Source organism: Pelodiscus sinensis, chromosome 7 (assembly GCF_052426305.1).
Source record: "Pelodiscus sinensis isolate ZL-2025 chromosome 7, ASM5242630v1, whole genome shotgun sequence".
NCBI lineage: Eukaryota > Metazoa > Chordata > Testudines > Trionychidae > Pelodiscus > Pelodiscus sinensis.
In genome coordinates this window covers 2,845,726-2,913,668 of record NC_143058.1, presented here as the reverse complement: position 1 = coordinate 2,913,668, position 67,943 = coordinate 2,845,726, and the positions used below count along the sequence as shown (strand labels likewise).

General features: G+C 59.6%; 3 protein-coding genes across 4 annotated transcripts; 2 read left to right on the top strand and 1 right to left on the bottom strand.

Moving 5' to 3' along the window:
* The first annotated feature begins 8,921 nt into the window (after window positions 1–8,921).
* On the top strand, window positions 8,922–41,457 carry ARPC2 (actin related protein 2/3 complex subunit 2). 2 transcript variants are annotated; one of them, XM_089779628.1, is made up of 10 exons: window positions 8,922–9,078; window positions 19,178–19,212; window positions 20,734–20,846; window positions 23,804–23,849; window positions 24,441–24,627; window positions 25,187–25,280; window positions 30,907–31,033; window positions 34,652–34,752; window positions 35,235–35,335; window positions 38,188–38,320. In XM_089779628.1, exons 1-10 carry the CDS (start codon window positions 9,005–9,007, stop codon window positions 38,303–38,305), a joined length of 996 nt encoding a protein of 331 aa, XP_089635754.1. In that variant the 5' UTR covers window positions 8,922–9,004; the 3' UTR covers window positions 38,306–38,320. The 2 variants fall into 2 exon arrangements, with proteins under 2 accessions (XP_089635754.1, XP_075789107.1); XM_075932992.1 differs by lacking the exon at window positions 38,188–38,320 and adding an exon at window positions 41,022–41,457 and having other exon boundaries at window positions 8,925–9,078.
* Window positions 41,458–43,304: 1,847 nt separating this feature from the next.
* On the bottom strand, window positions 43,305–53,770 carry LOC102452790 (keratin, type I cytoskeletal 18-like). Its single transcript, XM_075932990.2, has 7 exons — window positions 53,352–53,770; window positions 47,231–47,313; window positions 46,220–46,376; window positions 45,957–46,121; window positions 45,751–45,876; window positions 44,776–44,996; window positions 43,305–43,440 (listed from the first exon to the last, which is right to left on the bottom strand). The coding sequence occupies exons 1-7, from the start codon at window positions 53,706–53,708 to the stop codon at window positions 43,419–43,421; spliced, it is 1,131 nt and encodes a 376-aa protein (XP_075789105.1). The 5' UTR covers window positions 53,709–53,770; the 3' UTR covers window positions 43,305–43,418.
* A 318-nt stretch (window positions 53,771–54,088) lies between these two features.
* On the top strand, window positions 54,089–66,640 carry LOC142830132 (keratin, type II cytoskeletal 8-like). The gene is made up of 9 exons (XM_075932993.2): window positions 54,089–54,386; window positions 57,435–57,643; window positions 58,272–58,332; window positions 59,754–59,849; window positions 60,029–60,193; window positions 60,922–61,047; window positions 61,390–61,610; window positions 63,664–63,713; window positions 64,347–66,640. The coding sequence occupies exons 1-9, from the start codon at window positions 54,138–54,140 to the stop codon at window positions 64,481–64,483; spliced, it is 1,314 nt and encodes a 437-aa protein (XP_075789108.2). The 5' UTR covers window positions 54,089–54,137; the 3' UTR covers window positions 64,484–66,640.
* The last annotated feature ends 1,303 nt before the right edge of the window (window positions 66,641–67,943 follow it).

Below are 67,943 nucleotides of genomic sequence, written 5' to 3'. Positions count from 1 at the left end.
GATTCTGCAGACTCCCGGGATCCCGTGCACACCGGCCCATCGCCTGTATGAATTCGGATTCGGCAGGCTCCCCGGGATCCCGTGCACACCGGCCCATCCCTGTATGAATTCGGATTCGGCAGGCTCCCCGGGATCCCGTGCACACCGGCCCATCCCTGTACGAATTCGGATTCGGCAGGCTCCCGGGATCCCGTGCACACCGGCCCATCCCTGTATGAATTCGGATTCTGCAGACTCCCGGGATCCCGTGCACACCGGCCCATCCCTGTATGAATTCGGATTCTGCAGACTCCCGGGATCCCGTGCACACCGGCCCATCCCTGTATGAATTCGGATTCGGCAGGCTCCCCGGGATCCCGTGCACACCGGCCCATCCCTGTATGAATTCGGATTCGGCAGGCTCCCCGGGATGCCGTGCACACCGGCCCATCCCCTGTATGAATTCGGATTCGGCAGGCTCCCCGGGATCCCGTGCACACCGGCCCATCCCTGCATGAATTCGGATTCGGCAGGCTCCCGGGATCCCATGCACACCGGCCCATCCCCTGTATGAATTCGGATTCGGCAGGCTCCCCGGGATCCCGTGCACACCGGCCCATCCCTGTATGAATTCGGATTCGGCAGGCTCCCGGGATCCCGTGCACACCGGCCCATCCCTGTATGAATTCGGATTCGGCAGGCTCCCCGGGATCCCGTGCACACCGGCCCATCCCTGTACGAATTCGGATTCGGCAGGCTCCCCGGGATCCCGTGCACACCGGCCCATCCCTGTATGAATTCGGATTCGGCAGGCTCCCCGGGATCCCGTGCACACCGGCCCATCCCTGTACGAATTCGGATTCGGCAGGCTCCCGGGATCCCGTGCACACCGGCCCATCCCCTGTATGAATTCGGATTCTGCAGACTCCCGGGATCCCGTGCACACCGGCCCATCCCTGTATGAATTCGGATTCTGCAGACTCCCGGGATCCCGTGCACACCGGCCCATCCCTGTATGAATTCGGATTCGGCAGGCTCCCCGGGATCCCGTGCACACCGGCCCATCCCTGTATGAATTCGGATTCGGCAGGCTCCCCGGGATCCCGTGCACACCGGCCCATCCCTGCATGAATTCGGATTCGGCAGGCTCCCCGGGATCCCGTGCACACCGGCCCATCCTCTGTATGAATTCGGATTCGGCAGGCTCCCCGGGATCCCGTGCACACCGGCCCATCCTCTGTATGAATTCGAATTCGGCAGGCTCCCCGGGATCCCGTGCACACCGGCCCATCCCTGTATGAATTCGGATTCGGCAGGCTCCCCGGGATCCCGTGCACACCGGCCCATCCCTGTATGAATTCGGATTCTGCAGGCTCCCCGGGATCCCGTGCACACCGGCCCATCCCTGCATGAATTCGGATTCGGCAGGCTCCCCGGGATCCCGTGCACACCGGCCCATCCTCTGTATGAATTCGGATTCGGCAGGCTCCCGGGATCCCGTGCACACCGGCCCATCCCCTGTATGAATTCGGATTCGGCAGGCTCCCGGGATCCCGTGCACACCGGCCCATCCCCTGCATGAATTCGGATTCGGCAGGCTCCCCGGGATCCCGTGCACACCGGCCCATCCCTGCATGAATTCGGATTCGGCAGGCTCCCGGGATCCCGTGCACACCGGCCCATCCCCTGTACGAATTCGGATTCGGCAGGCTCCCCGGGATCCCGTGCACACCGGCCCATCCCTGCATGAATTCGGATTCGGCAGGCTCCCGGGATCCCGTGCACACCGGCCCATCCCTGTATGAATTCGGATTCGGCAGGCTCCCCGGGATCCCGTGCACACCAGCCCATCCCTGTATGAATTCGGATTCGGCAGGCTCCCCGGGATCCCGTGCACACCGGCCCATCCCTGCATGAATTCGGATTCGGCAGGCTCCCCGGGATCCCGTGCACACCGGCCCATCCCTGTATGAATTCGGATTCGGCAGGCTCCCCGGGATCCCGTGCACACCGGCCCATCCCCTGTATGAATTCGGATTCGGCAGGCTCCCCGGGATCCCGTGCACACCGGCCCATCCCCTGTATGAATTCGGATTCTGCAGACTCCCGGGATCCCGTGCACACCGGCCCATCCCTGTATGAATTCGGATTCTGCAGACTCCCGGGATCCCGTGCACACCGGCCCATCCCCTGTATGAATTCGGATTCGGCAGGCTCCCCGGGATCCCGTGCACACCGGCCCATCCCCTGTATGAATTCGGATTCGGCAGGCTCCCCGGGATCCCGTGCACACCGGCCCATCCCTGTACGAATTCGGATTCGGCAGGCTCCCTGGGATCCCGTGCACACCGGCCCATCCCTGTATGAATTCGGATTCGGCAGGCTCCCTGGGATCCCGTGCACACCGGCCCATCCCTGTATGAATTCGGATTCGGCAGGCTCCCCGGGATCCCGTGCACACCGGCCCATCCCTGTATGAATTCGGATTCGGCAGGCTCCCGGGATCCCGTGCACACCGGCCCATCCCTGTATGAATTCGGATTCGGCAGGCTCCCCGGGATCCCGTGCACACCGGCCCATCCCTGTATGAATTCGGATTCGGCAGGCTCCCCGGGATCCCGTGCACACCAGCCCATCCCTGTATGAATTCGGATTCGGCAGGCTCCCGGGATCCCGTGCACACCGGCCCATCCCCTGTATGAATTCGGATTCGGCAGGCTCCCCGGGATCCCGTGCACACCGGCCCATCCCCTGTATGAATTCGGATTCGGCAGGCTCCCCGGGATGCCGTGCACACCGGCCCATCCCCTGTATGAATTCAGATTCTGCAGGCTCCCCGGGATCCCATGCACACCGGCCCATCCCTGTATGAATTCGGATTCGGCAGGCTCCCCGGGATCCCGTGCACACCGGCCCATCCCTGTATGAATTCGGATTCGGCAGGCTCCCCGGGATCCCGTGCACGCCGGCCCATCCCTGTATGAATTCGGATTCGGCAGGCTCCCCGGGATCCCGTGCACACCAGCCCATCCCTGTATGAATTCAGATTCGGCAGGCTCCCGGGATCCCGTGCACACCGGCCCATCCCCTGTATGAATTCGGATTCGGCAGGCTCCCCGGGATCCCGTGCACACCGGCCCATCCCCTGTATGAATTCGGATTCGGCAGGCTCCCCGGGATGCCGTGCACACCGGCCCATCCCCTGTATGAATTCAGATTCTGCAGGCTCCCCGGGATCCCATGCACACCGGTCCATCCCTGTATGAATTCGGATTCGGCAGGCTCCCCGGGATCCCGTGCACACCGGCCCATCCCTGTATGAATTCGGATTCGGCAGGCTCCCCGGGATCCCGTGCACACCGGCCCATCCCTGTATGAATTCGGATTCGGCAGGCTCCCCGGGATCCCGTGCACACCAGCCCATCCCCTGTATGAATTCGGATTCGGCAGGCTCCCCGAGATCCCGTGCACACCGGCCCATCCCTGTATGAATTCGGATTCGGCAGGCTCCCCGGGATCCCGTGCACACCGGCCCATCCCCTGTATGAATTCGGATTCGGCAGGCTCCCCGGGATCCCGTGCACACCAGCCCATCCCCTCTATGAATTCGGATTCGGCAGGCTCCCCGAGATCCCGTGCACACCGGCCCATCCCTGTATGAATTCGGATTCGGCAGGCTCCCGGGATCCCGTGCACACCGGCCCATCCCTGTATGAATTCGGATTCGGCAGGCTCCCCGGGATCCCGTGCACACCGGCCCATCCCTGTATGAATTCGGATTCGGCAGGCTCCCGGGATCCCGTGCACACCGGCCCATCCCCTGTATGAATTCGGATTCGGCAGGCTCCCGGGATCCCGTGCACACCGGCCCATCCCCTGTATGAATTCGGATTCGGCAGGCTCCCCGGGATCCCGTGCACACCGGCCCATCGCCTGTATGAATTCGGATTCGGCAGGCTCCCCGGGATCCCGTGCACACCGGCCCATCGCCTGTATGAATTCGGATTCGGCAGGCTCCCTGGGATCCCGTGCACACCGGCCCATCCCTGTATGAATTCGGATTCGGCAGGCTCCCGGGATCCCGTGCACACCGGCCCATCCCCTGTATGAATTCGGATTCGGCAGGCTCCCCGGGATCCCGTGCACACCGGCCCATCCCTGTATGAATTCGGATTCGGCAGGCTCCCCGGGATCCCGTGCACACCGGCCCATCCCTGCATGAATTCGGATTCGGCAGGCTCCCGGGATCCCGTGCACACCGGCCCATCCCCTGTACGAATTCGGATTCGGCAGGCTCCCCGGGATCCCGTGCACACCGGCCCATCCCTGCATGAATTCGGATTCGGCAGGCTCCCGGGATCCCGTGCACACCGGCCCATCCCTGTATGAATTCGGATTCGGCAGGCTCCCCGGGATCCCGTGCACACCAGCCCATCCCTGTATGAATTCGGATTCGGCAGGCTCCCCGGGATCCCGTGCACACCGGCCCATCCCTGCATGAATTCGGATTCGGCAGGCTCCCCGGGATCCCGTGCACACCGGCCCATCCCTGTATGAATTCGGATTCGGCAGGCTCCCCGGGATCCCGTGCACACCGGCCCATCCCCTGTATGAATTCGGATTCGGCAGGCTCCCCGGGATCCCGTGCACACCGGCCCATCCCCTGTATGAATTCGGATTCTGCAGGCTCCCGGGATCCCGTGCACACCGGCCCATCCCTGTATGAATTCGGATTCTGCAGGCTCCCGGGATCCCGTGCACACCGGCCCATCCCCTGTATGAATTCGGATTCGGCAGGCTCCCGGGATCCCGTGCACACCGGCCCATCCCCTGTATGAATTCGGATTCGGCAGGCTCCCCGGGATCCCGTGCACACCGGCCCATCCCTGTATGAATTCGGATTCGGCAGGCTCCCCGGGATCCCGTGCACACCGGCCCATCCCTGTATGAATTCGGATTCGGCAGGCTCCCGGGATCCCGTGCACACCGGCCCATCCCTGTATGAATTCGGATTCGGCAGGCTCCCCGGGATCCCGTGCACACCGGCCCATCCCTGTATGAATTCGGATTCGGCAGGCTCCCGGGATCCCGTGCACACCGGCCCATCCCCTGTATGAATTCGGATTCGGCAGGCTCCCCGGGATCCCGTGCACACCGGCCCATCCCCTGTATGAATTCGGATTCGGCAGGCTCCCCGGGATGTCGTGCACACCGGCCCATCCCCTGTATGAATTCAGATTCTGCAGGCTCCCCGGGATCCCATGCACACCGGCCCATCCCTGTATGAATTCGGATTCGGCAGGCTCCCCGGGATCCCGTGCACACCGGCCCATCCCTGTATGAATTCGGATTCGGCAGGCTCCCCGGGATCCCGTGCACACCGGCCCATCCCTGTATGAATTCGGATTCGGCAGGCTCCCCGGGATCCCGTGCACACCAGCCCATCCCTGTATGAATTCGGATTCGGCAGGCTCCCGGGATCCCGTGCACACCGGCCCATCCCCTGTATGAATTCGGATTCGGCAGGCTCCCCGGGATCCCGTGCACACCGGCCCATCCCCTGTATGAATTCGGATTCGGCAGGCTCCCCGGGATCCCGTGCACACCGGCCCATCCCCTGTATGAATTCGGATTCGGCAGGCTCCCCGGGATCCCGTGCACACCGGCCCATCCCTGTATGAATTCGGATTCGGCAGGCTCCCCGGGATCCCGTGCACACCGGTCCATCCCTGTATGAATTCGGATTCGGCAGGCTCCCCGGGATCCCGTGCACACCGGCCCATCCCTGTATGAATTCGGATTCGGCAGGCTCCCCGGGATCCCGTGCACACCGGCCCATCCCTGTATGAATTCGGATTCGGCAGGCTCCCCGGGATCCCGTGCACACCAGCCCATCCCCTGTATGAATTCGGATTCGGCAGGCTCCCCGAGATCCCGTGCACACCGGCCCATCCCTGTATGAATTCGGATTCGGCAGGCTCCCCGGGATCCCGTGCACACCGGCCCATCCCCTGTATGAATTCGGATTCGGCAGGCTCCCCGGGATCCCGTGCACACCAGCCCATCCCCTGTATGAATTCGGATTCGGCAGGCTCCCCGGGATCCCGTGCACACCGGCCCATCCCTGTATGAATTCGGATTCGGCAGGCTCCCGGGATCCCGTGCACACCGGCCCATCCCCTGTATGAATTCGGATTCGGCAGGCTCCCGGGATCCCGTGCACACCGGCCCATCCCCTGTATGAATTCGGATTCGGCAGGCTCCCCGGGATCCCGTGCACACCGGCCCATCCCTGTATGAATTCGGATTCGGCAGGCTCCCCGGGATCCCGTGCACACCGGCCCATCGCCTGTATGAATTCGGATTCGGCAGGCTCCCTGGGATCCCGTGCACACCGGCCCATCCCTGTATGAATTCGGATTCGGCAGGCTCCCGGGATCCCGTGCACACCGGCCCATCCCCTGTATGAATTCGGATTCGGCAGGCTCCCCGGGATCCCGTGCACACCGGCCCATCGCCTGTATGAATTCGGATTCGGCAGGCTCCCCGGGATCCCGTGCACACCGGCCCATCCCTGTATGAATTCGGATTCGGCAGGCTCCCTGGGATCCCGTGCACACCGGCCCATCCCTGTATGAATTCGGATTCGGCAGGCTCCCGGGATCCCGTGCACACCGGCCCATCCCTGTATGAATTCGGATTCGGCAGGCTCCCCGGGATCCCGTGCACACCGGCCCATCCCCTGTATGAATTCGGATTCTGCAGACTCCCGGGATCCCGTGCACACCGGCCCATCCCTGTATGAATTCGGATTCGGCAGGCTCCCCGGGATCCCGTGCACACCGGCCCATCCCCTGTATGAATTCGGATTCGGCAGGCTCCCCGGGATCCCGTGCACACCGGCCCATCCCTGTATGAATTCGGATTCTGCAGGCTCCCGGGATCCCGTGCACACCGGCCCATCCCTGTATGAATTCGGATTCGGCAGGCTCCCCGGGATCCCGTGCACACCGGCCCATCCCTGTATGAATTCGGATTCGGCAGGCTCCCCGGGATCCCGTGCACACCGGCCCATCCCCTGTATGAATTCGGGTTCGGCAGGCTCCCCGGGATCCCGTGCACACCGGCCCATCCCTGTACGAATTCGGATTCGGCAGGCTCCCCGGGATCCCGTGCACACCGGCCCATCCCTGTATGAATTCGGATTCGGCAGGCTCCCCGGGATCCCGTGCACACCGGCCCATCCCCTGTATGAATTCGGATTCGGCAGGCTCCCCGGGATCCCGTGCACACCGGCCCATCCCCTGTATGAATTCGGATTCGGCAGGCTCCCCGGGATCCCGTGCACACCGGCCCATCCCCTGTATGAATTCGGATTCGGCAGGCTCCCCGGGATCCCGTGCACACCGGCCCATCCCCTGCATGAATTCGGATTCGGCAGGCTCCCCGGGATCCCGTGCACACCAGCCCATCCCTGCATGAATTCGGATTCGGCAGGCTCCCCGGGATCCCGTGCACACCGGCCCATCCCTGTATGAATTCGGATTCGGCAGGCTCCCGGGATCCCGTGCACACCGGCCCATCCCTGTATGAATTCGGATTCGGCAGGCTCCCGGGATCCCGTGCACACCGGCCCATCCCCTGCATGAATTCGGATTCTGCAGGCTCCCCGGGATCCCGTGCACACCGGCCCATCCCTGCATGAATTCGGATTCTGCAGGCTCCCCGGATCCCGTGCACACCGGCCCATCCCTGTATGAATTCGGATTCGGCAGGCTCCCGGGATCCCGTGCACACCGGCCCATCCCTGTATGAATTCGGATTCGGCAGGCTCCCCGGGATCCCGTGCACACCGGCCCATCCCCTGTATGAATTCGGATTCGGCAGGCTCCCCGGGATCCCGTGCACACCGGCCCATCCCTTTATGAATTCGGATTCTGCAGGCTCCCGGGATCCCGTGCACACCGGCCCATCCCTGTATGAATTCGGATTCGGCAGGCTCCCCGGGATCCCGTGCACACCGGCCCATCCCTGTATGAATTCGGATTCGGCAGGCTCCCGGGATCCCGTGCACACCGGCCCATCCCCTGTATGAATTCGGATTCGGCAGGCTCCCCGGGATCCCGTGCACACCGGCCCATCCCCTGTATGAATTCGGATTCGGCAGGCTCCCGGGATCCCGTGCACACCGGCCCATCCCCTGTATGAATTCGGATTCGGCAGGCTCCCCGGGATCCCGTGCACACCGGCCCATCCCTGTATGAATTCGGATTCGGCAGGCTCCCGGGATCCCGTGCACACCGGCCCATCCCCTGTATGAATTCGGATTCGGCAGGCTCCCCGGGATCCCGTGCACACCGGCCCATCCCTGCATGAATTCGGATTCGGCAGGCTCCCCGGGATCCCGTGCACACCGGCCCATCCCCTGTATGAATTCGGATTCGGCAGGCTCCCGGGATCCCGTGCACACCGGCCCATCCCCTGTATGAATTCGGATTCGGCAGGCTCCCCGGGATCCCGTGCACACCGGCCCATCCCCTGTATGAATTCGGATTCGGCAGGCTCCCGGGATCCCGTGCACACCGGCCCATCCCCTGTATGAATTCGGATTCGGCAGGCTCCCCGGGATCCCGTGCACACCGGCCCATCCCTGTATGAATTCGGATTCGGCAGGCTCCCGGGATCCCGTGCACACCGGCCCATCCCCTGTATGAATTCGGATTCGGCAGGCTCCCGGGATCCCGTGCACACCGGCCCATCGCGCGCACGAATTCGGATTATGCAGGCACCACGCTCCGCCCCGCGCACGCGCACCCGCGGCCCCCCCAGCCCCGCCCAACCGTAGGCGGCGCGTGCAGCGGCCCCCGGGCCGGGGCCGGAAGTGACGCGGGCCGCGGGGGGCGGGGCCCAGAGCGGAAGCGGCGGCGCAGGCTCGGGCGGGTCCCCGGTGCGCGCAGCGGGCTCGGCTCCCTCCCCGGCCTCGGTCCCTCCGGCCCCCCCCGCCCCGCCCCCCCGCGGCGCCGCCATGATCCTGCTCGAGGTCAACAACCGCATCATCGAGGAGACCCTGGCGCTCAAGTTCGAGAGCGCGGCCGCCGGGTGAGGGGCCGGGGGGGCACTTCCGGGGCCGGGGGGGGCGTCGGGGGGGCACTTCCGGGGTCGGGGGGGCGTCGGGTCGGGTGGGGCCCCCCTCCCTTCTGGGGTGGGGCCCCCCTCCCTTCTGGGGTGGGGCCCCCTCCCCCTCTCCGCGCCTGGTCACCGGCCCCGGGGCAGGTGGGATCCGCCCCCCCAGTCTGGGCCGCCCGCGGGTCCTGCGCTGCCGGGGGGGGGGGCTTGTGCTCAGGCTGGGGGGGCTCAGGCGCGGCTCCCTTCCGCGCAGAGCGGGCCCGGCCGTGCTTGCTCCGCGGGCGTGGGCCTGGCCCTCCTGCGCTCCCGCGGGCGGTGGGGCGGGGCTGCCACTCGCCAGCCCCCGCTCTACCCGCTTGGCGGGGGGGGGGGGGGGGGCCGGCCTGGTCTCTCTCACTTCTAGTCTGTGCCTCTTGGGTGACTGGGGGTGCGCGGGTCAGCGCTGGCTTGCGCCAAGCGGGGCATGCTCCTGTCGGCTTCCCCCCGCCAGCCAGGCGCTGGCTGGGCCGTGCAAAGCAATAGCAGTAGAAATGTAGCCGTGTGAGTCGGGTGCAGCGGACACAACAAACAGGCCTGTGTAGCACTGTCAAGACTAACAAGATGGTTTAATAGCCTCTTGCAAAGGGACACGCTCCTCTGTCGTCCTTGGGCGCTTGGGGATAAAAGAGGCGTCGGCGCAGCCCCCCGGCTTTTCTTAGAGCCTGATGAGGTTTTGTGGGCTGCAGCGTTACATAGGTCTAAACAGCTTTTCTCTTCCAAGCATTTAATGCAAAGGGTCCTGCCCAGTATGTGGCAACCATGTTCTACACACAGTCCTCCGCTGACCCTGTGAAAGCGCAGCTACCGCCTGGCCTTCTCGAGCGAAATACTGTCTGTTGGAGGTTGTGTGTCTCTGAGTTGCTCATTTGTCGTGAGGCTTCACACTCGGGAGCTCTTCCTGTTGGAGGCAGCTTGGAGGACGTGTATCACTGTTCTTATCTAATAACATGACTACAGCTGAGGTTGCAAAGTACAGCCTTCAGACATTCGTTTGCCACGTTACCCGAAGATGACCGTTTACTCATTCTGTAACAGTTGCAGGTTTCCATTCTGCCCTACAAGGAAGCGTCACTTCTGCACTGACCTTCCTTGCATGCAGGACCCAACAGTTGGTTCTACTTATCTCAGTATCTTGGTTTGCTGATGCTGTCTGCCTTTGCTTTATATTAATCTAAGCATTGCTTTTGTGTGTTCAAAGTGAATCAAACAGACTTTATTGCTGTACCTTGCTCATGGTGATAGAAGAGAAGAAGTTGTAACTTCTGCTTTTTTTTTTTTAGTTGATACTAAGGCACTCTTGTTCAGACAAGAACAGGGGCAAGACAAGGATATGAAACATTCAGGGATGTCTTTTTCAAGCTGTCATGTGTCTCATAAGTCACATGGAGTGGGTGTCAGTCTATACATTTATTAGTTTGTGATCTCAAAATGTGCTCTGTTGTTCAAAGTCAAAGCACAACTCTGGTGTTAGAAATGTAGCCGTGTTAGTCCGGTGTAGCTGAAACAAAATACAGGACTATGTAGCACTTTAAAGACTAACAAGATGGTTTATTAGATGATGAACTTTCGTGGGATAGACCCACTTCCTCAGATCAAATAGTCCTTTTGGAAAAGGGATATTTGTCCATGGTGGGATCTTAAGACCTATGGGTGGCACGGATGGCATTTGCTTTATTCCATTTTAGCTGTTGTTTTTTCAGGCAATGTCTTGTGAGGCATTGTAGGATGGTTGTGATGAGGGCAATATCACGAGACTTTGGTAACAGGAAAAGAATCGAGTTAGGGCATCTTACTGAAAGTAATCGTTTTCCCACTTTTTTCCAAATAACTTGAGCAAGTCCTGAGATGCGTAGAAAGGTGTGAGAATACCAACTAGTTTAGAGGCAGTTATGTGTAATGGTGAGGATACAGGACTGGGTATGAGGCGCGTGGGTCATAGTTCAAGCTTTGCCACTGGCTTGCTGTATGACCTTGGTGGTGTCACTTACTTTAGCTTTGTTTTCCCAGCTCTAGAACATGGATAATATCCACCATGTATAAAACTTTCAGAACCTGCCCTGAAATACTTTTATAGAATTAGAAGTGACTTCTGAAATCCAGCTTACTGCCAGTTGAAGATGTTTATAGAAGGAGTAGGGAACCGTTTTTGGGTTGGGGGCCGCTGCCCCACAGAAAAATCAGTCGGGGCCATACACAAGTGAGAAGAGCAAAAAACCCCAAACCCTCTCCGACCTGGTTCCCAGTGAACTGACACTATTTGCATTCCCCTTGCACACCAGAGCCTGGGGAGGGGGCTGGTCTAGTAGATTTTGTGTGCTCCAATCCTGTGGTGCCAGCATGGGAGAGGGGGGAGTCCTGAGCCTCGGGGACAGAATCCAGGCAAGCCAGGAGGCTGCATCTGGCCATCGTACCTTAAGTTCCCCACCCCTGATTTATAACCTCACTTGTGTACATAGGACTTTATTAGAAAGGCTGGGCAGCAAGGTCCCTGCTCTGAGATGTGTACTGTGTAAAGATGTGATCCTGCAGAACGTGAGTTACTTTTACTCCTGTGGAAACGATCACTTTGACAAGCATCTTAAAAGACAGGTTGGCTAGCACTTGACAGGCCTTGTATTTCTTGCCAAAAAGAATCTTTCCCTTCCCTTGGAAGATCTTTAGTTCTTGAGAAGAATTTACTGATCTGGTTTCATATATAACTGAGCCCCTCTCTCTGTCTCCCACTCAAACCATGAGAGCTGCCAAGTTGCATGAGGTTCTTGCTGGTTCATTACATCCACCCACCAGTATGCGAGAATTCCAGAATGTCAATTCCTGCATGTTCCCTATAAAGAAAAACCTGTGGAAATGATGGAATCTGTGACGCCTTTGGCAGCCAGGACAAAAATGCAGCCATGCCATCTTTAATGTTGGGTTTATAGGGCCTTTAAAAGCTGTTGCCACAGAATGTATTGCACTTATTACTGCATACATGTCACTTGAACGCCTCTGTTGCCGGACACTGTTGCATTTTCTTCATTGGAACGCTTCAGCCTTTGTGCCCTCCAGTGAGAGAGCAACCCTGGGAGCAAATGTTAATGTTAACTGCTTTCTTTCATCCCCACACCTTTAAAATGGTTTTAGAGCTATTGGCACACTGCAGGGTGTGTGTTTCAGAGTTTCTCTGGGGTGCTTCTGTTGAAGAGTCTGCTTTAAATCATCTTAGTTATATTGTCTTAAATCCCCTTAGCAGGAATTGTAGTAGAATCAAATGGAAGCGTCTCTGGGCAGTCAGCATGTCTCAAACCACACTGAGCACGCTTTTGGTGGTTAGGACAAACGTCTGAATGCTAGCCAGAGAACGAAATATGCTAGCCAGCATTATTTAGACTATTGCTGGCTTAGATCCCTGTGTGGTCCAGGCAGGGCTTGCAATAGCTGAGTGGGTAAGTGGGATTTTTGAAGCCTGGACTTAACATTATCACTCTCTCTGAGTTCCACAAGGCCAGCAAGGTGAATGCTTGCCGTGTGTCTGCTGCAAAGCAGAGAGGAAGTCTGTGAGGTTATGGCACGCTGTATGTAATGAAGCAAGACTCCGGATATGTGCACTACATTTCTTTGGTCGTGCCACATCCCAGTGCACTGAACTTCTGTTGTGCCTTTCAGCTGAGGATCTCAGAGCATTTTATGAACAAGTCTCTGTGACATAGTGGGGGGGCTGTCTGCTCTGTAACCCGGTGTCCCCCTACGCTGTGATGTGTGATTCCCACTGGCTCACCCACATGTGTATTAGCCCAGACACCTAGGCCCAGCCTGAGCAGGTAACAAGGCTCCCCCCCCCCCCCCCCCAAGGGAGGGAGGCAGAGACGAACACCTGGTTTGGGGGCAGGGTCGGAGAGCGAGGCAGTGGCTGGCTGGGAAACATGAAGGAAACAGCCTTAGCTGAGGGTCATGGGGTCTGAGGCATCCTGGCCCTGACTCCTAAAACCACATAACCTCTGTGCTGTGCTGTACCTCGGAGAAGCAATAACCCCTCTCTGTTCTACTGGCTGGTGGAGTCTGTTCTTGCTGCTACAGGGGTGCAGGATTGGGGGAACCCCAACTCACTGTCACAGGTTTCTATCTCCACCTTACAAATGAGGGGAAATACTAACGATTGGAGAGGTGCTGTGGCCAAGATCTAAACATGGGTAAGTGTCAGAGCTAGGAATAGAATAGTCCCAGTCACCTAGTCTAACCATTAGACTATGCTTCCCTCTTTGATCCTGCCCAGGGTGTGACACCAGTCTCTGAAAGCTGTATCAGACATGAGATGCTATCTTACCCCTCTCGGGCAAACCTGTACATAGTCCCCAGTGATTACAGAGCAGTGTTTTGTCCTGTAAGGCTTTAAGCTTTGAAGTAGCTGATCTTTATCCTTCAAAATTTGAGATGAGGTGATACCTGTGCATACCTCTGCCAGTACCCACACTGACCTTTGTGAGCTATGCGCTCCTTCAGTCAGACTGTCTGTGTGGTTAGTCGCCAAGTCTGCATTTGCACACTCTCTTGCTTAACATAGCACATTAGAAGCCTGTTTGAATAGTGATCTGTTCTCTCCTTTGAAAAAATTATTGTTGCATCCTACTGCAAACATTTGCAGCCCGAGGAATGAGGCTGAGGAACTTGTCTCACTTAGGGATGTGAACAAGTTGCTGGTTAACTGGTACCTGGGTGCAGCTCTGGTGGGAGACAGAGAGCTGACCGTGCGGCTGGGCGCAGAAGCAGGATCCCGCTTACTCGGTTAACCAGTCAAAGCTAAGGTTTGACCAGTTAATTGATTAACCAGAATTCTACTTCCCTTGTCTGAGTCAAAACTGAGGAAATGCTATTGGGTGAGGATTTGCGGTTAAGTGCATGGTGGAGGCTGCAGATCTTGAAGTGATAGCTTGGGTACGGATGAAAAATCTGATTGGGTGTTCCCCATACATTATGTGGACTGCATGTGACAAGCTTATAGGGGAGACAATGTAATCATCTTCTAGAAAAACCTATTGCGGTAGGCAGAAATGGTGATAGGAAGTTGGGGAGGAAGAAATTATACCTGCCAGAACCCTTTCCTTGTACTTGCCGCTAAGCACAGAGCAGATGTTTCTGATAGTGAGTATCTGCCGGCCCGTGGGTGGCTTGGACATGATTCATATTAAAGCTGGTTGGAACATGGACAGCTGCCGTGGGTAGGAACGACCGCCGTTTTGGGTTCTGATAGATTTGTCAGTCAGGTCTCTTGTGTTTAGTCAGTAAGAAGATCTGATTGAATTACTTTTGGTGTGTGAGCCTCTTTCGCTTGCCTTTTGGGACAGAACGTAGCAAAAAGAAAAGCTTGCATTTCCCCTGTTCAGGTAGATGTTGGCCGCAGGAAAATGGAGAAAGCAGCATAGGGATAAAGCGGAGCATTGTAGCGGAAGACATACAATGTGTGAAGCCTTAAGGTTGGGGAAACCCTTCAATCTGAGTGTAGAGCGCCGTGCTGGCTGGGCATACGTGAAGCCCAGTTTAGTGCCTAACCAAGGAAGCTTGATTTTGAGGGATGTGGGGCTTCACAGAAGAGGTTCGGTGGGCAATGCATGTTTACAGGTGCAGGGGGCAGGGGAGAAGCTGATGGCGGAGGAACAGTATGCAGAGAGAGAAGCTCTTGGGTGGATCAGGACTATTCATACACACAGAAACGTGCACCAGGATGTATGGGCTGGACGACTGTGGTCGAACGCCTCCCGTTATGGATACCACATAAGAGTAAGGTTCTGCGGTACAGGCCGCTTGGCTTTGTGGGCTGGTGTAGAAACTGATGTTGCAGTGATACCCTAGGTTCTAAACTGCTGGCTCCAGTGGTTGTGAATGTAAAGGAATCCCTGACGCTTAACTACATCCCACTGCTAAGGAACAATCCGAAAGGAGCTTAGTGTTCCGAAAGGAGCTGAGCACTTCCTTCTAACCCTGTTCTCAGTTGCTTGTACAGTGCTCAGCTGTGGGCCTGAAATTGGTTTTGCTTTGATCTCTGCCTTGGAGGGGTGTAATGGAAGAAAAACTATTCAGATACTTGACCCTAAAAACAATGGTGCCAAAATGGCTGTGATGAGGAAGTTGAAACCTGCCAGGGAAACTCCTTGAGAAATGCCTGTCTGTGTTTCTTTTTCTACAGCATTGTAAGGCGAGGTGCAAAGTACATGGGTAGGGGCTGTGTTCCCTTCTTAGGCAAGTCTTTGCCTTGTTCACTGCACTATTGCAAATAACCTACTTTTCTGGACACTAGTCCCGTGGGCACACGAGGAATGCACAGTAGCAGAAGGTGTTAGTTATAGGTGAGGGTCTAGAAAACACTTTCTCTGAGCATGACAAATAGTGTGAGATCATAAGAACAGCCGTCCTGGATCCGACCAAAGGTCCATCCTGCCCAGTGTCCTGTCTGCTGACAGTGGCCAGTGCCAGGTGCTCCAGAGGGAGTGAACAGAACAGGGAATCATCAAGTGATCCATCTCCTGCCACCCATTCCCAGACAAACAGAGGCTAGGGACACCCTCCCTCCCCTCTCTGGCTAATAGCTATTGATGGGCCTAAACTCTGTGAATTTAACCAGCTTTTTTTTCCAGCCCTGTTAAAGTCCTGGCCTTTACAGCATCCTCTGGCAAGGACGGGTTGACTATGGGTTGCGTGAAGTACTTCCTCTCGTTTGTTTTAAACTTGCTACTTATTAATTGTATTTGGTGACCCCTTCTTCCTATGGGCATAAGTAACTTTTCCATCTTCACTTTTTTCCACACCAGCCATGATTTTATAGACCTCTGTCCTATCCCCCCCTTAGTCTCCCCTTTTCTAAGCTGAAGAGTTCCAGTCTTATTAATCTCTCTTCATATGGCACCCAATCCAACCCCCTAATCGTTTGTTACCCCTTTTCTGAACTTTTGCCAGTGCTAAGGTATCTGTTTTGAGATGAGGTGACCACATCTGTCCACGGTATTCCAGATGTGGGTGTTCCATGGATTTATACAGAGGCAATAAGATATTCACATAATTAAGAACTGCTGTATTAGTTATGCGTGAAGGGACAGAGTTAAGGTTGCTTGAGCACCTTTGACTTTGGTATTTTTGGACTCTGGGAGCATTTAAATGAGCCACCTCAGAGTTCCCTTCCTGAGATGTTTGTTGAAATAGTCCCAGTGCCCATTACTTTTTAAGTTTGAGTGAATTGAGCCACAATGATTGCCAGCAAATTGTTTCCTATCCACAAATAGCCTAGTCATGGCTGCGGTTTCAACCGAATACTTTGGGGAGGTGCTGTGCACGTTGTTCACAGTATTTTGCTCCTGGCCACAGGGAGCCCTTTGCCAATGTGCTCATGGCCCTCTTTTGAGCAGAGCCACCCTGCCAATCATCTTGAATTGTGTGGTGAGTTGATACACCCCCGTGGAATTTTTCTCTCTGCGGCGGGCTGATACCCAGTGACTTGGTGAGACTTGGAGCTGCTTCATCCCCCAGAGCAGAAGTTGCCGAGGAAAAGTGCCTTCCGAAGTGGGGGGGGGGGAGAACTTCCCAGCTGGCAGCAGAGATTAGAGTATTGCAAGTATTAGTGGTGATTGTAACCTAACAGATCAGCCCCAAGGCCACTTGCAGCACTTCGTCCACGCGCTGTTCACTTCTGCTACCGTAGCAGTGCAGCTCTGCCGTTTTGTAATGGGGGAGACGATGGCCTTTTGCAGCTGCTGACTTACAAAACGTAGTGACAACTCCTTAGCACTGGAAGTACCACTGCGGGCTGCTGGATAAACCCACCAGATCCACTTGCGCTGAGACCTGAGCCTCTTCTGTCTGAGCAAGGCAGCTGTATGAATTCCTCGCAGGCCTAGCATTGCTGCTTTTCATCACCTCCATCTTGCTGGGTGTCTGTGCTGAGCTTTGGCACATCTTGCTGCATTCCTGGCCCCCCATCCCAGTGGTGGAAATGGAGCTGTCTGCAAACAGCAGATGGCAGGGCAAAGCAGCAGTGGCTTTTATCTTGCAAAAAAAAAAAAAACCATTAAAATTGTTCAGTTCTGAAACAACGTGATGAAAATAAATTCCAAGCTGCTGCTTTCCCTCTATCCTTTATGTAACTTCCCCAGTAGGCCAAGGGCCAGGGAGCTCTTGCCTACAGTGAGCAAGATTCAACAGGCGGACCAGCCTGGCTGGGACCAGACAGCCTGAAAGATGTGGCTATAGATACCAGCTTGAACTGAGCCATTTGCTTCATTGCTTTGATACCGCTGGGTGCGGGTCAAAGCCAGACACCTTCATTTGAGATGTCCGGGGCTAATATTTGAGGCCGTGTTTTGCGTACTGTTGTTTGCACCCAGCCTCATAGTGACCACTAGGTTCTATTTTTAAAATAAGCAAACGTATACTACAGAATGGACAACTTATCGGTCCCCACATTGTATGCAATGCTGTTGTAGCGGTGGTGGTCACAAGATTAGAGAGACGGGGGGGGGGGTGTTAATATCTTTTATTGGGTCTACTTCTGCTGTTTCAAGCTCTGTACACTTGAAAGCTTGTGTCTCTCACCAATAGAGGTTGGTCCAATAAGATATTCCTTTCCCCACCTTGTCTTTTTATTCTCCAGATTGTCTGCCCTGTTCTTCTGTTTGTCCTCTATGGCCGCATTTCTCCAACTGTGGGTCCTGACCACCCGGGGGGTCGCGAGCAACTTAGAGGGCGGTCGCGGTATCACAAAGTTTGAGAACCCCTGCTCTAGGGAATTCCATGCCTTACGGCTACCTCTGTATTTCTTCCCATCAGAGACGTTCACGTTAATGGCTGTGGGTTCAACGAAACCCCTCAGGCTGCTGGGACAGCTGGCAAACCACTCAGCATAGATAATAGCAGGTTCGCCCTACCTAAGCACTCAGACCCATGAGAGTAGTTAGTGCCACTTTAACGCCGGTGCTTGGAGAAATGCAACTTTTCAGGGCATTTTTATTAAGCCTTCAGGCTTTGAGCTTTTGAGGGTGACGTGAAATGGTTTAAACTAGGGATGTTAAATACCAGTTAATTGATTTGTCCATTAACCTCCTGAATTCTTATCGGTTACTCGACTATTCTATTGTCCCCAGGGGTGGGGCCAATTCGGCCCCACTCCCAAGGAGCCTCTTGCCACTCCACACTGCTGCCGCTGTATCAGAGGCAGCAGCGCAGGGTGCCAGACGGGAGCTGGTCTGTGAGCAGAGCCAGCTTAAAAACTAGCTCCTCTCAAAGGGCCTGTCGCCCTGTGCTGCTGCCTCTGATACAGAGACAGCAGTGTGGGGTGACAGCAGCCCCTGTCTGGGGGAGGGGTGAGCTCCTGGACCTGGCGCGAGCTGGAACTGAGCCCGACTGTCTGCCCGCACAGCTCCTAATACACTTGAAATGCAGAGCCATAGCAGGGGTAGGTCTCGTACCCGGCACAAACCGGGACTGAGCCAAGCTGCTGGCCAGCCTGCTAAAACAATTTACTCGGGGGGGGGGGGGGGGGAGGGGGAGGGGATCGCGGGGTGTGCCTGTAAGTCTATAGCGATAACTTTTGCTAATCAGTTGACTGACTGTACTATTACGGCCCTAGTTTAAACGTTGTATTTGTTTGGGATCCTATATTACAAGCAGAATGCCTGGATACCGTTTCGATTCATACGATGAAACACGCATTTGAAAAGCCTCTTGCTCTGTTCAGCTACCAGGCCCCAAGCTCAGAGGAAGAGTCTTTCTCTCCTGCCAGTTGTGAACACTTAGTCATATCCGACTAAAATGGCAAGATTGTTTTCAAGCTGGGTCTAGCCAGCCGTTGAGGGAAATCATTGCTCACCAGGAGAGAGATGTCCAGAATGCTTGTAACATCTTTCCTAGCTGAATAGTATTAAGGAGTTAAACAGCTGGGGCTTTCCAAAGAAAGCCACTTCTTTGACTGAAACCTGGACATGTGGCTTTTTTAAATGAGTAAACCGATGTTTCTGTACGATTACGGCGGCTGCAATTTGTTTTTTGACATCCCATGTTTTCTATTCACTAGGAACAAACCAGAGGCAGTGGAAGTAACGTTTGCAGGTACGTTTCACAAATTGTTCATCTCCTTTTAGCACGTTCAAACTTGACTGGCCTGAATATCCGAGTGTCTGGCGTGCTGAATATCCGAGTGTCTGGCGTGCTGAATATCCGAGTGTCTGGTGTGCTTCAATTCAGCTAGCTCCACGGAGAGATTTGCTCAGTCGACAAACCTGCGGCTTTATGCGTATGTGCTGCACAGTGTAGTTAGTAGGCGTTCCCATTGGCCGAACTGTCCTTGATTAGGCTGTTTTCTCCATCCATCCTCACCCAATTCCCTTGCCAGTGGCAGTGAATTAAATGGTCACATCATTTATACAGTGAATGAACTAAATGGTTTTAACGTGTTTACCCCATGCGCCTGGATGGCATGTGTAATGAGGTATGTAACGCCCATCTGGCTGCAGCAGAGAGAAGTCTAATTTAGAATGATAAGCACTCAAATGGCCGAGAGAAACTGAAAGCCTGTTCCTGGGAGAGCTTGCTCTCCGGAGAGATGGGATTGGATTCGAGCACAGGAAGCAAGTATTCGTGCCGTTCAGCTGTTAGAGTCCAGGTACCAGTTGGCGTTGTGCTGCTCTGGACAGAAAGCCAACTTGAACCGCGTTTTGAAATTAAACCAGACATGCTCCTTGGGAGGTGACTTTCAAACAGCCCTGGCGCTGGTGCTAGGACTGTGCGGACACCAGCGCGTTAGTTCTACAAACGTAGAGGAAGCCTAAGGCACCTTTTGCTCATCTGGCTTTTGAATTCCCCGCTTTGAGGTCTGTTTAGCCCACGCAGTACAAGTGTCAGATGTCCTGTTGGTGCCAAAGGCAAACTTCAGGTCAAGTGGGGGGGGACAAGTTCACCATCTGAGGCTTTGTCTACACTTACAAGTTTAAAGCCCAGCCACAACACAAGCTTTCCCAGCACTGTGTATAGAGCTCTGCAAATCCATGGATACCCACTTTGTCCCCACACATCCACATCTGCGGAGATCCATGGCTCAGTTTTGAGGATATGGCTGTGGATACAAATTTTGTATCCATGCGGGGATCTATGTAAACCGTCTCAACAAGGGACTAGCTAACAGCGCTGGGCGCACACGTCATATTGCTGTAGACTGGTTCACACTGGCCCTTGACAGTGCTGTAGCTTGCTGCATTCGTGGAGACGGGTGGGTTTTTCCACCTCTGATTTTACAGCACTGTGAAGTGCCAATATCAGTTCGGCCTCAGAGAGCGTTTCCTCTCCGTACAGTGGTGTAGATTAAGCGTGCGGCACGCTTGTCAGTGACAGCTGAAACACGACTGGGGTAACCTTTTAACGTGGGATACAAAGTTGTTAGGATCATTGTTGTCTTTGTTACTAATTTCCAGCCCTCCCAGGTAACGTTACCCTTGTTTCCATAAGTCGAGGCTGCTGTGCTTGAGCGCCCACGGTAGAGTTCCCATTTTGAAACCCGTTTACACTGGGCAGTGCTCTGGGACTAGGACACTGCACGAGAGTTCCTAACATCCCTCTGCTCTCCTTCCTCCCAAGATTTCGATGGAGTCCTTTATCACATTTCCAACCCCAATGGAGACAAGACCAAAGTGATGGTCAGTATTTCTCTGAAATTCTACAAAGAGCTGCAGGAGCACGGTGCAGATGAGGTGAGTTTTTGTGCCTATTTTCCTGGGATCCTAGCCCTCACCCGCACACCCTTGCCCTCGAGCATACTGTGAGGGGTCCCCTGACTACAATGGGTTAAGACCCTGCACGTCAGAAGAGTGTCTCTGCAAAGTTGCACCACCTAATAGACACGGTGTAACTCCTGTTGCCAGCCTTGGGCGGGCACAATTCTGAAAGAACAGGCTGAATTCTGTTCCTGTCGATATCTGATTGGTTCCAGTTAGCGAGCATTGCTACCGGGGAAAGCAAGAGAGGCAGAACACAGCTGGTTTTTCACATCCCCCTCATGGCGTGTAGGGCACTGGCCGTTCGAAATATCTTCTTGCACACGGAACCCACTTGCTAAGGAAGTCAGTGAATAACTCTGGAATCCCACAATGTTGCTTTTCTCATGCTACCCACCCTTGAGAGCAAAGGGAAGGCTGTCTGGAACATGCAGAAGCCTTTATCGGCAGGCCCTGCTGCCTGTTCCGCTTTTGGAGCTGGTGCGTGAAGTCGCAGGTTTAGTTCCTGTTCAACTGTGCTCAGGCTGCACAGAGCCATTTATGGTAGAAAGAAAAGGCCTTTCTGAACATCTGTGCGCTGTGGTTGGGTCTTGGAGCAGGAAGTATGACTCAGTTCCTGATTTAGTCTTCACGTCTCCTCATGTTACCTAATGGGGTTCACGCTGCATGCCTCCGCAGAGAGGCGTGCAGCACTTCACCTCTGGGTGTCTGCTGCTTGGTTTTCCTGTGGAAAAAGGGGGGAAAGGCTCAACCCTTGTGTCCAGTTTTGGGCCCCCCACTACAAAAAGGATGTGGATGCATTGGAGAGGGTCCAGCGGAGGGCAGCCAAAATGATTTGGGGGCTGGAGCATATGACCTACAAGGAGAGGCTGAGGGAGTTGGGTCTGTTTAGTCTGCAGAAGCGAAGAGTGAGGGGGGATTTGATAGCAGCCTTCAGCTTCCTGAAGGGGGGTTCCAAAGAGGCTGGAGAGAGGCTGTTCTCAGTGGTGACAGATGGCAAAACAAGGAGCAATGGTCTCCAGTTGTGGCGGGAGAGGTCCAGGTTGGATATTAGGAAAAACTATTTCCCTAGGAGGGTGGTGAAGCACTGGGCTGGGTTCCCTAGGGAAGTAGTGGAGTCTCCATCCCTAGAGGTGTTTCAGTCTGGGCTTGACAAAGCCCTGGCTGGGCTGATTTAGTTGGGATTGGTCCTGCCTAGGGCAGGGGGCTGGACTTGACCTTCTAAGTCAGTCTAATTCGGGGGGAGGGCTAGCTCAGTGGTTTGAGCATTGGCCTGCTAAACCCATGGTTGTGAGTTCAATCCTTGTGGAGGCCATTTAGGGATTTGGGGCAAATATTTGTCAGGGATGGTACTTGGTCCTGCTGTGAAGGCAGGGGACTGGACTCGATGACCTTTCAAGGTCCCTTCCAGTTCTAGGAGATAGGCATCTCCATTAATTTAAGGTCTCTTCCAGCTCTGTGGTTCTATGATTAACCCTTGGGGTTACTACACGTGACTGGAAAGCATCTCACCCCTTGCGAACTCCCAACAAGTGGAGAGTGGGAACAGTCCAACAATGCTTGAAATAAGTCGTGACTTGCTAATCTGGCGGCTGCCTTTTATCGACTTAGGAATGCTCCGCCAGCTTAGCCCTGGGTGTCAGTAAGAACTTACTGGGCACCAGAGTCCACGGTTAGCCAGTCTGTAAAGGAGCAAGCTGATGCTCCCCTTCCCTTCAATACAGAAGGTGCAGCCTGTAGAAACAGCAGCTTCCAGAAGCCTGGTCTGCATTGAACGTTTTAGTAAAACTTCCCATCAGTGCAGTCCACGATTGGCAGTTCCAGTGTAGACCAACTGCCAGCGTTTTCCCCCATGTGGCTTACAGCCGCTCTGAGCCAGAGCTGCGCTTCCAGTGATAAATATGCCAAACAAGCATTCTGGCCTTTGCATTACAGCACTAGTGAGAGACTGTAATGTAAAGTTTGTGGTAGACGTATCTTCACCCAAGCAGCTGTCTGGGATCCGTAGCCTCTGCGGCCTGCACTTCCATGTGGAAGGTTAGGGACTCGTTTCTGGCTCCCCCAATATAGATTCTCAGTGTGTTTCATCAGTAGAGGGAGAACGGAAATATTTTATAAAAATACCTGTTGGCTTCCAAATCAGGATGTAAATCCGTCCCGTGCTCGTACTTGGAAATGGCAGTTCCATTTTAAGATGAAGTCTTCTAACTAGTTTCTTTTGCACTGTGGAGAAGACGAAATTTAGTATCCCCAGCCGCAGTTGATGGTCTTGATGTCGTGAAGCGTGCAAAGTGGCCGTTTCCATCCCAGCTTAAATATCTCCCTTGTCATCGGCTGTTGCTAGAGAAATGCTGATCGCTGGATGTGGGGGTTGGCATGCAGACGTCACGAAGGCGTCTCTTAATTCTTGCTGCAAAGGCCGTTAGATGAACGTCTGTTGTGTCCTGTCACAATGAGCTACGGTCCTGTGCACTAGGTGGTAAAATAGGACCAATCTCTGCAGCAAACAGCCCGAAATTCAGCTGCAGCGTTAACGCATTCTGTTGTCATCAAGCGCTTCTCATTCCTGACTTCCTCACGGACACATGCAACTGCATGTCAGGCATGTGAAGCTCCGCACAGCTTGCTGTTGGAGATGCCTTCCTTTGCTGGCTCAGCTTCTGGGATTTTATCCAAGCAGCTTGGCCCAGCACATCCTTCTGCCAGCCTCCTATGTGCCAGGCAGTAGGGGTGAGGAGGGGCTGGCTTGAAATCTTGGCAACTGCGCTGTTCTTTAGCATCTGGCTTCTGTCTCGAGCCCAGACTTGGCCTGAACTGATGTCCAGACAGCTGATGCCTGGCCTTTGAGAAAAGGGAGTGGTTAGCAGCAGGGAAAGAGTAGGATGTGCTGGGAAGGAAAGACTTACACTGCCAATGCTTTGTCTGTTTCCTAGTTACTGAAGAGAGTGTATGGAAACTTCTTGGTAAACCCAGAATCAGGTAAGTCTGAATCTAATTACATTTAAAACCAATGTGTGCGGGCGGCATCGGCCTGGGCTCGCTCTCTGCGTTAAAAACGGGGTTGAGACGAGCACTGTGCGTGGACACGGTTGGGCTCTTAGCGCTGCCGAAAGGCATTTAAAACAAAGCACCAGATCCAGGTGGGCTGGGTACCGCGGGGCAGAGTGTTTGCAGCACAAACCGTAATTCTTGCTTCCACCCCCGAGACAGCCTCCGTTCCTCACAATATGGATTTTTGTTCTGTGAGATGAGACTGACAGGCCTTTAATGAGATTCAGAAAACCATGGTTACTTGCAACAACCTCTCTTCCTACTTGCGCGTTGCAAAATTTAGGAACAGCATCTACTGAGCTGTCCCTTCTGCCTTTGAGATGGAGGGAAGAAGGCTTAGCCCTACCATGGCCTTGCTTTGAGGTGTCATGGCTGTCCCCTCCGCTGGGTTAGAAAGTATCCGACACTCACGTCCAGGGGTCCCACGCTCTGGAGAGCTGTCCAAGGGGCAGGAGGACACAAGGTGCAAGCTACCTCGTGGTGGGTTTTGATTCAAGGTGGGTTAACCTCCCTTTCCAGGTTACAATGTCTCTTTGCTGTATGACCTGGAGAACCTTCCGGCAACCAAGGATTCCATTGTGCACCAAGCCGGCATGCTGAAGCGGAACTGCTTTGCCTCCGTCTTCGAGAAATACTTCAAGTGCCAGGAAGAGGGGAAGGAAGGGGAGAAGCGAGCTGTCATCCATTACAGGGACGACGAGACGATGTAAGCATGCCGAGGGTAGCCCCCGCCTGGCGTTCATCAGCCGGGAGAGCGGGGCCCAGTAGGGTGTAAATCCGCTCCAGGCCTGTGTGTTCAAACATGTGGGAAGTGCTGTGAAGTCCCTGGTCAATGCTTGTCCGTCTGACTGACCGAGGTTTAATTCCCAGTGAGGGGTTAGTGATGGTATGGTGACGTCGGACACTCAAACGCCATGCCTTGTGCCCTGGGGAAGGCTGAGGCCCCAGGCGCAAAGGGGTGATGGATTTAATGTGCCAGTAGCTGTCCTTACATATGATCAATGTCACCTGCAGTTACTACAGTAATAGAGATGTAGCCGTGTTAGTCTGGTCTTGCTGAAACAAAAGACAGTTTAAAAACTACAGTTCACTTCAGGAGCTCACCTTGTGACTTGTCAGGCAAAGGCACCCGATGCAGACACCACCACCCCTGCAGCGGTTGTTCATCTGGGTTGTATGTGGCAGCAGCAAAATAGCTTTGCAAGCTGTGCACGTCTCGGGTGAAGTTTTCAGCCTGTCCTCACCGGGACTTGGTTCCCCCCCAGGTACGTTGAGTCGAAGAAGGACCGTGTCACGGTTGTGTTCAGCACAGTATTTAAGGATGACGATGACGTGGTGCTCGGAAAGGTGTTCATGCAGGTATGGCACACGAAGGGTATTGAGTTGCTCGGGGGAGGGGGGTTATAAATGGCATAATCCAGAAATCGAAACACTCCTTTTTATAGCTGATCACTGAACGCGGAGGTGCGGCTCCAAGGAGCGATTGCTGGTGGCTTAATGCTTGTAAATGCCTCTCAGCAGCCTGTTGTCTGTGGGCTGGAACTCTGCGGGATCAGAACCACTTTCATGCTCTTACAGTCTCTTCTCATCTGGTCTGTCGTGTTGGCGTCTTTAATTATTGAATTCCTGGCTGGCTTAACACTGTTAGGTTCCTGTTATGTATTTACGGAACTCCTTTCATCCCAGAGTACGTCAGCGTGCAGATAAGAACGGCCAGACTGGGTCAGATCAAAAGGTCCACCTAGCCCAGTGTCCTGTCTGCCCACAGTGGCCAGTGCCAGGTGCCCCAGAGGGAGGGAACAGAGCAGATAATCCTCACGTGATCCCTCCCCTGTTGCCCATTCCCATCTTCTGACACACAGAGGCTAGGGACACCCTCCCTGCACTGGTACTGAAATGCAGCCACCTCTGGTGTGGGGTTCAGCTCGGTGGGGGAAGGCTGCCTTTTGATGAGGCACCGGAGCAAACCTTTGTTATTTGGGAAGTACTGGGGCATCCCTTTATACCTGTAGGGAAGACAGGCCCATCCCAAACCGCGCTATTTCTAGACTGCTCCAGGCCTCAATGCGGGGCTGGGTTTAGGGGCAGGGAGCTGACTGCCTAGGGTGCTGGGGTGGGAGGCACTGGGCTCGTAGGGCGGTTTGCGGTGTTAGACGGAAGGGGAAATAGAAGTAAAATGTTCCATGCATTCCCAAGGTGGATTCATTTGTCACTGCCTCCTGGAGTGATCTTGGCTTCTGTAGAATCTCGTGGAACAATCCAGAGGGTGAGACCTACATTTTCCTTGTCCGGTTGTCAGTCCTGCCCTTGTGGGTAGGCAAAGCGCAGGGTTAGTCAGTCCATGAGATACAAGCACAAAGTGGAGTGAGAGCCCAGCTGCAATATTGTGCAACTTGTCTTATTGTGTAATTCTGAAAGCTTGGAGGAGAAGACTTGTGGTGTTTGCTTATCCGCAGCATGAATATGTACAGATCTACCATGCAAATGACCGGGATGAATCATGCATGCAAATCCTGCATCAGTTGCAAAATGGGCTACAAAGGCCATACAAAATAAGGTGAACTAGTGGAGGGGAGGGTGCTGAAGTTGCTCCGCGCCTAAGGCCCCATTTTGTCTAGGGCCTCAGTGGACCAGCATTGGGCTGTACTCAAAATCCGATTGTTCCCTTCTCCGTTCCACAAACGGAGCTTAGGAAAGCAGGTAGCTTCTCCCTGTGAAAGCACTGCTCAAGGGAATGCTGTAACCAACGCAGTTCAGTCACAGCAAGGGGAACGGCTACAAGCCAACATGGGAAAAGACTGGCTCAAAGAGTTTTTAGATGAGTCAGACGTATTCAGGTTGGCAGAAGATGACGCAATTCATTCTAGGGTGCTTCAGGAGCTAGCTGAAGCAATCTGACCCATTAGCAATTATCTTGGAGAGCTCCTGGAGGACAAGTGAGATCTTAGAGTGCTGGAGAAGGGCAAACATAATACCTGCCTTTGAAAAGGGGAACAGAGAAGACCGGGGACTTAGGTCTGTTAGCCTGAGTTTGGTATCTAGAGCGATTCTGGCACAAATCGTGAATCGATTCGTAAGTGCCTAGATGTGAATAGGGCTAAAGGACTAGCTAGCTTGGGTTTGTCAAGAACAAATCGTGCCAGGCAGGGTCACTGGCCTAGTGGGGGGGAAGCAGTCGACGTGATAGATCTTGATTTCAGTAGGGCGTTTGACACAGGCCCACATGATGTTCTCATAAACAAACTAGGGAACGAGGCCTAAAGGAAATTACGATAAGATGGATGCAGACTCGTGCAAGAGCCGTTATCAGGCGGGGAGGGTGCATCTGGTGACGTCTGCAGGGTCTGCTGCTGCCTCTGGTAGTTGTCAGTATTCTCACTGATGATGAATAACCGGGCGGAGAGCGTGCTTATAAAATTGCAGCTGACGCCAAGCGGGTGGGGGGTGTAAGAACTGTGGAGGATGGGACTGGAATTGAAAAGGAGCCTGGACAATTGGTCAGAAATCAATAAGATGTAATTCAGTGAAGACCAGTCGGTGCCAAAGACTTTGCTTAGGGAACTCAAGTGCAGAACTACAAGGGGAGGGAGGGGGGCAAGGCTGCGGGGGGCTATAGCGGATGACAGATTGAGACAGCGACGCGATGCAGTTCCATAAAAGGCCGGTTCTGGGAGGCATCGGGAGTAGTGGCGTATGGAGGACGTGGGAGAGAACTGTCCCACACCACTCAGCGCTGGGGAGGCCTCCGCAGGACCGGGCTGTCCAGTTGGGGTACTGCACTCAGGAAAGATGCGGATTAATTGTCGAAAGCCCTACGGAGAGCAGCCAAAATGATCAAAGGGTTAGAGAACCCGGCCTGAGACACAAGGTTAAAAGCCCCTGGGCGTGTTGAGTCTCGAAAGAAGACTGAGCCCGGGGCCTGGTACGTCTGTGGGGCTGCCAGGGAGAGGGCGCTGCCCAGTTGTTCTCCATGTCGACTGAAGAGATAACACATGATGGGCTGAATCTGCAGCAAGGGAGACTTGGGTAGTTAGTAGGAAAACCTTTCTCACTCTCCGGGTATAGAGGAGTGGTGGAAACAGGCTGCCGGGGCAGTTGCGGAGACGCTGTCATTGTGGGGCTTAAGAACAGGTTGCGCAAACCCAGCCTGCCGTGCTCTAGGCTTACTTGGTCCTGCCTCACCTCAAGGAGCTGGACTTTGAGCTCTCCAGGTGCCTTCCAGACCTACGTTTCTGCGAGTCTCTGGAGGAGCGTTCCGCCTTAAAAAACCGCCCTAGCCTGTTTTAAGGAGTTGGGCTTTTTTGGTATTGCGTGTGTTTGAAAACCTATAAATATGTGAGAGCCTGGGATAAGTGCTTTTCCACATCGGTCTTGCAAATAAATCATTTCTAGACCATTTTCCTCCTCGTAGTTGTCACTTGGCCAAACGAGAGTTCTTCTCTCGTTCTAATAAACAGCGTGCATGTTACGGAACAGCTTTCCGGGTCTGGCACGCTGAGACTTCATCGCTGCCGTTCTGCCTGCACTTCAGAACTCTTCTCTACACCCCGAAAGCAGGCGCGCTTGTTCACGCACCAGCTTTTTCCCCACCGCCGCCGTTTGCCAGGTGCTGCCTCCCAGTGCACTCTGGGAAAAATCTGGGCATCTGTCCCATAGTGCCACAGCAAGGGGCAGACTGGTTGGCGGGTCCTGGCCTGTCCTGTTGCACAGAGAGCTGGGAGGGAAGAGGAGTAGTCCTGGCCGCATTGTAGAAAGAGTGGCAGGTTGGTTCTCGGAGAGTAGTCCTGTGCCCGCCTGGGCTGCTGGCAGGGCAAAGCACAGGCTACTAGTATTAACCTTGTAGTGGGGTAGGGCTAAGATCTGGCCAGTGAGCCTGTCCCAGAGTAAAGGCTTGTGCCGACTTCCTAGCTCGCTCTGTGCTGCGGCGTGAGTTCAGAGCCGACTTCCTGCTTGAAAGAGGAATTCTCCGGCAGCTGCCAAAGTCTCCGCCTCAAAATGCACAGGGCTAGGCTAATTCTGGGGTCCCTGAACTTCAGCTTTATGAAACAAGGGGAGCCTGTGGAGGAGTTAAAACCGATGGGGGGTGTGGGGGCCTGCCGAGGAACGGCTGCACCACGCTCAATATCCTTTGAAGTTTCTAAAAACGTACTGTTCAAGCCACAGGAATTTCCACTCTGTGCCATGCTAATGCACTCCTCCAGCCCCCCTGCCTCTGCTCACTTACGTAATGTGGCAGTGGCTAACGTTAGCGACAACCGAGCTGCCCTTCGTGGAGAGAAGACAGGTTACCCCCTTCCGGCAGGGCAAAGCTCTTTGAACTGTTTTCTCCATTGGCCTTAGCAGTCAGACGTCAAAGCTGTAAAGCTTAATACAAGGAGGTCCCAGCAGATGGGTTAGTAACCTGCCTGAATTCTCCCAGATCAGGGATGCATGTGTGTTACCTTCTATTTCCGGAGCATGGACGGTGAAGAGCTCAAATGCTGGCGACTGTGCACAGCTAGCGGAGGACGGCTGATAGGGACCCATGTGATATAAGAGCTAGAGGCCACCAAATGAAACTAATGGGCAGCAGGTTTAAAACAAATAAAAGAAAGTTCTTCACACAGCGCATAGTCAACCTGTGGAACTCCTTGCCTGGGGAAGTTGTGAAGGCTAGGACTATAGCAGGGTTCAAAAGAGAACCAGGTAAATTCATGGAGGTTAAGTCCAGCAATGGCTATTAGCCAGGAAGGAATGGTGCCTCTAGCCTCTAGATGGATGGTAGGAGAGAGATCGTTTGATCATTACCTGTTCAATTCCCTCCCTCTGGGGCACCTGGCATTGGCCACTGTCGGCAGACAGGAGACTGGGCTAGATGGACCTTTGGTCTGACCCGGTCTGGCCGTTCTTATGTTCTTACGATACGTTTCGTGCTGGGGCAGTGACGTGCAGGCACCTCCTGTGAAGCAGAGAAGTTGCGAGTAGCTTGTCTGTGTTAATTGGGCAGAGCGCAGTGCTACGGGGCCCGGTCTGGGGAACACCAGGGGGGCCTCTCAGCCTGCGGGGAGGTCTGCAGGGCTTTCCCACCTGTCGGGTCATCATAGAATTGTGGGTCGAAGCACTTCCTGGTTTGTTTCCAGGTAAGTGAGTGAAAAGAGACCACATACAAGCCCTGGGCACGTCCCCTAGGATCAGTTACCGAACTTAAATAGGTGTTTCACTCGGCTCCTCTGCCAAGAACTGCCTTCCGTACACCAGCCATGCCCTCACCACATGCCAAAGGGCACATGGAACAAAAGCGCCGAGAGAGCTGACAGATCCGGGCTCTTTTGCAGGCGTGTGGGAGAGACCAGAGCCCTGGGACCCATGCGGGGAACCTCCTGCCAGCAGCCTCCCATCTGTTACAACCTTAGGGGATTACGCGCCTTTGTAACTGGTAATGTAGCGCTCAGAGCATTTGGCTGCGTTTCACCTAGTTAGTGTTGACTTACGACTTACAGTTTTAATGATCCGCTTTCCTTTGTATACCTCTCCATTCTGCCCGAAATGTGCCATTGTTGGCAGCGGCCATCACTTCTTTCTCTAGAAACTGTTTGTGGCAGGGGCGGTGAGAAGCCGCTCCCCTAGGAGAGCCCGGATGCTCTCGTGCGTGACTGCTCTGTGACCTCCCCTCCCGTGTCTTGGTGCGGTGTTTGTTTTGTGTGAAGTAAGATGCTTTCTACTCCTCCGCCCCCGGTCCGTATCTGGGCTTGTGTTAGGGTTGGCTAGTTGGGCAGGGTTTTCATGGACTAAACAAAGCTTCCGCGGGGTTTGGAAATATCTGGCTGAACAGGACTCTGATTCCACTGAACTAAATATCCTGGTTCGCCGTCTTCAGGGGAAGGCTGACGCGGTCAGGTTAACTCTTGGAATGCCAAAGGCGTTTGGGGTTTTGAAATGCAATATGGCCGTGTGGGCGCGATGGTCATGCTTGTGAATTCATGGTGGTTTGGTTTTGTCTGCTCAGGAATTTAAGGAAGGTCGCCGGGCCAGCCACACAGCTCCACAGGTGCTCTTCAGCCACAGGGAACCCCCCCTGGAACTGAAAGACACGGACGCAGCAGTGGGTGACAACATCGGCTACATCACCTTTGGTAAGCTGGGGCTAGGAAGGGCGCTGGCTCTCCGCCCTGCAGTGTTCATGGTCACAGCTGCTTCCGGTGGTCTCGTGGCCTGAGGCTGGGTGTGAAACTCCTGAGGACGTGGTTCTTCATGTGGAGGGGGCTGTGTTGCAGAGACGGGTGCTGTCAGTCTCCTCAGGGGATCCGTTACCTCTCCAGCTGGGCAGTGAGTCCTGCGCTCATCCATCCGAATGTGGATGTCGGGCAGTTGTCTTGCTCCGCGTCGTGCTCCCAGCTAGGGATGTGAAGGGCTAGTCCACAGGATAGTCGGCTAGTTGCTCCCCCTCCCACCTCTACGAGAGGCAGCAAGGAGGGAGGAGAAGAGAGAGGTACTTAAAAGCAGCAGCGCCGCACGGCGCCCAGGGTCAGTTAGGCTCCGTGCAGCGTGCCAGCTTTGAAATGTACAAGAGTCCAAGCGGGGGTTCTTGCGCATTTCAAAGCGGCAGCGCCCCGTGGGACTTCCCACTGGCCCTCGGCTCCACACGTCGTTCCAACTCTGAAATGCACAAGACCCCCGCTGGGGACTCCTGTCCATTTCGAAGGTGGAACGCAGACGTGCTTATCGAGTAGCTGATGGAAATTCCATCGACTGCGCCTCGCAAATTAATCGCTACTTAACATCCCTACTCCCAGCTGGTGTCGACAGTCCCTATTGCACACACGTTCTTAGCCCAAAACCGCGGCGTGGCTCAGCAAGGTGGGTCACCTGTGGCTCAAGACGGAGAGGGAAGGCTGCAAATTGGTCCAAGCAGTGTGGGGAAATGTTCAGCGCTTTGGTGTTACTGGCACGTTGTCACCCCAGCTTTACGTAACAGCAGGAATAACAACCGCCCGGCTGGAGAGTTCTCAGTGGCAGGGTGAGAGACACGGAACGCCTGCAGCTTGAGATGTTCTGGGGGTAGGAGAAGTCCACATCTTGATCTGTCATCTCGCCTTGCCGTTGATGAGAATCACGTGTACCCGGTTGCTCTCTTCCGAGGGTTCTCTGGAACAGCAGAGGAGGAAGTAGAAGGGACGGCTAATGATTTGATAGTCCGGCTCATTAAGCATGTTAAATAGCGGGAACAAAAGTTTGTGGTGTTTTGAAAAGACCATTTCAGCTGTCGACACATGGGGTGTAGCTACCCCCCTCCCAGGCCCCCGCCGTAGAAAAGAGCGGCCTGGGACCACTTACCGAAATCTTGGAGTGCGCCCCATTTGCCCCCCCCCCCATCAAAAATGATTGCCCACCCCTGAGTTAGGAGCTGCTGTTGTGGGCTAGAGACGGCAGTGCGAGCAGGCTGAAAGCTGTGCCAATGCATCTGATTCCTGCGCCGCAGCATCCTCTGCCAGACTCGTCCCAGTTCCTCCCTGCGATGCAGGGCGCCCGACTGATTTTTGGGTTAGACAGAGCCAAGAGAGGGCTGCTATCCCAAACCGAGCCCTGAGGTGTCAGCCAGGACGTGCGTGGCGGTGTTGCATACCCCTCACTGATGTGTGTTGCGCACGTGGTAGTGACAATGTACAGTATCTACGTGGCTGTTGGGGAGTTAACTGAACGATCAGGGTCGTCCCGCAGTTCTGGTCCCGATGACAGATCCCTCAATGCTGCAAAGCCAACGTCAGCTTGGCTTAGAAAGCAGGAACCTGGCCAAGCAGAGTGCTCCCGTCCCTGGTTCCATGGACTGCCAAGGAGCAGTCACGGCGCCGGGGTGCGGCGTTTGAAACGCCATGGGAAGCACAGGGCTAGGATCCCCAGACCGGTCCTTGCAGTGCGAGTCTCCAAAGCAGAGAGAGAAGGTGCAGCACCACCAGTCCAGACTGCCGGGCTGGATTGCAGTGATACAGAACGCTCTGAAACTTGCTGTAAAACTGTCTCTCAACGCAGCTAGTTTAAATGCATGGTTCCGAGGCGAACGTGCCCCAGATATTGGCTTCCCAGAAGGAGGGTCTTAGCCTTTTTTTATGGTGTTATTTTGTCTTTGGGCAATAAATTTGGTTCTGTTATTAGCGCTGAAACGTTTTGAGAATGAACCGTGAGTGTAGTTAATTGGCTGCACCTTTACAGAACAGCTGGAGAGGGACTGGTACGTTAAGGCTTTTCACTTTCTTGCACCCATGGGAAAACAGACCAGACTTGCTGCTGCCTCCCCAGCTGAAAACAGCGAAGTTCAGCCTGGCGTGTTGCTGCCGTACCTGTCTGTGCAAGAGCCCTGAGCCGAGAGCTGTACCTCAAAGGCATCGCACCACTCGGGGTGCTATGGCAGCAAAGTGTCCTAGCCGATCTTAGACCATACACAAGCCCTGCAACTTGCTTTCAGTCACCAGCTTTGGGTGTGAGCGGTTCCCCTTCGGTGCCCAATGTAACTGCCCCTTGGGAGATTTGCCCCGTGCCAGAGGCCTGTCAGGGGATTGAGTTGTCACGGCCCTTGGAACGGCGCGTGCCAGCCGCTCTGTTGGCCGCTGCTTCCTGGGCCAGCGATTTAATAGCGCTTGGCTTCTCCTGCAAGGCAGGGCCGCAAGGCGCCTTCTGCACCAGGCGCTTGTTTGTAGTTCGGCAGAAGGGCACCAAAGTTCATCGTGGGCAGCAGTCATTTTCCTCCGGATGGGTCGGGATTTAGCGTATTAAGCTCAGCAGTGACTCCGGGTGGCTGCCCAAGGCGCTGTCTGCTCTGTTCACTTGGAGCGGGTTGGGGTGATTGGCAGGGGGAGGGTCTGGTGAGGAGCAGGGGCCCTGTAAAGCTGGAATCCAGATATGCACACGGTCTGGATTTATCACGTATAATCTCACCTTCTCTGACGGGCCTCTTAAATATTACTGCCTGCCTGCATCAGGGCAGAGCAGAAAAGAGGAGACTGAAGGGGGATAGGATAGAGGTCTGTAAAACCAGGACTGGTGTGGAGAAAGCGAGTAAGGAAGTGTTTACTTAGTCTCACAATATAAGAACTAGGGGTCACCAAATGAAATGAATGGGCAGCAGGTTTAAAACAAACCAAAGGAAGTTTTTCTTCACTCAGCGCACAGTCAACCTGTGGAACTCCTTGCCAAAGGAGGTTGTGAAGACCAGGACTTTACCAGGGGTACTGTTGTCAGTAGACATATGTCGGGTGCCTTCATTACTGGCTTAGAAGACCCGGGTGGGATTAGGTTTCTTAACATTCCAGGTTTTCGTTCATTTTTCATCTGCCCTCTGGCAGGATCGTGGAGAGACGTCCCTCTACCCTAGGAAAAGTGAACGAGGGGGGCTTGTCACAAGTGCAGTGACATGAGCGCCTTCAGATTAACTCCAGTCCCCTGTGCCATCAGGACAGTCTCAGCCTGTGCAGCTGTCAGAGTTGCCGGGGTGACTCTCCTTGCATGAGACCACAAATACTGGGGAAGTGCTGGTAGGTCTTGTGTTAAGTCCCAGTGCCATTCAGGCATAGGGGCGGGCCAGGGCCCTTTCCCAGACCCAGAGGAGTAAGGCTCCAGGGTTCGGATGGCTCTTCGGTCACTGTTGGTCCCCACCAGGCACAGCGGTGTCGACCGCTGCTGCTCCAAGAGGCACGAGGCACTCTTGCCAGCGGGTGCCCAGCCATGAAACGCTTTGCACCATTGCTGTCTCTTTCCAGTGCTGTTCCCCCGCCACACCAACACCGCTGCCAGGGACAACACCATCAACCTGATCCACACGTTCCGGGACTACCTGCACTATCACATCAAATGCTCCAAGGTACCTGGGGCGGGGGGGTTGTGCCACGTTGTGTTCCGAGTGGGGCCGGGGCAGCTCCCGAGGAGGGCTTTCCACGCAGCGTTCATCCCAGCCTCTGGGTCCTGTGCTGCCGGTGCTGCGGGCCTGCCAGGCACCTTTTATACCCTGCCCGCTGCCTTGGTTCTGGCCCCTCGTACCAGAGAGTGCAGGCTAGCAGCAGCGTACCATTTCTTCAGGGCCTCTGCTGGCGTCCCGTGTAAGCCCAGCTGCCCTCTTGGGGCGTCCCCCTGCTGACCACAAGCACTGCCCAGCCCTAGAAGCAGGGCACCTGGCCCGGAAGAGGGTCTCGGTCCCAGGTGGGCTGCAGGCCGTGTGCTGCTAGCAGTCTCGCTCCAACCCCTTGCCAGCCCGAGGGCTTTCCGAGCCGAGTCCTGCCAAGGGGATCTCCACACCAAAGCGCGAGGCCGGGCCCTTCAGCCGTGTCTGTTTTGACTGCCACGCAGGCCTATATTCACACGCGGATGCGGGCAAAAACGTCGGATTTCCTCAAGGTGCTGAACCGGGCCCGTCCCGACGCGGAGAAGAAGGAAATGAAAACAATCACGTGAGTACCACAGCTGGGGCCCGTGAGGCTCATCCGCGAGGGCCACGCCGTGTCGCTGTCCCCGTCAACGTGCATGCGGAGGGGGCGGAGCTTTTCAGTAGTGGGGCGTGGTGAGTGCACACGGAAAGACCAGGCAGGGTGGGCGTTTCTGTCTTGAGCCCCAGGCAGCCCTGGGAAGAGAGCAGTCGGCCAGAGAACCGTATGCTGTTCTTGGTTCAATAACCAGGCGTGGTAGTGGAAAGGCTTCTGCTGTCTCACGCCTCCTGGCTAATAATCCGGCTCGTTTGCAAGGGGCGTGCTGCCTTCCCAAGAGGGCGTTTTCTCCCGTCTGAGAGGGGTAGCGCTGGGTTGGTGGAAGGCAGGAGGCTGAGAGGCATGGAAGCATTCGGGGGCCTGCGTCCATAGCACCGTTTGTACGGACGGCATTGCTGAGGTGCGCAGAGCAAATCGCTCGAGGGCCGGGCTCGCACGGCTCTGCTGGCTGAGGCTTTGCCACGGCTAGTCGTAGTACACACTGGAGGGCCTGCCCTTCGCAGAGTTGATGCTGCAGTTGATTCTCCACATTGTACCTAGAAGACTTAAAAACGTGTTCAATTAAACCAGGGTTTCCCAACCTACGGGTCAGGACCCAACCATGGGTCGCCGTGACCTTTTGAAAGGGTCACCAGGTGGCTCTTAAGGAGCCATTCACACACTTTTTGGATTGCCCTGGGTCCCCAAGTCTTCCAGAATTGTCAGAATGGGTCCCCCTCTGGAAAAGGCTGGGAACCGCCGGATTAAACACAGTCCCTCCACGCGTCACATTGTGAGGCCGAACTAGACTTTGTGAAGAAAGGCTGCTGGGTCGTCCCGGCAGAAGAGCAGCTTGGCGAACGCTGTCGGGTGAGCTTGGAACGTCCTGCCTTGCTCGACAGTCTCACGTTTTGGCAACTCCCTTCCGCGTCGGTAGAGTTCCTCCGTGGCCCACGCCCGTGTGGTACAGCGGCATGGACTGGGCTGGTGCACAGTTTATAAACCTGGTGCAAGTGTTCATGGGAAAGCTTGTCCCAGGCTAAGACCCAGCTACCCTAAATGAGATGGCCAGCTAATGAACGAAGCTCACCTTGAAATCCCCACACAACCTCAAATCAAATCCCAGAGCGGCAAACTTTATCCTTCATGCCTGCATTTAAAAAGCAGACTCGCTTTCCGGTGGCGAGAGCCTTCCCTCCCAGCAGGCACGTGGGAGAGGGGATGTGGCCTGGGAACCCAGGGTGGGTTTCACTTGCACTGTGGTCTTGGGCAAACGAAGTTACTGCTTTGCCTCTGTTTCCATTTCATGGGGGTAGTGCCAATAGCTTCCGCCATCCAGGGAGCTGGAGGATCTCTGGAAAAGACTCAATAGAAAGTCTATAAAATCATGACTGATGTGGAGAAAGTGACTAAAGAAGAGTTATTTACTTCTTCCCATTACTCAAGAACTAGGGCTCAGCAAATGAAATGAACAGGCAGCAGGTTTAAAACAAACCCAAGGCAGTTTTTCTTCATGCAGCGCACAATCAACCTGCGGAACTCCTCGCCAGAGGATGTTGTGAAGGCCAGGACTTTAACAGGGTTTAAAAAGAGCTAGATAAATCCATGGAGGTTAGGTCCATCAGTGGCTATTAGCCAGGGTGGGTAGAGATGGTGTCCCTGGCCTCTGTTTATCAGGGGCTGGGAATGGGTGACGGGAGGGATCACATAATGATTCCCTGTTGTGATCCCTCCCCCTGGGGCACCTGGCCTTGGCCACTGTCAGCAGACTAATGGATTAGATGGACCTTTGGTCTGACCCAGTGTGGCTGCTCTTCTGTTAAAGCGCTGTGAACGCATCACGTGAAACCTCCGCTGCGCTGTGAGCGAGAGAGACTCCCAGGCAGTCACACCCAGTGGCTGCTTCTCCCGCGTATGGGGCGATCACTAAAGGTGATTCCGTCTTTCTGACGAGGGGCTGGAGCATCAGGGCGTCTCTTGTAAGGGGGCTGCTGTCGCAGTGGGGCGCGGCTGTTCCCTGGCTAACCCCGAGACCTCTGGGTGGGGGGTTCATCCCTGGGAGGTGGGACAGGCTGGCCTGCCTCCAGGTCGGTCAAAGCTCCCTGCAGCTGCTCTGCACGTGACTCCCACACAACCGCCCGCCTTCAAGGGAGGGGAGGGCTTCTCTCCCACGCCTGGCTAGCCCAGATGATGGGGAAAGGCTCAGCTGTTTGTCTGCCTCCCTGAGGAGCCTTTACCTGGGCTGACCTGGGTACCTGCCCTAAAGGGATTGGTTCCCCCTGCCTCCAGCTGGAGCGGCTTGCTGCCTGGGCGGTTTGCTGGGGAGCTGGGCCCTGTGCCATGGGCATGTGCCGGCTGAGGTCTCCCCACTGGGGGGTTGTACTCGTTGGGTCTGCAGGGAAGGGACGGAAGCGCTTCTGTGACAGTGTCTTGCAGGGGTTTTGTGCTCATCAGAAAGCTTGGCCCTCGCAGGCCTGGAGTTCAGACCTCTTCCTGGCCACCGCGCGCAGTGACGGTTTAAACGCCGCTTTGGGGCCCGAAGGAGGAGGAGCCGGGACGTCTCGGCCGTTTCCAGGCGTGTCCAAACCGTTAGACTGCGGGATAGCGGGTGGGTGGACAGGCCAGGTCTGGACTCAGGCCGTTGGGGGGCCTGGAGTAACCACACGGTGGTTGACGAGGACGGCTAGGGCACCCCCCGCGGGGCAGGCATGGGGGCCAAGAGGGCTGTGGAGGCTTGGATCCAAGAGCGCAGCCCTGATGGGGGGCTGGGTCACGACCTCGTCCCCCCTCGTGTATTCGGCCGTGCTGTTCGCTTATCCCCCCTCGCTTCTTGTTCGCAGGCGCCTCTTCCATGCCAGGCAGTTCGCTGGCGACTCCCTGCAGCAGGCGGAGTCCCGCCCAGGAGTCCCGGTCCAGAGGCAAAGGCTGGCAGGCAGAGCAGTTGAGGCCGAGAGATGACAGAGCAGCTAGGTACAGAAGAAAGGCAGCTGGAGTCAGTCCTCGCGAGGGCTAGGCAGGAAAGCAGGGGGCTGGACGTGGCCAGGACCACGCTGCCTGTGGTCTCCGTCGGGCGTTCGAATGCTACTTGCTTACCTAGCAGGGTGACTGTCCAGGAGCTGACTAGTCACTGGCACGAGCGGTGTCTGATGCCCGCTGTCGCGGCCTCTCTCCTCGCCCCGCAGAAGTAAAGCCCTGGGGTGCTCGGGTTACACGCGGTGCCACCGGAGACCCGGCCCTACGGCTCGTTCTGCTGTGGTGAGCTTCGGGACCAGCTCCCGCCGGCAGACGGAGCGTGGCCGGGTGTACCGGGCAGCGCGGAAATAGCCTTTCGTGGCTGGAAGTGGCGTTCGAGCCGGGTGAGGTCCCGGGCGGGGACCCTCGGCCTTCTCCAGGCTCCCTGAGCGCGCCCGTGGCTGGTGAAAGGAGCCGGGCTTCTCCCATCTCGGTGACAGTGCTGGCTGTGAACCCTGCTTGAGAAGGCAGGTTACAAGCATCTCTGGGGCTGGAAGGAAGGAAGGGCATGAGGACGGGGCGGGGGTTCATCGCCCTGACTGCCTAACCCCGTTTGCATGGTGCCCTTGGCTCCGCCTGGGCAGGGAAAGCAGGCGTGTCCGTCGGCGCTCGCAGGGAGCGCGCGGAGCCCTCTGGAGCGTGCGTCCGCCGTGCCGCAGAGCTCCCAAAGCAGACGTTGGCGCCCGGGCAGCAAGGGGAGGCCCTGCAGCAGCAGGTTGTCCTGGCTAGAGGAGGGATACCTGGGGGTCTTGCCATAGAAACGCGCAGGTTTGTGTGGGGAACGGCCAACCTCTGGGGAGGAGCCGGAGAACCTACATCCTGGAGGGACGCCAGGGGAGACCCCACAGGCTTCCAAGTCCCCCCCACGCTCTGTCAGTGCGGCCAGGCTCCTTTTTAACCCAAGCGATTACCCCCTGCTGTTGAGGGGCAGCCTTCTCTTTCTGGCCGCGGGCCCCCCGGCCTTAGGGAGCTGCCGAGGGTCCCTCCCGTGGGCTGCAGTGTCAGGCGGATTCACGTGGCGTTAACAGTGTGAGCCGGGGAATGCCAGCTGCCGGGGGGTAAATGCTGTACCGTTCTCTCCTCGCACCACGGGCTGCCTGGGGAGGCAGGGGCGGAGCTGCCTGGTGCCCCTCGCTGTGGGCGCTCGCTGCGGTCGCTCTCCAGAAGGCGGTTGGCCCGTTTCTGGGGGCGTCGGGGGCTTGGCGAGTGGTTCTGCTCGCATCTGCCAGTGCATCGACGCCCCCAGGGAGCATCCCACCACTGCATACGCCCAGGCTCTGGCCTAAGGCCCTTGCCTTCCCCATGGCTTGAACCTTGAGTCCCAGGACTCCGCGGGGCTGGCAGGTCTGAGCTTGTGGGACCCGGGGACTTAGGGTCCGAGCCCTGTTGCTTTGCTGTGTGCGCAGGGCCCCTCCGTGGCTTGGGTCTGGAATTCCTCCCGCTGTGTCCCTTGTGGCACTTTGTGCAGAGAGCTGCGTCCAGGCCACCGGAGCAGAGCCAGATTGGGGGGCACGCTGCCCGGCGCCCCACGCACCCAGCCCCAAGCGGGGAGAGGGGACCCAGAGCAGGGACAAAGCCACCGCTCTGCATGGAAGGGGAGCGGCAGAGCTCCCGGCTCCGCAGGGCTGGGGGAAGAGAATCCCCCGTACTGGGGCTGCGGACGCAGCGGTGTCCGGCCAGCGGGTACCGCCAGGGCCCCTTTTAAACCTTCAGTAGCGCAAAGGGCCACGGAACTGCTGCCAGCCCCGGAGCCGGATTCCCGGTTACCCTGCGAACAGGCGCCTGGTGTTTTGCAGCCAGCGGGCTGGGCCTGGAGCTGGGGGCCCCGTTGCAGCACCCAGCTGCCGTGTTCTCCTGGGACGCCCGGCGCGGGCACTCGGCTCGTCTCTACTCTCGCGTGCGCCTCTAGCGCCTGAGCCCCGGCAGGTGCCCGTCTGTGTGGAAGCGGTGGGCAGGGGGTGTCCCACAGCGCGCCACGTTCATGGGGGGGGGGGCGCGAGGCACTCAGGGATCGTTACTTTGCCACGGGTCTGCACGCTGCGGGGGGGGGGGGGGGCAGACGTCAGGCAGAAACCCCTGAACGCCGGGTTGAAGTCTTAGACCTGCAAGCCCAGGGCTCCCCGCTGGGAGTCAGCTGTCCTGCCTGCACCATGGAACCAGACCTCCCCCTTGATCATCGTGTTCCTGGGGCTGAGACCCGGGGGGGGCCTTGCTGTTACCCACGCTCGTGAGCAGGCTGTAGCGAACGGAGCCTCCCTCCACTTACTGTCACCCGGCCGCCCGAGGGAAGCGAACCAGACTGCGGCTGGTTACCCTGCGCCTTGGGGCATCCCCCTCCCCCCCCGGCTGCTCGCTCGCTGGCTTCTGCCCCTTGTCCTCTGCTTCTAGGCCTGCCGGAGCCGGGGCCTCTTCTTTCTGCTCTGGTCTCCTTTCCCCTGGGCTGGCGATCTCCCAGCCCCGTGCACCTCAGAGCAGCCTGCCGAGCACCCCTCGGACACGCTCCCCATGTCCTCACCGCTGTGGTGGCCTCCCCAGCCCCCTTCCTACGCGACGTGGTCCGGCCTGCATTGCGAGGGGCCGGTATGCCCAACGCAGGGCTCGGCGTGACCCTGGAGCGCTTGCTCAAAGAACCCCCCTAACGCTGCCCTTCTGCTCCCGACAGGGGGAAGACGTTCTCATCCCGCTAAGGCCGGGGCGTGGCGGAGGCGGCCGGTGAAGACAGAAGGCTGGAGCACTCGCTACCTGATCATCGTAGCTTGTCCCGGGGCACCTCTCCGGGCGCTTAAGGAATTCAACCAATCGGGGTCTGTTTTGTACGGCAGTGGGGGAGTAATCTGCAGAATCGAGCTATGCTTGCAAGGACTTACTAGTTCCAAACCACAAACCAACCTGCGTTCCGTTTGGATCCATTTCTTTTTTCTTTCTTTTCCTTTTCAGGCTGTTTTGCTTTGCAATATGTTACTGGTAATGAGTTTCAGGATCTCGTGTGAGACTCCTGCGAAATTAACTTGTTTTCTTCTGACTAGCTGAGTTCAAAACTCTGTAGCTGAAGAAATACTGCTGTGGGTTCATTAATAAAGGAGATCTTTCTATCTTAACTGCTCGTGGGTGGTACGGAAACGGGACATGGAGCAGACTGGGGGAAGCCCCACTTAGCCCGTCCCAGGGGCAACACGGGAGCCGGCTCTGCCGCCCGGGGCAGAATGAAGGTGGAACAAACGTTTGGTCTAAGCACTTCCACCTGCTTGGGTCATCTTCAGGACTTGGGGCTGAAATTGGGCCCAGCCCAGGAGGGAATGGCTCCAGAGTTGGAGCAAAGGTTGTTTTGATTTTGAAAGGGAGGGGGAGAAAATTTTCTCCCCTGCCATGTTACATGGGACCCTTCCCCCTGCTGCTGGGGTAGAAGTGTGAACTGCTGCTGGCTGATACCCCCGATCGTGCACATGGGCCTGTGCCCTTGTGAAAAGTGAACAGTGTAGAGCAGTGATCTCCAGCCTTTGTATGCTGAAGTTCATTGTCCCGGCAACCCAAGATCTATCCCGCCCCTTCCCTGAAGCCCTGGCTACTCCCCTCCCTCCCTACTTTTTATTGGACTGGGCCAGGGACTGGGGTGCTGGAGGGAGGTTGGGGCAGGGGCTCAGGCTGCTGCTGGTCGGTTGGCAGTGCAGCAGGACTCAGGCGCAAGCTGTCCCCATGCTGCTCCTGGAAACGTGGCTGAGTTCAGGCCCTCTCTGTGTGCACCCCTGGAGGGAGAAAGGGGTTTCCACGGTCTGCCTGCAGCCTGGCCCTGTTGGCCCATTCCCAGCCAAGGGACACTGCTTTGCCAGGGCTGGTGTCAGAGGCAGCATGGTCCTGCTGCAGCGTTGTGCTTGCGCCCGGCCAGCCTGCCTGCGGAGCGCACTCGACTGGCAGAGGCTCTGGGATCTGCCAGTCGATCGCGATGGCCGGGTTGGTGAGCGCTGGCCCGGAACCTCTGTGCATGCTCGCTGGGCGCTGGTGCCAGCAGGATGGAAGAGTGGGCAGAGCTGCAGCGGGCACCCCCTGCTCCAGGCGTTTCACTGCTGCCTCACACTCCCCACCCCTTCCGCGGAGGGGCTACCCCTCGGGCCAGGATGCAGACCAGAGCGCTAAGCTTGGAGCAGCGCTTGTCGCTCATTCCTGTGGGTTCAAGAGAGCTGACAGGGATGCGCCTCTCCTGTTGCAGGCTGTCCTGGTGGGCACCCTGGGGGCAGGGACTGCTCGTGTCACAGCCCCTGCACGGCGGTTCTGGTTCCTGGCGGGTGCCGAGGGACTCCATGCCTGCCTGGGAGCCAGCTGTGCCAAGCAGGCGCCCTGTGTTAAGTGTGCTCAGTGGAGGGGCAGGGCTGGGGCTGGTTTCTCACGCGTGCTAGGCGGCAGCCCTGGGGCTGGCCCGGAACAGCCCCCCGCCCTCCTGCGCTGGTGCCTTCACTGCCACTCAGCGGGGTTGGGTCCTGGCACCCGACAAAGAACCGCTAAGCTAGTGGTCACTCCAGGGGACGGGCTGGTGTCAACCCAGGCGTGGGGTGATGTGCCTGGGATGCTGCTATGGGCACTGCCTGGTGGTGCACCCCTGCAGGCCCATGGGATGACGTGGCCTAGGGTAGGAAACCCCTCCAGGCCCCGGGCAGGGGTGGGGTGTGTTGGGGGTCACTTCCCTTGCTGCCCCTCCCCCAGAGCAGCCCCCAGGTCAGTGCACTGCAGCAATCCCCAGGCTGCCCCGCCTCTCTCAAGCAGGCCCCACCCCGAGCCCCATCCGGCGTTCCCCGAAGAGCATGGGCTGGCCGGTACCATCGGGGAGCTTCCCCCTGCTGGCTCCCCGGGGTGAGTGCGCAGTGGTACGTCCCGACACACCAGAGGTACCAGGAGCAAGTTCTCGGAAGGACTTTATTGGGCCGCGGAGCCCAGCACGGAGCCCAAACCCCCACCCCCACCCCCACCGGGTCAAAGCCGCCTCCAAACGCCGCACCGGCAGAGCAGGATCTGCCACTCGACTGAAGCGTTTCCCGGTGGCTGCGCCGTCGCTTCCGCATCCATCTCCTTAACCCTCTGCCTCCTGGAACCTGGGCGAGGGGGGAGAGCGGCTGTTAGCCTGGGCCCGGCTTGCAGCTCCCCTCTGCTCCGCGCCAGCCAGGGCAGAACGAGGAGCAATGGGCTCACGTTGCAGTGGGGGAGGTCTAGGTTGGAGATTAGGGAAAACTCTTTCCCTAGGCGGGTGGGGAAGCGCTGGGCTGGGTTCCCTGGGGAGGGGGTGGAATCTCCATCCCTAGAGGTGTTTAAGTCCCGGCTTGACCAAGCCCTGGCTGGGCTGATTGAGTGGGGGCTGGCCCTGCTTTGGGTGGGGGGCTGGACTCTGCCTCCAGAGGTGTCTGCCAGCCCTGGGGGTCTAAGTGGAAGTGCCGGGAGCTGACCCGGAACAGCGGGAGTCAGCCAGCAGCAGGGCGGCCCTGGTCTCTGCACCACGACTTGGGCTCAGCTCTGTGGGAAGGGTGAGGCCGTGGGCTGGCCTGAGAGGCCGGCTCAGGCTTGTGGCCTAACAAGCCTCTGGTTCAGCAGCTCTTCTCTGCCAGCCTGCCTCATGTCCCACGGCGGTGTCTCCCTCGTGGCACCCCCGCCCTGGCAACTGGCTGTGCAGGGCGGTGACCCCACCCGCCTGCCACTCCGCCTTTCAAACAGGGCAGACCCAGGCTGCCAGGCACGGCGGCACCGGGAGAGAAGCAGCAGTGGCGGGACAGGCCACGGGTCTGGTCCGTGGCTCGTGAGCCTCCAGGAAGCTTGCCCACGCTTTGACACTAGGACAGATGCACGGCAAAGCAGGCGGCTCCCCACTGGCGAGGTACCACGTGGGCTCACCTGTCCACACAGGCCGGAGTCAGCAGCTCCTCCCGGCATGCTCAGACCATGGCCACGTTTGTGTGGGGGCGGCTCCCGTGGTGATTTGCTTAGAGCAGGGGCCGGTTGTGGCCCCCGCTTGCCTGGGCGCCTGCCACCATCGTGACATGGGATTTGCAGGCCGGTGGCTGCTGCTTCACTTCCGTGCTACAAACACCGTTCCGGCCTGACGCTTAGGGCTCGCACTGCTGCTCGGAGCCACGTGGACTCAGTCCACGGGTGAAAACACCACGCCCCACCCCTGCCTGCTCTGCTCAGCACCTTGCCACCTGGCGCACGAGCTTAGAATCCTGGCCTGCTGATGGGGCACGGGGCGCGCTCTTCCTATCCAGAGCCCACGCCCCGTCGTCCTGCAGCCGGCAAGGAGCCCCGCCCCTCAAGCACGGTGAGAGCTGGCGGGGCAGAGGGACAGCCCTGAACGGGGCAGGAAGATCCCCCATCTGGGGCCGGAGCAGGCACGGGGGAAGCAGTGAATTCCGAGGGTCTGTAACACCCCGGGCCGGTACCTGGCCACCACGCCCTCGATCAGCTGGCTGTATTGACTGATCTCGTTCTCCAGCTTGCTCTTCACATCCAGCAGGGCTTCGTAGTCCCGGGCCTGGCGCTCCAGGTCCGCCCGGCAGGCGGCCAGCTCGTGCTGCAGCTTGCCGACGACCTGGTTGAGCTTGGCCACTTCCTCCGCGTAGCGGCCTTCTGTGTCCTTCAAGGCGTGCTCCAGCGTGTCCACCTGGCGGGGAGCAGAGCAGAGCGCGGCGCCCTCAGCCTGTGGCCAGGGGGAGGGTCCCGCCGCCCGGGGCTGGCCCCTCTCCCACCGAGCAGCGTGGGGAGGTGGAGTGATGCCGATGAGACCCAGCACTCAGGCAAGGCCACCCGGCCGCCTGCCACGGGCGCCTTTTCCTCGCTGGCCGCGAAGGCTCGGCTCAGCCCGTAGTGAGCCCTTCGGTCACTGGGTTGTGAGCCTCGGCACTCCCTGGACTGCGCGTCGGGGCCGGGGCGAGGCTGGTGGCGGAGCCGCTAGTGGCCAGCCTGGCCAGCAGAGCCCGAGAAGCCGGGGCAGCTATTTTTAAAAAAGCCTCCGTCCCCGCTGGAGCTGGTGTGTGGCGGCTGCTCCTGCCGCGGCCACCTGGCTGGGATCAGGGCCGGCTCGCTGGGTGGCTGCAAGGCCCCTTTCCCGGGGAGGGCCTGGCTCTTGCCAAGGCTGGCCGCGTTGGCGCCAGAGAGGCAGCGTAGCAGGCGCTGCGGGGCCAAGCTGGCAGGGGCTGGGGGCGAAGACGCGGCCGATGCTCCCTGCGGGGACGTGGAACTCCATCCCGGCTCGGGGCAAAGCTCTGGGAGCTGGGCGCTGAGCGTGAAAACTCGTCCGCAGAGGGCAGGACACTCCGCACCCAGGATCGGCTCTTGGGGGGATCCCCCGCGTCCGGCCCGCCCGCAGAAGCAGCGCGTGCTGCCAGCCGCAGAGCCGGGGCGGCAGGGCCCCTCACCATTCTCTGCAGGGTCTGTCGTTCGAGCTCCAGGCCCTGCAGCTGCCGGCGCAGCTCGGCCAGCTCGCTCTTGGCGTCCTCCAGCACCTGCGTGTTCGCGTTGGCCTCCTGGGTGAGCGTGTCGAACTGCGGGGAGAGGAGAGGCGGGTGGGTTAGCTCAGGGCCCGGCCCGGCCTCGCCGCCGCGCCCCGCGGTTCTCCCCGCACCTTGTCCTTGTACCACTGCTCGGCGTCGGCCCGGTTCTGGTCGGCCACGTTCTCGTACTGCTTCCGGATCCGGGCGATGCTCTCGCCCAGCACCTGCCGCTGCGGGTTATCCACCTCCACCGTCACGTCGGAGCTGGCGATCAGCGCCATGAGGGCCTCCACCTCCTGCGGAGAGGGCAGCGGGTGAGCCGCGGCGCCGGTCGCCCCGAGGGCCGTCACCCTGGGTGAAGCAGGGCCCCCCTGCCCCCCCGCCCAGCCCGTACCTCCTGGTGGCTCTTGCGCAGGTGAGCGAGCTCCTCCCGCAGCCCCTCCAGCTCCAGCTCCAGCTTCGTGCGCAGGAAGTTGGTGTCCTCCGTGATCTTGCGCAGCCCCTGGGTGTCCTTCTGCACGCTGTCACACACGGCCTGCTCCGTCTCCAGCCTGGCGGAGGAAGGGGGGGGTCAGACCCTGCCGGAGGGGCGGGGCTCGGGCAGATTGCCTGGCCAACGCCGGCTCCCCGTCCTGCAGGGAGCCTTCTTGGAGGGCGACAGGGCTGAGCTAAGCCAGCACGGCGCAAGCGCCCCTGGAGCCTGCAGATCCGTGCAGGCCCCGAGTCCACGGGGAGGGGCATCCCCCAGTCTGGAGAGGCCCAGCCGCTGTCGAAACGGGGAGGGGAGGGAGCTGCCCTGTGGGGAAGGAACCACCTTCGCTTTGTGAAAGGGGCAGGATCCCCCGAGGCAGCCGGCAGGGCATTCGTCCCGCCCTCGGAGGAGCGAGGAGGGGAAGCCACGGGGCCAGCTAGGACTGGACAGGCCGGAGAGCTTGAAGCTAGCGGTTCGGGGTGAGCATCTCCTCCCGGAGCCCGCTCCCAGCCGAGCACCTGCCCTGCGCCTGCTCCTCGCGGGAGCAATGGCCCTGTGGAATCACCTTCCAACCCCCAGGAGAACCCAAATTGCAGAGGTGCCTGGAGCTCAGGGGCGCGGGGGTAGAAGTGGCCGGGTACTTGGTGCCCAGCCACGGGGGCTGCTCCAGCGAAGAATCGTGGGGCGCAGAGCGGAGTTGGAGATGTGCAGGCCTGCAGGGGATGCCGACAGGCCGACCTGCCTCTCCCCGGCCGGGGGGGTGTCGCCTCCCAGCGTGGGGGGGTCGTCCCCCTCGGCTGCGCTGGGACGTGCGTGGGCGAGCGCTGCGGGGCAGGAGCTGGGCGGCGGCAGCAGCGGGCACTAGGATCCCGGCTGCTCCCTGCCGCCGCTCTGGGGGTGCTCGGCCAGAGGGGCCCGGCTGACGCGACTTACTTGACCTTGAAGTCGTCGGCCGCCAGCCTGGCGTTGTCGATCTGCAGCAGCAGCTTGGCGTTGTCCATGTTGAGGTCCTCCACCTGCGGGAGAGGCCGGCGCGTCAGGCGGGGGAGCCGGAGGGAAGGAGAGAGCCGGCCCCTCTCCGCGGCCCACGGCCGGGGCCCCTCGGCAGCGAAGCGACGTTCCCTCGCCAGGCGGGATCCCCGAGAGAGGGGAGGACCCACAGCCCCGCCCTCGGCTCTGCAGAGGCCCCCATGGCCAGCTCACGGGGGGTCCACGCCCCGGCCTATGGCCTTCCTCGGGCCAGCGGCCGGGCTGGGCGGGAGTCCTGCGTGGCCTTGGCCCACAGCGCCGCCCACGCCTGCACTGTGCCTTAGGGCTGATCCCCTCTAGAACCACAGCCCCGGAGTCTAGGGCTGGCAGCGCCCGCTGGAGGCACCCAGTCCGACCCTGCTCCAGGCCTTCTCCCTGCGGCTAGCCCCTCCAACGCCCGCCTCCCCTCCCGGCAAACCCGGGTCCCTCTTCCCTCGGCCAGCCACTGCTCCCCCTGGCCCGGGCCCTCCCGTTCCCTTCCCCCTGCCCCCAACAGCACGCCTGAGCTGCCTCGCCAGCCCGCCCTAGCACCCCTCCTGCCTGCCCAGCAGCTCCAGGCCGGCTGGCTCCCCGCTCCCGGGCCAAGCAGGGCAGGGAGAACGGGCGCAGTGACCCCAAGTGCCAGGGCGGCTGTGGCTGTGGAGAGCGGGGAAATGCCACCCCTGGGCCGCCCTTCCCCCTCCGAGCGCCAGCGCTCCTGCCGCTAAGTGCCAGGATTTCCCGGGTGGCTACACACATGCCCCGGCCGGGCCCTTATCTCCGCCTGGATCCCATCTTCCGCGTGGCTCCCTCGGAAACAAGTTCGGACCTGGCTGCTCCAGCCCGGCAGGAACCTGCCAGCGGGTTTCGCGTTTCAGGAACTGGCTCATTTGCAAAGCAAAACACGGCCTTTGTTCTCATCTGCCCCCCGCCCCGGGCTCCTTGGGCGACAGCAAAGTCAAGTCAAGGGCAGGTGGCTGCATGGGGCCGGGGAGCTGTATTTCACTGGCCGGGGGCACCAGGCAAAGGGCACCCCCTCCCTGGACCCCCGGGGTGCTTGGTCAGATGGGGAAGGCCTGTGGAGGCAGCTGGGAACTAGCGGCGGCCTGCCCACGGGGCTGGAGCCGCTGCTCCGAGTCCACGGAACCTTCCCGTGGACAGCACCGGAGCCACGGCTCTTCCAAGAACCGTTCTTAGCGTCACCCCTGTTCCGGCCCCCGGCAAGGGTCCCAGTTGGCATGAGCAGGGGTGGCCAAGCCAGAGACAGCTGCAGTGTCACCCAGAAGCAGCCGCATTTCAGGGGTGGGGGACGTGATCCCCGTGTCCCACGTGGGCAGTCTCTTGCCCCGCCCGGGAGCCATTCTGCCGGTGCAGGCCTGTCTCCACGGAGCTCGGGGCAGGCTCAGAGACCCGTGGAGGTAGGAGACAACGCCGGAGGTGCCCCTCGATTCCGCAGGACGCTGATTGATGGGACACATTCGCAGAGGGCTCTGGGGGCCAAGAGATGGGGGGGACGTGAGCAGCGGAAGTCTGACTTCCGGAGGTGCTGACCCCGTCACCGCTCACAGAAGGCAACAGGCACCCAGCGCCCCTCCAACGAGCCCCGGGGGGGAATTTTCAACACAAAGGCCTTTGCTGCCCGGGCCCCTGGGATCCGTGTGCCTCAGTGTCCCCGGGTGCTTTCCTTAACACTGTGGCCCTTCTCCATCCGTCAATGGATAGTCAGCCCTGCCCCCTGCAGGTGGAAATGATCCACCTTTGGCGAATTGCTGGGTTTTTAACAAGTGAGCACCTGGCTCCGGTGCCTTCCCTCTTAAACTTCCTAACTGTCTGGGGGTGAAACACTGGAATAAGTTGCCTGGGGGGTTGTGGAGACATTGAAGAGCAGGTTGGACAGACGCCTGCCAGGGAAGGTCTAGATGATGCTTGGTCCTGCCGTGAGGGCAGGGGACTGGACTCAACGACCTCTCGAGGTCCCTGCCAGTTCTAGTATTCTGATTCTTTCCATCTGACTCAGACTGGCCCTCCTTCCTGGTTGCAAATGCAGCAGCAGAGGGACGGGGAGACAAAGGCCCCAGCCTCCTCTACCGGCTGGGATGCAAATATTTAACCAAATCACTCCCCTGAATCGGATGCTCTTGTTTTCCAGCGAAGTCAGGGGGAGAGGTGGCCTCTGACTGCAGTATACAGGGCTCTGTCACCCAGCCCCAAAATGCAGCCACTGCTGGGCTGGCACCGTGGCGGAGAGGGAAAGGAGAACACGGTTTGCAATGGAAACTGGGGGGGGGAGGGGGAACAGCTGGACCCGGCTCGCAGCCCTAGCCTTGGAAGACCTGCCTGGAGACGCTGAGGGCCGAGCCTGCAGGAGGAAGGATTTCAGCACCCCCCAAACAGGTTACCAGAGCAGAGAACAGAAGGAGCAGAGCCAGAGTGGAACACGATGCCGGGGTGGAGGCGGAGGTCAACACAGATTTTGTAAAGGGGACTCGCCTTGCCAAGGCATGGGCGTTCTTCGAGGCTGTCAGAGAGGGCGACAGTGGGGGTCCCATGCACCTGGTGCCCTTGGATTTCCAAAGGCCTCTCTCGGGGTCCCCCGCAGGCTCTGAGGCTAAGTAAGCCGACGTGGTAAGAGGAAAGTCCCGCTGGGGGGTCAGTCACTGGTTACAAGAGCAGAAACTAAGGGTAGGACTAAATGGTCAGTTTTCACCGTGGAAAGTAGTACGTAGCCGGGTCCCCCACAGCTCTGTACTGGGACCAGGGACGTTCAACATCTTTGTGAATGATCTGGAAAAAGAAAGAGGTGGGAAAAGTCTGCGGCCTGCTGAAGAGGGCCGTGCAGAGGTACAAAGAGAACTCCCAAACCCGCCTGCCACAAAACGGCAGGTTGATAAATGCAAAGTAATGCACGTTGCAAAACAGAAAAGCAGGATCCATTAGGGGAGGGAGAGAGAGAATGGATCCAAAAAGACCCAACAGAAATTGCGGGAGGACAGAGAAGGGCGATGAAGATGATGAGCAATCTGGAGCAGGCTGTGGACGGTCCGAGGTTAGACAGATCGGGAGTGTTCAGCTCACGAAAAAGACAGAAAATTACAAATGATGTGGAGAAAGTGAATCAGGAAGTGTAATTTACTCCTTCACTTATCACACACATTGGGGTTACTCATTAAATTAATAGGCAGCCGGTTGGAAACAAACAGAAGGCCACATGCCTAGTCATCCCTTGGCAAGGAGTTCCACAGGTCGTTGTGGAGGCCAAAAGTAGAATTGAGTTTAAAAAAATGAACTAGAGATGTTGATGGAGGACAGGTCTATCAGTGGCTATTAGCTAGGATGGGGAGGAACACAACCCCCTGCTCTCGGTGTCCCTAGCCTCTAACTGCCGGAAGCTGGGCGGGATGACGGGATGGATCACTGAAAAAAGCCTTGTTCTGTTCATTGCCTCTGAATGGGACACTGCGCCAGCTGGACCACTGGTCTGACCCAGGGTGGCCATTCTTGTGCTTTTTGATCCTCGGTGAACACTCCATAGTGAATGACCCATCTAGCTGCAGGCCAGCCCCCTCGACTAGCTGTGCTGCACCCAGGGAATCCCCATGGCTGCAGGATGCCTAGACCAGGGCTGCCTCTGAGGAGGGATTCTGCTCTCAGGACGGAGGTTGATCAACTGGAGAGGGTTCGGAGAGATACCGCAAGAAGGATTAAAGGGCTGGACAACATGCCTTGTTGTGACAAACTCCGAGCACTCCTGCCATTTACCTTAACAAAGAGAAGGCTACTTGGTTACAGTCTAGAAGTAGCTCCATGGAGAACACCTCTTACTTTATATTTTAGGAATGTGCATCTGTCCCTGAGTCCGTTGGTTCAAGAACTCCTCAGAAACGGTAAGAGCTAGGACCACCAAATTCAGGATACAGCTTCCTCTTGGCATAACTTAAAGCAAGGTCAGCGTTTGGTTGTGCTAGGACAATGGGATGTGCCTGGAATGGGATTGTTTCTCATCAAATGGAAAGGGAGGGGTCTGGTAAGAGGGACAGTTACACTGCAGCATGACCACAGGGGGCAGCAGATGGCCAGCGATGAAGCCCAAGACAGCTGTAACCCCACTGGGCCAGCAGGGGGTGGGGGTGGAAAAGGGGACAGCTGTCAACTATATAGTTCAGAGAGTGTCTGTATCTGTCCCACAGCCAGGGGACATGCACCTCTGAGCTGCAGTGGCCCTGGAGGAAGGACTGGGGCGGTCCTCTCTCCTGGGGGCAGCCTGCAGACTGAACCCCCCACCCCACCCCAGAGCAATGATTTACATGAAGAAAAACAAACCTATTTGAGCAAAGGACCCGAGCAAGGCCAGGTACCCGAGAAGATGTGTCATAACAGGCTCTGCGAGTTGGCAGAGAAAGACAAGGAGCCAGCGAGACCCGTTCAGACTGGAAAGGCATCAGTGCGTGTAGCCTGGGCTGTGCCGCGGGGTCCGACTGGACCCCAATGGTCCCTCTGGCCTTGGAGCCTCTGACCCTGTGTGTGCCTCAGTGACCCTGACTTCCGCTTGACTCCCGGTCTGCTGAAACCCTTCGGGCACGCCCGGATCCCTGCTCACGCTGCTAGGACAGCTGACAAGATCTGTGCAACGCAGGGGAATCCGGCTCTGCGCCTGTTTACACTGGCAGGCGGGGAGAACACGGACACCGGGGCTGGGCTGCTCCAGCGAGCGAGGAACCCGCAGCCCCAGAGACGGCCACACCCGGGGGAGGGGAAGCGCTGGCTGTAGGCCAGTGAGGCAGCAAGAGCCGGCCCGCTGCGCTGAGCGGGGATGCAAAGTCTCAGAGGACGAGAGGGATTGTTTCTGCAGCGTCTGGCGCCCAGCTGCTGTCTGCAGGCACCGACGTCTCCTCTCCTTGGCCCGCTGGGATAGGCCAGTGGGTCTCAGCCAGGGCAGGCAGAGATCTGCCGGGGGTGCGTCGGCCTCGTGTTCCACAGGCCCCCGAAAAGGCACTGGTGAAGCCCGTGCACACTAACACATCGCACGACACTTACTTGTTCCTACCGCGCTCGGTGCTGTACGCTGAACCGGAAGGGCCCTGGCTACAGGCCACTCTTCAGTAGTTGGGCTGGGACGCTGGGACCCTGGTGGCTGGTGGTGCCAGCCAGACATCACTCCGGGCAGTGAAAGGGGGCAGGAGGCAAGCCAAGTCAGAGCGGAGAAGGGCACAGCCCTCAGGAAAGCTTGAGAGTAGACAGCTGGGGAGCCGCCGAAGACTCCGGAGTGACAGATGACTCAGCGGCTGCCTTTCTCCGGCATAAGGGGACCCTAAGGGGCCAGGCCCTGAGCCCCCATTTTCCGACCAGGGTGGTTTTGGGGGTAACGAGACCCGGAGGAGGCCTGGAAGGCGGGTGCGCCACACAATGGGACAGCCCAGGCCTCTCCAGGGCACCAGTATGACCCTCACTAACCCCGACCTTGCACTGCCCGGCCCAGGGCGAGGGGGAGGCCGAAGGTTTGAGCCGCACCCGGCTGGAGCTCTGCCAGGCCAGTCGCCACTCACAGCCCCGGTGAGCTGACGGTTCAGGGCCCCGCTTGGCTCCGTTCGTGTGGCCACAGCGGGCACAGAACGTCTGGAGTCCAGCTTCCCTCCCCCGCCCCCAGGAGACCCCAGGCCTCTCCGGGGCGGTGCCCCATGGCAACCTGAGGCAGCCACAGCCAGTCTGGGGAGATGGGATGGCAGGTCGGCGGAGCCTCCCGCACTAACCCGTCTGTCCGTCTCGCCGCCCCCTTGGCTGTCTCTGCCCCGTCCCCCCTTAGGGCCTGGGCGGCTAAGGGCTGGCCCCACGCCTGCGGGTCACCCCAGGGGGGTCAGGCAGCCAGCACAGACCTGATGGGGGTCGGATGCAGACCCACCTCCCTGCCTGTGTCTGGGGTTAAGGAAGGGCAGCAGGGCCCCCTTCTCCCACCTCAGGGCCCCCGCCCTGGACAGGGGATGGGGCAGGGTCCCATGGCCCACCCCAGAGCCCGGCAGCTCAGGGCCCCCACCCCTGGGTGCCCCCCTACCTGCTTGCGCAGCTCCCCCAGGGGCCGCTCGCAGGCCTCCCAGTCCCGCTGCCCGGCGCCCTCCCGGCGGGCCCGCAGCTGGGCGATCTCCTCCTCCAGCGCCCGGTTGGCCGCCTCCAGCCCCCGCACCCGCTGCAGGTAGCCGGCCAGGCGCTCGTTCAGCCCCTGCAGCGCCTCCTGCTGGTTGCCCCCGCCCAGCGCCTCCATGTGGGAGCGCTGCCGGGACAGCAGGCCGGCCAGGCTGGACAGCGAGATCCGCGGCTCCGAGCCGCCCGCGCCCCCGTACATGCTGCCGGCCGAGAAGCCGGGCCACAGGCGGGGCGCGCCGGCCAGGGAGCCGCTGCGGGGCCGGGACATGCCTGCGGGGAGCCGGGCGCTGCCTGCTCCGGGCTGCGCCGCCGCTTTATCTGCCCGGCCGCTGCATTATTCAGGAGCCTCATTTGCATGGACAGGTAGAGGCCGGCCAATGGAAGGCGGCGCTGCAGACCCCACCCCCGCCCGAGGTGGGACTGGAAGAGGGAAAAATCCATTCCCCTTCCCGAAAGGGGTGGGGCTATGCAAATAAGGTTGGGGATAGAAGAGTGAACATTCGTGCCCCCGAAGGAAGGGTGGGGCTATGCAAATGAAGTTGGGGACAGGGAGGAGCTAGGTCTAAGGCCACCTGGGCTGGCCCCACCTGGCGGCTGGCTATGCTAATGAGGCGCGCCGGGGGCGGGGCTAGGCTCCCGCAGCCCTATTTCTGGGCGCCGGCGGCCTCGGGGCTCGAACCTGCCGCCCTGCCCCGCCATGAGCAGCTACTCGCGCACCGGCCCCATGGGCTTCAGCAGCCGCTCGCAGGGCTCGCTGTCCGGCCGCGCCGCCTCGGGCTTCCTGCGCAGCTCGCCGGGCGGCAGCCGCTACGGGCTCGCCTCCCCCTCCCTCCTGCTCGCCCCGCTGCCCGGCCCGGAGCTGGACCCGGCGCTGCACCAGCTGCGCAGCGAGGAGAAGGAGCAGCTCAAGGGACTCAACAACCAGTTCGTCTCCTTCATCGACAAGGTGCGGGGCCCCGGCCCTGGCTCCGAGCTCCTCGGGCCCCCTCCGGCCGGGGCTGCGAGGCCAGGCAGCGCGGGCGGGTCGCGTCTACACTGCCGTGCATGCTCCGGATCACACTCCGGTTTGAGCCCCCTGCCTCCGCACCGCGCTGCAGCCCGGCCCTAGTCGGGGCGGTGTGACTCCGGGTGCAGTGCAGTGTGGACGCTAAAGCCTAGACTCGGGAACACCACGCCCAGGGCTCCTGGAGCCGTGCCATGGCGTGGACCGGACCGTGTTCGCCTCCAGCCAAGTGCCGGCTTTCTCCTGGCTTGGTTTGCTGAAGGGCAGAAAAGTCACTTGCTCCATGGGGAAGTGGTGGCTGGAGGCAAAATGCTGCTGGGTGAACTGTCCCTGCATCGCTCCTCCTTCCTCCCTCTGGAGCTGGTGCCTTTTGGCCAAGCCCGTGTGCCTTTGTGTGCGCCCATGGCACCGGCTCTGGGTCCGGTCCCGCCAGCCCTGGGTCACTTGGTGAGAAAACGCCTTGGGGGGAGGCGGGAGAGCCACAGCATTCAGCCGCTGGGAGCTGAAGTGACTTGGGAGCGGGCTGCACGGTGTGCCAGCCGCCTGCCACGCCCGAGCAACCGGCTTGGCGAGGGAGGGAGCTCTGGGGGGGGTCGCCAGCTCAGCCGGGGAGGTTAGCCCGACGAAGCGGGCGAGGCCGTGTCTGCCATTGGGCCACGTCCGTGGGTGCCACTCCAACAGGGCGGGCCCGAGAGCCTGGCGCTGGCCAGCCCAAGGGACCCGAGCCGGGCGGGAGAGGGCTGAGCCAGGGCTGGGTGTGGCAAAGCCACCAGGAAACGTGGGGCAGCAGAAGCAAACGCTGCCACTTGATCCCTTCTTGTGGCAGAGAAAACCCAAGGGTTCGTCCTTCCGCCTGCCGTGCCAGGCCAATGCCAAGGGTTCTGAGCACCCCTGATCCTCTGGCACAGCCCGTTGGGGACAGGGCGGCTCTGGGGATGGGGCACGGCGTTTGAAGCCTCCCTCGAGTCTGGCCCAGGCCGGTGGGTGCCAGCTGGTCACGCCCGTCTGGTAGCTGCGGGGTGGCCCCTCTGACGTCACCCAAAGCAGGATCCCTGGCCTTGCATTCGGTCTGGGTCTCATCAGGTGGGTCCCCTCATCCTGGCCGCTAGGGACCTGGCGCAGCGGGGCAGCCCCCAGCCGTGGATCTATAGGAGACCTAGAGGCTGCTTCTTACTGGGCGTGTGGAAGGTACAAAAAGCCCCAGCCACGTCCATGCACTTGCTTTGCCAGTAGCGTGGCAGTTCCCCTCCTGCGCCTGTATTGGGGGGGGCAGGAATAGGTGAGCCCTGAGGTCCCGTCGGGCCCTTGAGTCTGTGGTTGTCCTGCTCCAGCCAGCACTGGCGCTGGTCTCGCTCCCGCCCCGGCCTCCATCTGCTGCACGACACCCTAGCAGCAGTTCCTGTTCGCCCTGTCCCCCCCTGCTCCCGGCCGGATCCTGGGGGGTGTCTGTGCAGGCTCTGGGGGGAGCGGTTATGTAGCGAGGCCCTGCTCCCCTGGAGCCTATGGGTGGGGCGATTCAAAGGGGCCCGGGGCTCCTTCCCGTAACGGCCGTGACCAAAGCCCTGGGCCCTTTTAATAGCCACCGGAGTGCCACACCATGTGCTCCTGGCAGTGCTCTGAGCTGGTTGCCCAAGGCCCCGCCCCCTCTGCCCAAGGGCCCGCCCCTCCTGGGAGAGCAGAGCCCCCCCGCCCTGAGGGCCCACAGAGGCTACCTGCTCCCCTGCCCAGAGGGCGCCAGGTTCGTTCTTGCCCGTGACCCAGAAGATGGATGAACCTGGGGGCTGCAAGGTGGCACTGCCCTGGCACGGTGTTGAACCGAGCAGGCACCGGGCGGCAGGCTCTCAGCCCCGGAGGGCTCTGTTTCTGCTGGGTGGTGTGGATCAGCGCACTGGGCCTGCACGTCGGACTGGCGGCCTGCCGGTAGCATGGACCTGTCGGGGACGGTGGCCCTGCGTCGCCCCCTGGTGGTGAAGCCGGGCTCTCTGGGGGTGGATCCGGTAGTACCGAGGTGGATGTGTAATCGACAGGCCGTCCACAAAGCAAGGTTTTCCCTTGGCGGGACGTTCCTGGCATTTGAGTGGCGCTCCATTCGGAATCAGACAGAAAATTCACAGGGCGCAACGTGTTGCCGACCCAAACGGGGGGGACGGTTTGGCATCCGCAGGGTCGACACGAAGGAAATTGACGTGCTTTGAGCAAAACGGAACGCTTGGCTTCAGAGAGAGGGAGAGGCCTCACTTAGAAATGTTGATTCAAAACTGTCTTCAATGAATTGTGTGTGTGTGTGTGTGTGTGTGTGTGTGTGTGTGTGTGTGTGTGTGTGTGTGTGTGTGTGTGTGTGTGTTGATGCAAAACTGTCTTGAATGAATGGGGGGTGTTTTTGGTTTGTTTGTTTTTGATTAAGTGAAAGACAGTCAAAACCCAGCCTTTTCCTGCAGGCAGCTGATTTTTTTTAAATGAAACTGCCTGTTCTGATGACGGAGGGGGGATTTTCGGGCTGAAAAACTTCAGCCAGGCCTTCAGACAAGAGTCTTGCATTTTTAGATCGGGCACATTCCATTCCATGCCACTCCACAGGGCTGGCTTTCCAAACCTCCTGCCCCAGGGACGCCTGGGGGGCCATTCTCTGGCCTGGGTTAGACGTGGGGGAGTCAGACCAGCTGATCACAGTGGTCCCTGCCGGCTTTGGAATTGGAATCTGGGGTGGAGAGGAACGTTGCTCCAGGGGGATCCCTGGTTCCCGCGGCTCTGCCTGGCCAGCCAGCCTCCGCAGGATTGGCCCGGTTTGTGCTGCAGGGAGATGGGGATCTTACCCCGACGCCTGGCGCTCTGCAGCCGTCCCCTGCTCTGCATCCCTCTGGGCGCTGACCCTGGCTAGGCATTTCTGGGGGCCTGCCTTAGCCCCGGAGGGGGATCTCTGCCCGGCTTCCTGCCTGGGTGACCCGGTGGGAGTGAAGGGCCGGGCCCAGCCCTACTGGTTCTCCCCACCAGGTCCGCAGCCTGGAGCAGCAGAACAAAGTGCTGGAGACGCAGCTGAAGCTACTGAAGGAGAAGGACCAGTTCAAGTCCAACCTCGGGCAGATCATGACACGCTCCAGCCAGAACCTGAAGCAGCAAATGGAGGCGCTGAGCCAGGACCGAGGCCGGCTGCAGGCAGAGCTGGGCCGCATGCAGGAGCTGCTGGAGGAGCTGAAGGGCAGGTACCTGTGGCCAGGGCCTCTTCCAGGAGACCCATGGGGGCCGGGCGGGGGCTTGTCTGGCCCTGGCTGGGACCAGCCGCCATGTGTCTTGGGTCGTATTTGCCCAGTAAACCCCTCCCACCCCCACGGCACCTCATCCACCTCCCGCACCGTGGGGCTGAGCCTGGCGCCTCCTCAGGGAGGAATCCGGAAATCAGGAGCCCAGCTCAGAGGGGCTGTCTCTGGGGGACCAGCCTTCATTGGCTCTCCTCTCTGACGCCTCCCGCTGCAGGGCAGAGGCAGCCCCAGCCACCCCCCAGAGGGACCCAGCAATTTCTCCTCCTAGGTCCCACCTCTCGGAGGGCTCCATGCAGCCACCTCCCATGGGCTGCTGAGCCCTCTCCAGTAGGGGGCGCAGTGAAGTGACTCCAGGCTGCGCCCCCAGTGCCACACCCCCCCCAATCTCTGAGCATCCTCTGAGCCCCCCGCAGCCGGGGCATGTGAGACATGCCCAGGATTCAAACCTGGAGCCCGTCGGGCATCCGAGAGCAGCAAGGCCCAGTCCAACCACCCCTCTGCCATGGGGCTGGGCTTGCACGTCAGGCCCATGGATGCTGCCTGGGTCCCCGCATGTCCCCTCTCTCCCCAGGTACGAGGATGAGATCAACCGGCGGAACCAGCTGGAGAACGAATTTGTCATGACAAAGAAAGTGAGAATTCTCCCCCCCCCCCCTTCCTGGGGATGTCTGTGCCCCAGGCTCCTAGGACACCCCCTCCCCCCCCCCCCGAGGGTGTCTGTGCCCAGCCAGCCCTGGCTTTGCCCTGTACTGCCCAGCAGGGTGCACCCTGCCCCCTGGATCCCGCTCCCCTCCCCACCATGGGCAGGGTCAGACTCGGGGCGCTGCGTGACTGGAGGAACCATTCACCCCAGGCCCGTCCCTGGGGAAGAAGGCCCACAGGGAACTTGGGAGGGGAATTGTGGGGAGCCCAGGGTCCTGGTGGAGCTGCCTAGCGAAAGTGTCATGTTCTGTGTGGGGATGAAATCCAGTCAGCCTTCTGCGGCGGACCGTGCCTCCGTGTCCCCTGCCAGCCACCCCTCTGACGGTGGCACAGGTGCATCGGCCAGGGGTGGCAAGGCAGGGACAGGCGGAGCAGTCCAGCGACTGACTGGCCCCGGGTGTGAGGGCGGCTGCTGTAGGCGATGGGTTCGTGGCGTTGGGTTGCGGTGGCAGTCGGAGGTGCAGAGCGCTGGATGGCAGTCGGCGTGCTGGGGCGTGGGTCGCGTGCACAATGGGGGTGGCGCGCTCGGAGCAAGTCTGAAGGTTTTCTAGGCTCAGACGCCCCAAACGGGGGAGCCAGGGAGGGGGCAATGGGGGGGGGCGGCACTGCCCCGGGCCCTGCAATTCAAAAGGGCCTAGCAGCTGCCAGATCTCTGCACCCTTTAAATCATGCCCGGAGCGCAGGCGCTGGCTCTGTGCAGCTTGGAGGACTGTCTGGGGCAGCACTGAGAGCTGGCTGCCCCGCCCACTCGAGGCCCCGCCCACTCGAGGCCCCGCCCCTTCCAAGAGCACTGAGCTGTCCCCTCCCTACCTCGCCCGGTGGCCTGGCAATTTTGTCACTCCCGCCCCCGCATGAGCATAGGGCGCCAAGTAACGGGTGACAACGTAATGCAGCCAGATCTGTCGGCTTGCATAAGAGAAACTCCTAATAAGGATGCGCTGGCCTGCCCCGTGCGTCGGGTTCCTCCTGCCAAGCGCCCCAGGGCCTCCCTCCTTCCGTCCAACCCAACTGGCCACTAGGCTGGTCCCTACAAACGGTCCCGTGTGCTGCTTAGAAGCCTAAACCCAGCCAACATTTCCCTCCCGCCCCCCCTGTGTCCCATGGAGCAGACTGGCTCCAGAGCATGAGCGGTGGCCCAGCTAGGGAAGGCAAGTCCAAGCCCCGCCCCTTCTGCCTGAAGCCACTCCCCTCCCCCTGAAACCACGCCCCTTCAGCAACCTGCCCAACCTAACCCCAGCCCCCAAGCGTGTTCCTGCCTGGAGGGCTCTGCCCCCTGGTGCCTGGGGGGCTGACCGGCGCGCCCCTCCCTCCACCCGGAGGTGCCCTGACGGCGTCTCTCCGGGGCCGGCAGGATCTCGACGACCTGTACCTGCGGAAGGTGGACGTGGAGTCGAAGCTGGGGAGCGCCACGGACGAAATCCACTGCCTCAAGCAGCTGTTTGCCGAGGTGGGTGCCGGCGGGTGAGCCTGCCGCACGGGGGGGGGGGTTGGGGTCGGTCCAAAGGCTCCGTCCCCTCTGGCTGGCGATCCCTCCCGGGGAGCGTGGGGCTGCAGGTGCGGGGAGTCCGTAGACAAGGCAAGCAGAGACGAATCCTCCCCCCCCCCCCCGATTGCTTCCCTCCCCAGGAGGTGCGGGAGCTGCAGGCCCAGGTGCACAACACCCAGGTGACGGTGGAAATAGACAACAGCCGGGAGCTGGAGATGAATCAGGTTATAGACGAAGTCAAAGCTCAGTACCAGGCCGTGGCGGCCAAGAGCCGGGCAGAGGCCGAGCAATGGTACAAGCACAAGGTGAGTGGCACTTCCCCCCCCCACACACACCGTGCATGCACGGTCACGCTTCCTCCTGCTTGCACGCTGCTCGCACGCTCACAGGCACGGCCCCGTGCAGGCAAAACTTCGTCCACCGCCTGCCTGTTCCCCACGCCTCGAGATGCTCACCTGCATTCCCTCTTGCCTGCCCTGCCTCCCGCCCGGTGCAACTCGCACAAGTCCACGTGCGCAGTGAGCACGCTGGCTGATCGTGAACATGGAGCTGGGGAGTGCACGAGCCAACTGTGGGCTTGCAGTCAGGCCTTGTGGCATGCCCCAGACATGGGCTCTCCCCAAAGGGTACACGGACGAATGAGCAGAGACACCCCTCCCCAAGGATCAGTGACTCCCCCGGGGTGCAAGCCCAGCTGGGAGTGGGAGGCAGCAGCCACATGGAGGGAGAGGGACCCCCACGAGCCCCCAAAGAGCCGAGGGTGGCTTCTGGCAGGAGCTGCAGGTTGTGAGCTCGCGTCCCCCACCCAGAGGCTGGGCGGATACCTGGGCTGACTCCGCTCCCACCAGCTCCCTGGTCACGGAGCTGGGGAGAAGCGTCTGAGCCCCGTGCGAGGGCCGAGCTCCCGGGGGAAGGGGGCGTGCTGGGGAACGGCTGGCCTGGCGGGTGGGACCCTACTGGGGCTGGCTCTGCTCTGCCTGGCGGGCTCCCTGGGGTCTGGGGCCGTGCCTTAGGGACCCCTCCCCCTGCGCAGTTCGAGGACATGGCGGCCCAGGCCCGGCGGCACGGCGAGGAGACGAAAAGCGTCCGGGGCGAGATCGCGGAGCTGAGCCGCTATGCCCAGAGGCTCAATGCGGACATCGAGGCCCTGAAGAACCAGGTGAGCCCCCCCTCGGGTGGCCCCCCCTCAGGCTGTGGGGCGGGGGGTGGGGCAGGGCCACGGTCTCATCCCAGGGACCCCTCCCGCAGCTCGGCCACTCCGGCCGGCTCCTCCGAGGCCAGAGTCTGCCGGGGGAGCCGGGTTCTCCCCTCTCCCCTGGGAAGTCCTGCTCCCCTCCCGCCGTGGGTCCCGAGGCCGCTGCCGGGGAAGGCCACGGGCGCAGGTGCAAAGGCTTCTGGGGGAGCAGTGGCCCGTGGTGTTGGGTGATCTCCTCCGCCCTCGGAGTCTCCGATAGGCGCCCGGCCGCCCCCCGCCCCGTAACCCTGTGTCTGCCCCGGGCAGCGCGCCAGCCTGGAGCAGGCGGTGGAGCTGGCGGAGGAGCAGGGCGAGCAGGCCCTGCGCAGCGCCCGGGAGACCGTGCAGAGCCTGGAGGAGGCGCTGAAGCAGGCCAAGCAGGACATGGCGCGGAAGGTGCGCGAGTACCAGGAGCTGATGAACCTCAAGCTGGCCCTGGACATCGAGATCGCCACCTACCGCAAGCTGCTGGAGGGCGAGGAGAGCCGGTGAGCAGGCGGGGCCGGCCGGGGTGGGGCTGGCACAGGGCCGGGCTGGCAGGGGCTGCAGCTGGGAGTGAGGGGCACCGGCAGGGCTGGGCTGGTGGGGGCTGCAGGTGGGAGTGAGGGGCACCGGCAGGGCTGGGGGAACACGGGTGGGTCGGCAGGAGCTGCAGGTGGGAGTGAGGGGCACCGGCAGGGCTGGGGGAACGCGGGTGGGTCGGCAGGAGCTGCAGGTCGGGAGTGAGGGGCACCGGCAGGGCTGGGGGAACACGGGTGGGTCGGCAGGAGCTGCAGGTCAGGAGTGAGGGGCACCGGCAGGGCTGGGGGAACGCGGGTGGGTCGGCAGGAGCTGCAGGTCGGGAGTGAGGGGCACCGGCAGGGCTGGGGGAACGCGGGTGGGTCGGCAGGAGCTGCAGGTCGGGAGTGAGGGGCACCGGCAGGGCTGGGGGAACGCGGGTGGGTCGGCAGGAGCTGCAGGTCGGGAGTGAGGGGCACCGGCAGGGCTGGGGGAACACGGGTGGGTCGGCAGGGGCTGCAGCTGGGAGTGAGGGGCACCGGCAGGGCTGGGGGAACACGGGTGGGTCGGCAGGAGCTGCAGGTCGGGAGTGAGGGGCACCGGCAGGGCTGGGGGAACGCGGGTGGGTCGGCAGGAGCTGCAGGTCAGGAGTGAGGGGCACCGGCAGGGCTGGGGGAACACGGGTGGGTCGGCAGGAGCTGCAGGTCGGAGTGAGGGGCACCGGCAGGGCTGGGGGAACACGGGTGGGTCGGCAGGAGCTGCAGGTCAGGAGTGAGGGGCACCGGCAGGGCTGGGGGAACACGGGTGGGTCGGCAGGAGCTGCAGGTCAGGAGTGAGGGGCACCGGCAGGGCTGGGGGAACACGGGTGGGTCGGCAGGAGCTGCAGGTCGGGAGTGAGGGGCACCGGCAGGGCTGGGGGAACACGGGTGGGTCGGCAGGAGCTGCAGGTCAGGAGTGAGGGGCACCGGCAGGGCTGGGGGAACACGGGTGGGTCGGCAGGAGCTGCAGGTCGGGAGTGAGGGGCACCGGCAGGGCTGGGGGAACGCGGGTGGGTCGGCAGGAGCTGCAGGTGGGAGTGAGGGGCACCGGCAGGGCTGGGGGAACACGGGTGGGTCGGCAGGAGCTGCAGGTCGGAGTGAGGGGCACCGGCAGGGCTGGGGGAACACGGGTGGGTCGGCAGGAGCTGCAGGTCGGGAGTGAGGGGCACCGGCAGGGCTGGGGGAACACGGGTGGGTCGGCAGGAGCTGCAGGTGGGAGTGAGGGGCACCGGCAGGGCTGGGGGAACGCGGGTGGGTCGGCAGGAGCTGCAGGTGGGAGTGAGGGGCACCGGCAGGGCTGGGGGAACGCGGGTGGGTCGGCAGGAGCTGCAGGTCGGGAGTGAGGGGCACCGGCAGGGCTGGGGGAACGCGGGTGGGTCGGCAGGAGCTGCAGGTGGGAGTGAGGGGCACCGGCAGGGCTGGGGGAACGCGGGTGGGTCGGCAGGAGCTGCAGGTGGGAGTGAGGGGCACCGGCAGAGCTGGGGGAACGCGGGTGGGTCGGCAGGAGCTGCAGGTGGGAGTGAGGGGCACCGGCAGGGCTGGGGGAACGCGGGTGGGTCGGCAGGAGCTGCAGGTCGGGAGTGAGGGGCACCGGCAGAGCACGGGGCACCCAGAAGCGTGGGGTGCATTGGTAGAAACCACCCTGGCAAATTCTCTGGAAGAGGCTGGGGGCTGCCGGGACAGGCTGGCGCACCGGGTGCGGGTGGGGCTGTGTTGGCAGTGGGGGTGACACCCAGAAGGGGCGCATCCCTCCTAGAGGTCTGGCTTCGTACGCTAGAGGCCGCATAAGCGAAGGGGCTGAGGTCCGCACTGTGGGGGACCCCAGACAAGTCCCCTCCCCCCGCCCCCCACAAATGCAGAGTAGGCTTGTTCCAGGAGGTAGCCCCCCCCATGGCCGTCTTCCCCCCTCTGCGTGGCAAGTGCAGGGCTGGGGCTGGTGGCTGACATGGCGCCGGCTGGGCCCTGGACCCTCCTGACGGCGCCCCCGTCTCTGCTCCTCTCCCAGGATGACCAGCCCAGGCCTGACCCCACAAATCAGCGCCGTGGACAGACTGGGTGAGTCTCTCCCTGGCTCCCGTAGCCTGGCCTGGGGGGGGAGGGCAGCCCCCTCCTGCAGGCACCAGCTGCCTCTGCATCCCCCCCGGCGGGACAAGCAGCCTCCCTTCGCAGCAGGGCCTGGGCACGTGGGCCAGGCTCTCAGCCTCCCGCCGGTACAAGGGAAGTGGGGGTCCCGGAGAGCGCCCCATTGTCCATGGCGGGGAGCATCCCTACGGGCATCGTCCTAGGACGTGGGGAGCCAGTGATGCTGCTCCAGGGACCGGGCTGGTGCCAGCATGAACCGTGGCCGCTGGCCGGTGGAGTGGCGACCGGGTTGGGCCCCCCTAGAAAGGCTCCTTCCACTGCCTTGGCTCTGTCTCTGAGCTGTATGTAAATATATGCAAATTAGTCGCTGTCAGTCTGCCCCTGCGTGCCTTGGTGGCTGAACCAGGGCCGCGTGTCCAATAGGCTTCGCCCGTCGATTTGCATGCATAAAGCCTTGCCTCTGATTGGCCAGCCAGTCCCAGCTTCCCGCCTCTCCTGGGCTCAATCCCTTTGGGAACCAATCGCGAGCCTCTTCCTAAAACCGAACCCTCTCTGATTTCTCGACTAGATTTCTAAACCCACCCCCTTCCCGACTTGCTTACGCAGCCGCACGCCCGCCTCCCCGTGCGCCGCTCCCCTCCCCGCCTGCGGCCGCCTCGCACAAGAGAGCCGTCCTCATCAAGACCATTGAAACCAAGGACGGGAAGGTCCTGTCGGAGTCCAGCCACTTCTCGGAAAACTAACCCTGGCCCGACGGGGCGGAGCCGGGCTGAGACCCGCATCACGGCCCGGCTGGCGCGAGGCCCCTTTCTGCCCTGGCTTAGGGGGACCGAACGGGCCACGAGATTGTAAGCTCCATGGACCGGGGAGCTGTTCCCACCCGACCTCTGCAAAGCGTTCAGCACGGCCCCCAAGCCATCAGCGTCGGCCAACAGGAGCCCCGGTCTCTGCCTCACGCCCCAAGCCCGTTAGCAAGGAATGAGCAGGCAAAACAGGGCTCAAAGGGTGCTGGTTTACCGCGCAGGGGGCAGGCTCTGGGCTAGTATTGCAGCTCCGGGCAGGGGGTTGCATCCTTCTGAGGCTTTACGGCACTAGGGCCAGGAGGGCAAATTCGGTACGTGCCAGGCCTGGGCAAGCGGCAGCCATGTTCCACAGTGTTGCTCAATTCAGAGGCAAGTGCTGGCACCCTGGGACCTGGCTGCGGGGCTCCCTATTGCACGTGACTAGGATAGAGCACTCCTGCTGCTGGTGCCCAGATGCCGTGGGGATGGGCCCATTCAGAGAAGCTGAGCAGAGCAACTGCACAGAGCTGCGCTGAAGCAGTGTCCTCACACCAGAAAGCCAGAGCAGGGGTGGTCACAGTCTGGACTGCATGTGGCTCACCAAAACTTTGGAACGTGCCTGGCTGCGGCCCCATAGGCCGCTCCAAGCAGCCAGCTATGTGGGCCAGCATGTGTTTCTGCCCCCTACCCTAGCACCATCCTTGCAGCCTCTCATTGGCTGGAGACTGGCCAATGGGATCTGCAGGCATGGTGCGGCCAGGTGGGTGCAGCACCCGGAGACCCGCTGCCCCCTCCTCTCTTGGGGCACACTGCCCAGACACGTCACGCCTCCTAGCCACCCCACCCCTGCTGCAAGCCACAACCCCCCTGCACCCGCCCTCCTCCCAGCTACCTCCTGCCCCCAAATTCTGCCTCTGCCTCCCCATCCCTCACCCAGAGCTCCTTCCTGCACCCAAATTCCATCCCAGCCCTCCTCCATTACTAGCCTAGGAAAGAGCAGCCCTTGACCACTTACCCAATTCTTGGAATTGCGTACCCCCCCCTCCCCCCCATTGAAAATAATTGCCCAGCGCTGGGCTAGAGTCCTCTCCTCCTTGGACCGGAAGGGTGCTTACGAGGGGAGGTCTCCTACCTGGGGTTTGGGGCCCTGTCCCATGCAGTGGCACTTAGACCATTACAGCCTAGGCTGGGAGCCAGCTGGCTTGAGAGCTCCAGCAGTAGAGGCTCCTATACTACGCTCCAGCGGTCCTAGGTTCAAATCCACCCCGGGGGTCCTGTGTGTGCTGGTTTCCCAGGGGATGGGGAGGGGAGAGGCCCTAGCAGCTCAGAGAAGAGGGGGGGGTGTCACTGCATATCCATGCTCCAGGGAGTTTATGCTCCTGGGTTCCCCTCATGCTTTGCCCACCTGCCTATTCACTCTGGCTCATCTCCCTGCCCGTGTGTGACTTTCCCCTGGGGCAGGCTCCACTCTGGGGCAGGCTGGGGGCTGTTTGAAGAGACCATTGCGATGTCCATGCTACGCAATGCCCAGCTGGGCCGTTCTGCAGCCAGGGGCCCTGTGCGGGCTGCCTCGCCTCTCAGCGAGCCCCCGAAGGGGGAACAACATGGCTGGGAAGAGACGAGCCTAAAACTGGTCCCTGCCTTGGTGCAGGAATGTCTGTGCAAATGGGGCGTGTTGCCTTTTCACTCTTCCTTGCCCCACTGCCGTCCCCGCCCGCGGAGGGAGCTCCCAGCCTGTGGCTGTGAATTGTCCATGTGCACCCCTGTGGGTGTGGGGCCGGTTCCTTGGGACCAGTCGCTTGAGGGGGAGAGAGGCACGGACGTGCACACACACACAAAACACTATTACCCCCGTAGGTTTTGCAACGTTGTGTTCGTATCGCGGCGGCTGCGGCAGGTAGGGACTATGGAGCTGGGGCGTTAAAATGGAAAATGTTACCAAGGCCTGTGATTTTGTGCAAGGCTTAACGACCCCAAATGCTGGCCTCACGTTATCCCCCTGAACAGCTCAGCTCCCAGCGTACAACACAAAACACTGTGGTGACCGAGAAAAAAGTGCAAATGTGGCCCTGAATTCTCTGACCTCCAAAGCCAAATAAAACGACCCAGAGCCATTTCTTTTTCTTTCCATGGTGCCATTTTTCAGCCTGCCTCCTGATCTTTGAGTGCAGGGGCCTGGACGGGAGGGGTACGTCTAGATTACAGGCTTTTGTTGACAGAGGCCTTGTTGCCCGATACTGTTGACAAAGCTTCTGTCGACAAAGCGTATCTAGACTGCATCCGGTTCTGTCAACAAAGCAAGCCGCTTTGCTCACATGAGAGTGTAGACGCAAAGTATCGCCTCTACACGGTCATGCCTTCTGGCCATAGAACTGTCGCCAGAAGGCGTTATGCCTTGTAGAACGGGGCTTACCGCCATTGACAAAATGCCGCGTTCTGTTCAGCAGTAGTGTACACGTAGGTTTTGTCGACAAAAGTCCAATTTTGTTGACAAAACCCTGTCGTCTAGACACAGCCGAGGAGAGCGAATGGGCCCCCAATTTTGAAAAAAGGCCCCCGAGGCGATCCTGGCACACGCAGGCCGGCAAACCCAACTTCAATGCCAGGCAAACTGGTTGACCTTCCAGGAAAGACCAGAAGTGTCCGACAGCGATGAACACACTCTTTTGGGGAAGAGACAACATGGATTTTGCTAAGGGAAAATCGCGCCTCGCCAGGCTATTAGAATTCTTTAAAGGAGTCAAGAAATATGTGTACAAGGGTGCTCCAGGGTTCACAGGGCGAATGGGGCTGGGGGACTGGTGGGTCACAGGGTGAAGGAGGATGTGGGGGTCACAGGGTGAAGAGGGTTGGGGGGGTCACAGGGTGAATAGGACCCACCCACGTGCCGCGGCTGTAGGGCAGGCCGAGCTCAGTGCAGGCTCTGTTACCTGGAGGGTCCCAGTTGGACACATGGCTGGGGTCCGGCTCCACTCGCCCTGAGGAGCCCGCTGGAGAGCCGCAGGCCCAGGGGGGGCACGGCGCAGGGAAGGGCCGTCCCGAAGTGGGGAGCCGAGGCCCCCCAGCCCCTGAGGGCAGGACACGTGGGGATGGGCATCACCAGCTGGGGAGCTGGGGCTGTGGGGGAACAGCTGCCCCTCGGGAGGCTGGGGGCCCTGGAATCGGGACCTGGGCCACTGTGGGAACCGCGCCCGGGCGGGGGTGACGAGCAGGTTGGACAAGCCCCAGTCAGGGCTGGTCTAGGCGCATCCTCAGGCTTAGGGCCTGGATGATCCCCCGGGGTCTCTCCTCCCCGGCCGGCCGTGTCTGCAGAGGACGCTGAACCCCAGGGGCGCTGCGGCTGGGTGCTGCTGTAAATCTGGAGTCACTCCAAGTGGCGTGACTCCGGATTCCGAGCCTGCCCCGATGCACTAGCCTCTCT

What these genes read in the sequence shown, in the direction of transcription:
- ARPC2 (XM_089779628.1), top strand. Translation starts at nt 9,005, where the DNA reads ATGATCCTGCTCGAGGTCAACAACCGCATCATCGAGGAGACCCTGGCG. An exon ending in AGTGGAAGTAACGTTTGCAG is followed by an intron (nt 19,213 to 20,733) that starts GTACGTTTCACA and finishes CTTCCTCCCAAG; the next exon opens with ATTTCGATGGAGTCCTTTAT. An exon ending in TACAGGGACGACGAGACGAT is followed by an intron (nt 24,628 to 25,186) that starts GTAAGCATGCCG and finishes GTTCCCCCCCAG; the next exon opens with GTACGTTGAGTCGAAGAAGG.
- LOC102452790 (XM_075932990.2), bottom strand. Translation starts at nt 53,708, where the DNA reads ATGTCCCGGCCCCGCAGCGGCTCCCTGGCCGGCGCGCCCCGCCTGTGG. An exon ending in TGGGGGAGCTGCGCAAGCAG is followed by an intron (nt 47,314 to 53,351) that starts GTAGGGGGGCAC and finishes CCTCTCCCGCAG; the next exon opens with GTGGAGGACCTCAACATGGA. An exon ending in GCCGACGACTTCAAGGTCAA is followed by an intron (nt 46,377 to 47,230) that starts GTAAGTCGCGTC and finishes TTCCTCCGCCAG; the next exon opens with GCTGGAGACGGAGCAGGCCG.
- LOC142830132 (XM_075932993.2), top strand. Translation starts at nt 54,138, where the DNA reads ATGAGCAGCTACTCGCGCACCGGCCCCATGGGCTTCAGCAGCCGCTCG. An exon ending in TCGAGGCCCTGAAGAACCAG is followed by an intron (nt 61,048 to 61,389) that starts GTGAGCCCCCCC and finishes TGCCCCGGGCAG; the next exon opens with CGCGCCAGCCTGGAGCAGGC. An exon ending in CAGCGCCGTGGACAGACTGG is followed by an intron (nt 63,714 to 64,346) that starts GTGAGTCTCTCC and finishes TTGCTTACGCAG; the next exon opens with CCGCACGCCCGCCTCCCCGT.